Source organism: Acomys minous (assembly GCF_964271855.1).
Source record: "Acomys minous genome assembly, chromosome: 15".
NCBI classification, from domain to species: domain Eukaryota; kingdom Metazoa; phylum Chordata; class Mammalia; order Rodentia; family Muridae; genus Acomys; species Acomys minous.
In genome coordinates, this window is record NC_140497.1 from 98,250,604 (window position 1) to 98,319,459 (window position 68,856).

The 68,856-nt window shown below is 50.4% G+C and overlaps 3 protein-coding genes across 11 annotated transcripts; all 3 read left to right on the forward strand.

Moving 5' to 3' along the window:
- Positions 1–14,775: 14,775 nt before the first annotated feature.
- Positions 14,776–39,162, forward strand: ERBB3 (erb-b2 receptor tyrosine kinase 3). 2 transcript variants are annotated; one of them, XM_084758470.1, is made up of 29 exons: positions 14,776–14,954; positions 15,623–15,889; positions 19,487–19,638; positions 20,715–20,901; positions 21,612–21,737; positions 22,324–22,389; positions 22,486–22,604; positions 22,714–22,855; positions 24,590–24,703; positions 24,792–24,912; positions 26,995–27,068; positions 27,674–27,764; positions 28,143–28,348; positions 28,569–28,701; positions 29,394–29,484; positions 29,668–29,822; positions 30,664–30,717; positions 32,310–32,445; positions 33,638–33,757; positions 33,902–34,000; positions 34,192–34,377; positions 34,505–34,660; positions 35,055–35,130; positions 35,428–35,574; positions 35,680–35,777; positions 35,867–36,055; positions 36,158–36,229; positions 36,461–36,761; positions 36,876–39,162. In XM_084758470.1, exons 2-29 carry the CDS (start codon positions 15,808–15,810, stop codon positions 37,397–37,399), a joined length of 4,017 nt encoding a protein of 1,338 aa, XP_084614596.1. In that variant the 5' UTR covers positions 14,776–14,954; positions 15,623–15,807; the 3' UTR covers positions 37,400–39,162. The 2 variants fall into 2 exon arrangements, with proteins under 2 accessions (XP_084614596.1, XP_084614595.1); XM_084758469.1 differs by lacking the exon at positions 14,776–14,954 and having other exon boundaries at positions 15,145–15,889.
- Positions 39,163–40,210: 1,048 nt separating this feature from the next.
- On the forward strand, positions 40,211–48,303 carry PA2G4 (proliferation-associated 2G4). The gene is made up of 12 exons (XM_084758562.1): positions 40,211–40,548; positions 42,864–42,992; positions 43,251–43,356; positions 43,449–43,518; positions 43,660–43,752; positions 45,938–46,080; positions 46,482–46,560; positions 46,640–46,773; positions 47,375–47,469; positions 47,571–47,698; positions 47,821–47,874; positions 47,979–48,303. The coding sequence occupies exons 1-12, from the start codon at positions 40,461–40,463 to the stop codon at positions 48,042–48,044; spliced, it is 1,185 nt and encodes a 394-aa protein (XP_084614688.1). The 5' UTR covers positions 40,211–40,460; the 3' UTR covers positions 48,045–48,303.
- Positions 48,304–52,326: 4,023 nt separating this feature from the next.
- Positions 52,327–59,087, forward strand: ZC3H10 (zinc finger CCCH-type containing 10). 8 transcript variants are annotated; one of them, XM_084758531.1, is made up of 7 exons: positions 52,327–52,514; positions 53,312–53,460; positions 53,574–53,598; positions 53,866–53,888; positions 54,251–55,516; positions 55,774–55,837; positions 57,192–59,087. In XM_084758531.1, exon 7 carries the CDS (start codon positions 57,241–57,243, stop codon positions 58,540–58,542), a length of 1,302 nt encoding a protein of 433 aa, XP_084614657.1. In that variant the 5' UTR covers positions 52,327–52,514; positions 53,312–53,460; positions 53,574–53,598; positions 53,866–53,888; positions 54,251–55,516; positions 55,774–55,837; positions 57,192–57,240; the 3' UTR covers positions 58,543–59,087. The 8 variants fall into 8 exon arrangements, with proteins under 8 accessions (XP_084614657.1, XP_084614654.1, XP_084614656.1 ...); XM_084758528.1 differs by lacking the exon at positions 52,327–52,514 and adding an exon at positions 56,986–57,037 and having other exon boundaries at positions 53,456–53,598; XM_084758530.1 differs by lacking the exon at positions 52,327–52,514 and adding an exon at positions 56,986–57,037 and having other exon boundaries at positions 53,456–53,598; positions 54,251–55,376.
- The last annotated feature ends 9,769 nt before the right edge of the window (positions 59,088–68,856 follow it).

Sequence of the window (68,856 nt, forward strand, 5' to 3'; positions counted from 1 at the left end):
GACTGAGTGACCCAGGTTGGCCTCAAACTTCTGACCCTTCCGCCACCTCCTCCTAAATGCTGGGGTTACCGGTGTGTGCCACCAAGCCCAGGTTCCTCAGCAGGCCCTTGTGCACGCTAGATAAACATTCCAGCTGAGCTGCATCCCGAGCCTGGTTTTCAGTTCGGATCTCTCAAGGCAGCTCATCTGGCCCAGAATTAGCTATGTCTCCCCTACACACCTTCCCATCGCTTTTTATTTTGGGTGTGGGAAGGCGGTAGGTGTTGTTCAGACAGTCTCCTGGAGCTGAAATCCGACACAGAAACAGGCATGGTGTCACTTCTCCCCAGTAATCCGAGAAGGAAGGACCTGCTTCACATTTGAAGGCAGTCTGGTCTTTCTAGCAAGTTTCAGATGGAGGCTTAGCTTTTGTTGTTGCTGTTATTTTGTTTTGTTTTTGTTTGTTTGAAGACAGGGTTTCTCTGTGTAGCCTTGGCTGTCCTATACTCACTTTGTGGACCAGGCTGGCCTGGAACTCACAGGAATCTTGCCTGCCTCTGCCTCCTGAGTGCTGGGATTAAAGGTGTGCGCCACCGCCACACACACACACACACACACACACACACACACACACACACACACTGGCCCAGATGGAGGCTTTGTAATGAGATCAGATAAATTGGGGAGTCTGACAGTATATGTCCGTGTTGCTTTACATGCTCACTGCAGTCCTGCTTCTGAACACACAACGTGCTAACAAAGAGGTGTGCCTTTAGCTGGCTTTGTTGTTGCTAGGTTTTTGTTTGTTTGTTTGTTTGTTTTTGAGACAAGGTATTACAATTCCCTGGAATTTGTTATGTAGACCAGGCTAGCCTCAAATCAGAGATCCACCTGCCACCACTCTTTCTTGGGTGCTGTGATTGCTTTTTTTTTTCTTTTTGGTTTTCCAAGACAGGATTTCTCTGTGTAGCCTTGGCTGTCCTAGCCTCACTTTGTAGACCAGGCTGGCCTCGAACTCACGGCATTCCACCTGCCTCTGCCTCCCGAATGCTGGGATTAAAGGCATGTACCGCCCACACCCAGCTAAATGTTTGCTTTTTTAAATTGCTATTTGTGTTGTTGACTTAGGTTTGGGTTTTTTGTTTGTTTGTTTATTTTTAGAGACAGGGTTTCCCTGGACTCACTCTGTAGACCAGGCTGGCCTCAAACTCACAAAGAACCTCCTACCTCTGCCTCCCTAGTGCTGGGATTATACGTGTGCGCCACCACATTCTGCCTAACTTAGGTTTTATTTAAAAAAAGAAAATCACTGGGGGCTGGAGCAATGGCTCAGTGGTTAAGAGTCCCGCCTGTTCTTCCAGAAGTCCTGAGTTCAATTCCCAGCAACCACATGGTGGCTCACAACCGTCCATAATGTGATCTGATGCCCTCTTTGGCTGGTAAATCGCTCATATGCAAATAAAGTGGGGTTTAAAAAAAAAATCACTGAATGATAGGTCAGGTGTGAAGACACCCATCTTTAATCCCAACACTCAGAAGCAGAGACAGGTGGATTCCTGTGAGTTCAAGGCCAGCCTGGTCTACAATACTTAGTCCAGGACAGCCAAGGCTACACAGAGGAACCCTGTCTCGAAAACCCAAAAAGAAAAAAAATTTAAAAAGGCAAACCCACCTCCCTCCCTCTCTGCCTCTCCTTCCTCCACTCTCTACCTCTCTCTGGTACTTTCTTGTTCTCTTACCTGCCTCTGTCTCTCTCTCTCTCTGGGATGCCCCCTTCCTTCTCTTCCCATGCTCATATAATAAACTTCTCCACATACTATCTGTTGTGTGGCACATATTTTTTTCTTTTGATATATATATATATATATATATATATATATATATATATATATATATATATATAAGTTTTAATCTATGTGCATTTGTGTGAAAGTGTCACAGACAGTTGTGAGCTGCCATGTGGGTGCTGGGAATTGAACCCGGGTCTTTTGGAAGAGCAGGCAGTGCTCTTAACCACTGAGCCATCTTCCCAGCCCCTTTCTTTTGGTTTTTCAAGACAGGGTTTCTCTGTGTAGCTTTGGCTGTCCTGGACTCACTTCATAGACCAGGCTGACCTCAAACTCACAGGAATCCACCTGCCTCCGCCTCCCTGAGTGCTGGGATTAAAGATGTGCGTCACCATGCTGGCTGTGTGGCGCATAATTTCATATCTCTTATTTCATTGGTATTTCAGCAACAGAACCAATGGACCAACCTCAGCAACCATTTCGGAATTATCCTGGAACTTACTCTGTAGACTCAGCTCTTCCTACTTTCTGCGTTTTGACCATGAACCAAAACCTCTGCATCCATGAACTAACAGGCCTTTCTGAAATCAGTTTGTGTTCTCAGGTGTTTTGTCGCAGTGTGGGAAGGACTGTGTTAGCCCTCCCTCCTGGAGCTCCACACAGGCCTGGACTTCTTGGCTAGGGTGATGGAGAGGAAGGAGAGGACAGGCGTAAGGCCTGGACTGTTTTGTTTTGTTCCCGACAGGGCTTCTCTGTGTAGCCCTGGCTGTCGTGGACTCACTCTAGTCAAGCTGACCTCTAACTCAGAGATCTGCCTGCCTTTGCCTCTAGAGTGCCAGGATTAAAGATGTGTGCCACCGCCCCTGCCTGCAGCTAGGACAGGAGTTTTTGTGTCTTCATATACAGAAGAGGCTTTTAGATTCGAGCCATGGTCCCACGCGGGCATTTCCTGCCAAGTACCTGTGTTGTGCACAAAGTTCATTTTGTGTTTTGCAATACCCAAGCTTTAGATCTCTTGAGGTGATTATGTGGGATAGAAAGTAGAGATAGGGGCTTGGGAGGACTCTCTTGCTCACATGGTAGAGGATTGCTTAGCGTGCACAAAGCCCTAGGCTAGATCCTGGCACAGAGCAAAGCCAGGCACGGCGGCACAGGCTTGCAATCCTAGCACTCAGGGGGTGGAGTCAGAAGGCCCACAAGTTCAAAGATTTATTGATTTATGTAATATGTATACAGTGTTCTGCCTGCTTGTACCCACCAGATCACATCATAGATGGTTGTGAGCCACCATGCGGTTGCTGGGAATTGAACTCAGGACCTTTGGAAGAGCAGTCAATGCTCTTAACCGCTGAGCCATCTCTCTAGCCCTGACTACAAGTTCAAAATCAAAGTATGGAGTATCTGTGCAAGTGTGTGTGTGTGTGTGTGTGTGTGTGTGTGTGTGTGTGTGTGCATGTGTGTATATGTGTGTGTGTGTGCATGTGTGCATGTGTGTACGTGTGAATGTTTACGCGTGTATGTGTGTATATGTGTGTGTCTCAGGTACATGGAGGTCAGCTGTTGGAAGTATGTTCTCTCCTTCTACAGTGAGTTTAGGGACTTGAACTCAGATCCTCAGGCTTGTGTGGAAATCACCTTTCCCTGCTAGGCCATCCAGCCCTGAACCTGTGTTAGTACTCTCTTCCTTTACACCATTTTATTCACGTATTGATACACTGTATTTCAGTGAAAAAGAAAGTTTCTTACCTGGGGAAAAGTAAAGCAGGAGGATCAGGCCTTGGAGGCTAGCCTCTGCTACAGTAGGGAGTTCTGAGCCTGCCTGGGCTACAGGAGTCCCTGAAAAACAAACTAATAAATAACAAAAGGTATTTTGTTTTGTTTTGAGGTTTTTATTTGGGTGGTTTTGGTTTTTCGAGACAGGGTTTCTCTGTGTAGCCTTGGCTGTCCTGGACTCACTTTGTAGACCAGGCTGGCCTCGAACTCACAGCGATCCGCCTGCCTCTGCCTCCCGAGTGCTGGGATTAAAGGCGTGCACCACCACGCCCAGTGAAAGGCGTTTGTTGATTATACTTCTATCCAAGAAATGCGTACACACACAGTGTTTACCCTTTTCTGGCTTCTAGTAGAAGACTATATTTAATTTTTAAAGGTATGTTTATCTGTGTATATAAGCACTCTGTTGCATGTACGCTGCATGACAGAAGAGGGCACCAGATTCTATTACAGATGGCTGTGAGCCACCGTATGATTGCTGGGAGCTGAACTCAGGTCCTTTGGATGAGCAGCCAGTGCTCATGACTGCTGAGCCATCTCTCCAGCCCTACATTTAAATTTTTTTGTTTTTGTTTTGTTTTGTTTTGTTTTGTTTTTTTGTTTTGTTTGTTTGTTTGTTTTTTGGTTTTTCGAGACAGGGTTTCTCTGTGTAGCCTTGACTGTCCTGGACTCACTTTGTAGTCCAGGCTGGCCTGGAACTCACAGCGATCCACCTGCCTCTGCCTCCTGAGTGCTGGGATTAAAGGCGTGTGCCACCTCGCCTGGCTTTTTTTTTGGTTTTTCGAGACAGGGTTTCTCTGTATAACCTTGGCTGTCCTGGACTCACTTTGTAGACCAGGCTGGCCTGGAACTCACAGCGATCTGCCCGCCTCTGCCTCCCAAGTGCTGGGATTAAAGGCGTGCACCACCATGCCCGGCCCTAAATTAAAAAAAAAAAGATTTGTTTATTTATTATGTACAATGTGTTCTGCCTGCATGTACACTACACACCAGAAAAGGGCACCAGATCTCATTATAGATGGTTGTGAGCCACCATGTGGTTGCTGGGAATTGAACTCAGGACCTCTGGAAGAGCAGTCAGTGCTCTTAACCACTGAGCCATCTCTCCAGCCCTACGTTAAATTTTTTATTGGGTTATCCTTATTGTTCATACAGAACCGGAAGGCAGCTATGCTTACCCGTATACCACTAGCACTGCAACTCATTTATACCACCTAAACATAGATCTTTTTTTTTAATGTATTTCTTGGTGTTTTGTCTGCAAGCATGTCTGTACTATATACGTGTCTGATGCTCTGGGAGGCCACAATCAGACATGGATTCCCCCAGGACTTAAGTTATAGATGGTTATGAGCCGCCATGTGGGTGCAGGACTCGAACCCAGGTCCTCTGGAAGAGCAGCCAGTGCTCTTAACTGCTGAGCCATCCCTCCAGCTCTTCTTCTGCTTTGTTTTGTGTATGTGTGTCTCTGTGTGGGAGTGTGCGCAGGAGTAGAGGTGGCTGAGAAGCCCAGAAGAGGAAGTTGGATTTCCTGAGGCTAAAGTTACAGGCAGGATCTGGGAATTGAACTCAGGTCCTCTAGAAGAGCAGCAAGGGCTCTTAGCCACTGAGCCATGTCTCTGGCCCCTAAGCATATAACTTATTGCATTATTAAAAGTCTAAAATTGCATTTTGAAATGTGTGCATATATTTAAAAATTTTTTTTGTTCTGGTCTTTAATCCCAGCACTAGGGTGGCAGAGGTAGGTGGACCTCTGTGAGCTCTAGACCAGCTTGGTCTGTAAAGAAAGTTCCAGGACAGCCAGGGATACACAGAAAAACCGTGTCTGGTTGAAAGAAAAAAAAGCACATAAGCCGAGCGTGGTGGCGCACACCTTTAATCTCAGCACTCAGGAGGCAGAGGCAGGTGGATCGCTGTGAGTTAGAGGCCAGCCTGGTCTACAAAGTGAGTCCAGGACAGCCAAGGCTACAGAGAGACCCTGTCTCGAAAAACCAAAAAAAAAAAAAAAAAAAAAAAAAAAGCACATAACTGACATACTGACACAACTGGGGCTTGCTTCCTTACAGTTTTGGAGGGTTGGCCCATGAGTGTTACAGACGTGGTTCATAATGAGCTGCCTTTCAACTGTGCTTGAGTTTGTATTATTAAGGTGAATTTTGCAGCAAAGTCCCTAGATTACCGCAGAAAGCTGGCAGGTTTCCAGGGTAAACACCCAGGTAATTAAAGGTTGAACTTTCAGTCCCCGCCTAGACCTCCAGGAAGTGGCGAGGCACTCAAGTTAAATTGCTCAGCAATGGCCACAGATGTAACCAATTGTATTACTTAGTTTTTGTTACTGTGACAAAACACTATGTCCCGTGCAATTTATAGAAACAAGAGTTTGTTTGGGTTTATGCTTCTAGCCTAGGCTACAGCGAGGAGGCTATCTTCGGCAAAATAAAAGACTGCCTCAAAAAACAAAAACAAAAACACCCCCCAAAAAAACAAAAATAAAACAAAAAAACAAACAAACAAACAAACAGGATCCCAGCGTGATGGTGTAAGCCTTTAATCCCAGCACTCCAGAGGTAGAGGTAGGTGGATTTCTGTGAGTTCAAGGCCAGCCTGGTCTATAAAGTGAGTCTAGGACAGCCAAGGCTAAACAGAGAAACCCTGTCTGCAAAACCAAATAAATAAAACAAGCAAAAACACTCATTATTTGGGGCTGGTGCTTGGTTTCTCTGTAACAAGCCCTGGCTGTCCTTGAACTCAAAGAGATCCACCTGCCTCTGCCTCCTGAGTGCTGGGATCACAGGCATAGGCCACCAACCCTGGCTCAAAAGCCTGTTTCCTATGAGGTGTGGTGTCACACACATCTGAAATCTGACACTCTGTAGAAACCATAAATTCCAGAGCAGCCTGGGCAGTATAATAGCCCCCACCCCCACCCTGCACACACATAGGTGCCTGACTTCTTTGGGGAGACTGGAGGTTAAATGCAGGGCCTGATGTGTTCGATGCAAGAGTTCTACCACTGAGCTGCGTCCACCCTCCCGTCACTAACCTGACTGGACAGGCCTTGAACTTGTGATCCTCCTGCCTCCCAAGCAGCTAGAATTACAGCCTGGCTTTTTTTTTGGGGGGGGGGCATTTATGGAGACAGGGTTTCTCTGTGTAGCCTTGGCTGTCCTGCACTCACTTTGTACACCAGGCTGGCCTCAAACTCACAGTGATCTGCCTGCCTCTGCCTCCCGAGTGCTGGCACTAATGGCGTGTGCCACCATGCCTGGCTCCAAGCCTGGCTTTTTAAAATGCTTGTTATCAGAACAAACAGCTTTGTGCATCTTCAGAGTTATGCAGTTATTTTGTATTTCATTAGTTTCCTCCTCCTCCTCCTGACAAAAATGTCTACCTGTGAAGCCATGGCTGGCCTGCAGCTCACTATAATTACCAGACTGGCCTTGAATTTGTACTAGTCCTCCTGGGGCTGCCTTTTTAAATACTGGGGTCACAGACCTGGCCTTTGTAATGCCATCTGTGTTTTTACTAGTTCCTGCTCTTTGTTGTTTGCTTTCTTCTATTTTCTTTTTCCTTTTCACAGGGTTTCTCTGTGTAGCCCTGCCTATCCTGGACTCGCTTTGTACAGCAGGCTGGCCTCGAACTCACAGCGTCTGCCTTCCTCTGCCTCCTGAGTGCTGGGATTAAAGGCGGGCGCCACCATGCCTGGCTTCTTCTATTTTCTTCAACTCTATTTGTTCCCCACGTAGCCCAGGATGGTCTAGAACCTATAATCCTCCTGCCTCTGCCTCCCAAGTGATGGGTTTACAGTTATAAGCCACTACCTTTGACTCTCCAGCCTGGTCTTACATCAATTTAATTCTTAGCTTGGGAGGCCAAGCTCTTCCCTGTTCTGCAGAAAGCAGCAACCGTTCACACTCACCTGGAAGAGACAACGACACACCTGCACAGTAGTCTTGCCCCAGGCTCTGTGAGTTCTCCAGTCCCCGGTCATAAAATAGCCAGAAGGCAACTGACCAGATGGACATCTCCCAAACCTTATGACAGAGATAACATCACACCAAGGACTGGCCGGGCCAGGAATCTCAGGCTCCTCAGATAACTCACTAAGGCCCGCTGCCGAAGACCCTGCAGCCTTTGGCCTCTGCCCTCTTTTCTTCCCTCCTTTGCCTAAACAGTTGATTTCAGTCCTGTTCATGAGTGCCTGCATCCTGACCTTCCTTCCCCTGGGGCTGCTCTCCAGGAAACTCCCGCTATGGCCAACAGAGAGCACCCAACAAGCAAAAGGAATCCAAAAGAAAGTTGGGACTTTTTTTTTTTTTAAGATTTACCTTTAATCCCAGCACTTGGGAGGCAGAGGCAGGCGGATCGCTGTGAGTTCAAGGCCAGCCTGGTCTACAAAGGGAGTCCAGGACAGCCAAGGCTACACAGAGAAACCCTGTCTCAATAAACAAAAAAACAAAAACCAAGATTTACTTATTTATTTATTTATTATGTATACAATGTTCTGCCTGTATGTAACACCTGCAGGCCAGAAGAGGGCACCAGATCTCATTGTAGATGGTTGTGAGCCATCATGTGGTTGCTGGAAATTGAACTCAGGACCTTTAGAAGAGCAGGCAGTGCTCTTAACTTTTGCGCCGTCTCTCCAGCCCCTCTTTTTTGATGTGCTGGGGATTGAACCCAGGACCTCATGCCTGTCAAGCAGGTGCTCTACCCCTGACTGTATACCTAATCCCCTCTTTCCTTTAAAAAAAATATTTATTTATTGTTTTGGTTTTTTTTTTTGGTTTTTTGAGAAGGGGTTTCTCTGTGTAGCCCTGGCTGTCCTGAACTCACTTTGTAGACCAGGCTGGCCTAGAACTCACAGCCCGGCCTCTCTTTCCTTTTAAAAAAAAACATGTAGGGAGCCGGGCGTGGTGGTGCATGCCGAGGCAGGCAGGCGGATTGCTGTGAGTTCGAGGCCAGCCTGGTCTACAAAGTGAATCTAGGACAACCAAGGCTACACAGAGAAACCCTGTCTCGAAAAGCCAAAAAAAAAAAAAAAAAAAAAAAAAAAAAGGTGTAGGGCAGTGGGTGCCGCTGCACACATTTGAAGGCAGGAGTCTGTTCTTGCTTTGTACCCTTTGGGTCCCAGGAATTGAACTCAGCTAGTCTGGTTTGGCTGGAAGGATCCTAACTCACTGAGCCACCTCACCGGCCCCTATTTTTGCTTTAAATTTTGAAACAAGCATCATTAAGTTAACCAGGCTAGCCTTGAATTGTCTCATCTTCTCTACACAAGGAAGACTTGAATTTGCAATCTTCCAGCCTCAGCCTAAGTAGCTGGTATCACAAGCATCTGTCACCAGGCTCAGTTGATTACAGTAAACTAAGAGCCAAATCAAGCTGGGTGTGGCGGTGAGGCAGGCACGCTTAGAGGACAGCTCCTCAGCCTGGGACTCCGCTTGCCGTGAGCCGTGTGCATACACCCTCTCCTGACAATGGGTCCAGCAACCTAGGACTTCCACTGGCATCGAGTGGCACATACACCCCATTCTAACCTTTGAAATAAGTTTCCTCACCCCTAACAACTGTCAAGAATGCCCCACCTGCCGGGCGGTGGTGGCTCACGCCTTTAATCCCAGCACTCGGGAGGCAGAGGCAGGCGGATCGCTGTGAGTTCGAGGCCAGCCTGGTCTACAAAGTGAGTCCAGGATGGCCAAGGCTACACAGAGAAACCCTGTCTCGAAAAACAAAACAAACAAACAAACAAACAAACAAGAATGCCCCACCTAGGGCCCTCGAAACTGCCAACTGGGGTTCAATCCTCAGAACCCACAGGGCACAAGGAAAGAACCAACTCCTGAAAATCACCCTTAGGCTTCCAGGAGCATACAAGGAATAAATAAAGACAGATTATAGAATGCCTTTTTTTGGAGACAGGATTTCTCTGTGTAGCCTTGGCTGTCCTAGACTTGCATTGTAGATGAGACTAGCCTTGAACTCACAGCAATTCACCTACCTCTGCCTCCCAAGTGCTGGAGTAAAATGTTTTGTTTTTTTAAAAGACCATTTTATTTATTATTATTATGTATACAGTGCTCTGCCTGCATGTACATCTGCAGTCCAGAAGACAGTGTTAGATCACATTGTACATGGTTCTGAGCCACTATGTGGTTGCTGGGAATTGAACTCAGGACCTCTGGAAGAGAAGTCAGTGTTCTTAACCTCTGAGTCATCCCTCCAGCCCCCAAAATGCACTTTCCCCCCTCTTTTTGTTTGTTTGTTTGTTTGTTTCATTTTTCTGTTTTGTTTTGTTTTTTTGAGACAAGGTTTCTCTGTGTAGCCTTGGCTGTCCTGGACTGGACTACCTTTGTAGACCAGGCTGGCCTCGAACTCACAGAGATCTCCCTGCCTCTGCCTCCCAAGTGCTGGGATTAAAGGTATACACCACCATGCCCGGTGGTAAAATGTTTAACAAAACAAATGTAGGGACTGAAAAGATGGCTCAGCAGTTAAAATCAGTGGCTGTTTTTCCAGCGGACCTGGGTTTAGTTCCCAGTCCTTCTATGGTGGCTCAGAACCTTCTATGATCCCAGTTCCAGGGGATCTGATGCCCTCTTCTGACCTCCTTGGGCAGCAGGCATGCATGTGTTATGCCACATCTATAGGGGCAAAACACCTATACACATAAAATAAAACAAATGTTTTTAAAACTGTCTTCATGGACAATTTATATATTTATTTATTGTCTTTTTGAGAAAAGGTTTCCCTGCGGAGCCCTGGCTGTCCTGGAATTGACTCTGTAAACCAGGCTGGTCTCGAACTCACAAAGACCCACCTGCCTCTGCCTCTGCCTCTGCCTCCCGAGTGCTGGAATTAACAGCCTGCATCATAATGCCTGGCTGGTGAGCAGTTCCTATTCAAACATGTTCCAGAACATATCAGCCTACAGAAGGTACAAGGTTGACCTGACCTGGCCCAGTAAATCGAGCTATGTCTGTTCTCTGAAACAAAGTTTAGGAGAAAATTCTGATCTCCCATTTTATGCCTACAAATAATTGGGTGTGCACACAATTCAATTCGGACATGCCATGTGAAGGGACATAGGCAATAAGTGAAGCTGAAGCAAGCTGTCAACTAAAATGGAAAACTCCCCCAAATTATACCCTTACCATGGAGCCCCTCTTTCTTTCTTTTTTTTAATTAATTAAAATTTAAAAATTTTTTTGCATGTACATTTATATATTTTTTAAAATTTTAGTTTATTAATTTATTCATATTACATCTCCATGGTTATCCCCTCCCTTGTATCCTCCCATTCCTCCCTCCCTCCCATTTTCCCCTTACTCCCCTCCCCTATGACTGTGACTGAGGGGGACCTCCTCCCCCTGTATATGCTCATAGGGTATCAAGTCTCTTCTTGGTAGCCTGCTATCCTTCCTCTGAGGGCCACCAGGCCTCCCCATCCAGGAGACATGGTCAAATATGAGGCACCAGAGTTCGTGTGAAAGTCAGTCTACATTTATATTATTACACGTATATATGATAAACTACCTCTAGCCAGAAGAACCGTGGCACAATCAGGAGAGCCCCTCTGTCTTTAGACTGCATAAAAGAAGCCCCAGGCAATGAGTGCTTCACCCAAAGACGCTCCCTTGCTGTCTTTGGCAGCGTTTCCAGTCTGGGTGGTCGCCTTGCCTTTGACTAAAGGGTCCTCTTTATTATCTATCTTACTTTTGACATTATTATAATAATGATGTCATCATTCTCCCCTTCTATGCCTCTCTTTAGGATCCATGCCTTGTTTTCTGTTAGTTGCTGGTTGTTACATGCATATGTGTTTACGTGTTACATGCATGTGTGTGTGCATATTCCTAAGCACCACTTGTTCAGGCTGCATGTTAGCTGCATGTATGTTTTCAGGGATGACCAACTGCTGTTCTCTAAGCATTTCTCCACTCTCAGCATCCCTTAGTTGCCTGTAGTTCTTAGCATGGGATGGAGGTCCCCTGTCCCCCCCCCCCTCCACTTCAGCACGTCTGTCATCCTTGTTCAGCTCACGTGCGGCCGTCACATTGGTGAGAGGTGCAGCTTCTGACGTCACTGGGAGACACAGTCTCACAGCAAGCTCCCTGACCTCGCTCAACCCATCTTCAGCAATGTCCCCGAGCCTTAGTCAGGCTCAGGAGTTGTGCTGTGATGCAGTCATGGGATGTACTCACTGGGACTGGGCTGCAGCTGATAGTCTCCAGCCTGCGTGTACATCCTTCTCAATTCCTTGAATAAGACACCAAGAACTGCCAGATGGGGTGGCGCACGCCTCTAATCCCAGCACTCGGGAGGCAGGTCGCTGTGAGTTTGAGGCCAGCCTGGTCTACAAAGCGAGTCCAGGACAGCCAAGGCTACACAGAGAGACCCTGTCTCAAACCACCCTCCCCCCCCAAAAAAAAACAAAGTGAGTCTGGGACAGCCAAGAGTACACAGTGAAACCCTGTCTCGAAAAATCAAAAAAGAAAAAAAAAAAAAAAAAAAGAGAAGAAAAGAAAAACAAAACAAAAACCGAAAAGAGAAGCCAGGGGCAAGAGTGAGGAAAGCTGATGGGATGCAGGGAAAACAGAAAGCACTCACGAAGCCTCCCTTCTTTCAATTAATTTATTCATGGCAGCCATTAATTTATTCATGGAAGCCCTTAACAAAGCCAGTCAGCAATATGGCTGCTCTGTGCACTATTTATATCCCGGATGCTTAGGATGCTGTTTCTCTTAGTGCAGAAGACTGAACGGAAGGGGCCAGAGCACGTGTGGCTTGGATCTAGCTGGGCGGGGTGGGGTTGGAAATAACACAGCAAGCATTCACCACGGCTGAGAACAACACAGCTACTGAGGACTCCTGGCCTGCCTCTTGCTTTTTTTTTTTTTCTTTCTTTCTTTCTTTTTCTTTTCTCTTTTTTCTTTTTGTTTTTCTTTTCTTTTTTTTTTTTTTAATGTGATTTCCCTATGTGTGGTCTTGAGCAACCTGGCACTAGCTGTGTAACCCGGACTGCCCTCAGACTCCTGGCGATCTTCCCGCCACAGCCTCTCCAGTGCTGGGATCACAGGTATCAGCCAGTACACCCACGTCTGCCGGGTCCTCTTAGGTCCAAACACCTGTATGAGTAGCTAGCAGAGTTCTTTTTTGCTTTTGTTTTTGTTTTTCGAGACGGGGTTTCTCTGTGTAGCCTTGGCAGTCCTGGACTCGCTTTGTAAACCAGGCTGGCCTCGAACTCACAGCGATCCTCCTGCCTCTGCCTCCCAAGTGCTGGGATTAAAGGTGTGCGCCACCACCGCCCGGCTGCAGAGTTCTTTTTTCTTTTTCTTTTTCTTTTTTTTGTTTTTGTTTTGTTTTGTTTTCGAGACAGGGTCTCTCTGTGTCACCTTGGCCATCCTGGACTTTGTAGACCAGGCTGGCCTCGAACTCACAGTGATCCGCCTGCCTCTGCCTCCCAGTGCTGGGATTAAAGGCATGCGCCACCACCGCCCGGCTTCTTTTTCGTTCTTGCTGGGCAGTGAACTCAGGACATTGTGCGTGCCAGGCAACCACTTTACCTCTGCTCTACAACCCCAACCCTGCAGCTACTTTTGAACAAGGACGCTTCTTTGAGAGAATAGGGCCTTGGATACTGTCTTGGCGAGAGTTTCTATTGCTGTGATGAAAAACGCCATGACCAGCCAGGCATCATCGTGGACACTTGGGGAGAAGTGTTCCTCCACTGCTGTGCTGGCTCACACACCCGAGTCTGTGCCCATAGCTAAGCAATATCTGAATTCCAAGCTACATCCGAGCCCTGAAAGGAGTTTGAATCTGACCAGATGAAGCTCCAGTGTTTGGTTGCCATCTTCAGAAATTCTGGGTCAAATTCTGAGCTCCTCCCCTTCTGCCACCAGCTAGAGAGATTTGGAGAAAGTTCACAACTTTCCATTTCTGAAAAGATGAGGCGATAGCCCTAGCACGCATGCTTTTGTGGGTTTGAGTTTGAGTCTGTGTGCTTGAGATCCAAGTAAACTACAGCCCGGAGAATGCTAGAAAACACCAGACATTACCTCCTGCTTCTGCTTCCAGACAGTGTTTTCCTAAGTTGTTCAGGCTGGCCTTAAACTTGCTGGCCTCAGCTGGCCTCCATTAAGGGTTTTGCTCTTGCTTTAACTAGTGTAACTAGTATAATTGTTACATAAGATGTCCAGGAAAGGCCAAGAGTAGATAAGCCCTAAGGTTGCACATCAGGACAGGAGCAAGTTTAAAGAATTGTTGCAAGCCGGGCAGGTGGTGGATCGCTGTAAGTTAGAGGCCAGCCTGGCCTACAAAGAGAGTCCAGGTCAGCCAAGACTACACAGAGGAACCCTGTAGAAGAAGGAGGAGGAGGAAGAGGTGGAGGAGGAGGAAGAGGAGGAGGAGGACAAGAAGAAGAAGGAGAAGAAGGAGAAGGAGAAGAAGAAGAAGAAGGAGGAGAAGAAGAAGAAGAAGAAGAAGAAGAAGAAGAAGAAGAAGAAGAAGAAGAAGAAGAAGAAGAAGAAGAAGAAGAAGAAACGTTGTAAAAGGTCTAAGGATGCCTGCACCTGGAGCGGTGATTCCGAGTTTGAGAGCTCTTCTTGTTCTTCCAAAGAACCAGGGTTAGATCCTCAGACCCATATGGCAGTTCACAACGGTTTGTAACTCGAGGTCTGGAGATTTGACGTCTGGCCTCCACGTGTACCTAAATGCACTTGCAGAGAAAGCCTGGTGACCTGAGTTCCATCCCCCAACCCAAGTAAAAGTGAAAAGAGACAACCGACTGCACAAAGTTGTCTTCCGGCTTCCACACGCACACCGTAGCACGCACGCGCCCCGCCCCCCATCACACACACACACACACACACACACACACACACACACACACACACACACACACACACACAGGGTAATAAATAATAAGAACAACAACAACAACAAAGGAATTGGAGGAGAGCCAGACATGGTGGCGCACACCTGTGCCTGGGACAAGGAAGCAGAAAAATCATCCCGAGTTCAACACCAGTCTCAGGCACATAGTATATTCTAGCCTGAACTATATAAGACCCTGTCTCAAAAACAAAAAATAAATAAAAGAAAGGACTGTATCCGATAGGCGAGGGGACAAAAGTGCTCTCACGGAGTGTGAAATGCAACAGGCTAGGCACCAGGGGGCGCCGTCCGGGACCTAGGGTGTGTCCTTCGCCTCCTCGGGGGCGGCAGGTCTCGGGGGCTGTCTGGGGGTGACCAACCTCCCCACGCTCTTCACTGTCGCCGCCTGGTGTGAGCGCCCTCCTGGGTCCGCGCAAGAGAGGCGGGAACCGCGGCCGCCCGGACGGCGCGGTCGGTTCCGCGGAGACAGCTGTTCTCTCCGGCGTCCGTGGGGGGCAGCAGAGGGGACGGCGACAGGTGCGGGAGCCCCTCCCCGGGGCCGAAGTGGGAAGGCGGGCTCCGGGGTCTGTTCCCAGGCTGCACACCGCCCCCGCCCCCCAAGCAAATCCCCCCGAGAGGCTGGGCCGGCGCCGGGTCTGCAGGAGGAAGCGGCCGGAGACAGTGCGATTTCACGCGGCCTCCCGGGCTCGGGTTCCTGGGCTGGGTACATGAGTTAATGGGGTTTTGTGTCCCGGGGAAACTGAGGTGGCCCGAACGCCAGGCTAAAAAACAGCCTCCCACTCAAAAAACCCCCAGAAATATTCACACTCCGAAAGGGGGGAAAAATCCCACAAGTGATCCAACCGGCTAGGGGAGTTGAGTGATTTGGTTAATGGGCGAGGCCAACTTTCAAGGGGCCGGGCTTTTCGGAGCGCTCTCCCTACCCGCATTCACTACTTTTCCCCAGCCTGGGGACGTTTGGAATCTCGATCTTCTCTTAACTATCTCCGGTGGAAATTGCTAGAGTGAGACCCCTCCTTGATTGACCCTCTCGGCCAAGCCGCGGGCTGGCGGGACGCGCGCTCCGGGCGGGTGTCCCTGGCTACAACCACCAGGACTCCAGCCTCGCACGGGAGGGGGCGCGGTCGTGACTCACCCCTTCCCCCTTCGCTCCCTCCCTCCCTCCTTCCCTCCCTCCCTCCCAGACAGACACCCTCCCCTGCCTTCCCGCTTTGGACTCCGGCTCCGGCTCCGGTTGCAGTTTGCAACCTCCGCTGCCGCCGCTGCCATCTCTTCGCTGGCCGCTCAGGTGGCTGTCGCTTCGATGTCCTAACCCAGGGGCCCCCCCGGGCCAGACTCGGCTGGGCTCCCTTCACCCGCGGCTGGAATCATGAGGGCGATTGAGACTCTGCAGGTGCTGGGCTTCCTCCTCAGCCTGGCTCGGGGTTCCGAGATGGGCAACTCTCAGACAGGTAAGCCGCGCGGGAGCCCCAGCAGGCTGGAAGCTGGGAGTGCGACCGGAGCGCACGCAGACCCTGGGCAAGGGGCTCGGCTTCTGACGCGCCGAGCTGGGCGGGTGCGACCCTGGTCTGCTGAGACCACCACGGAGGGGACCGTGCGGCTCTGTTCTCGGAGTGGGCTGGGCGGGGACCGCATTCCTGGATGCCTACCTACCAACCCTTCTCTCCTGGGCTTCGCTGACCCTTTAATTGGTCTGTCCTGGTCAGGTTGATGCCCAACAAGTAGTTCACGCTTCTGAGCGCCTTGGAGGGCGGGCGGGCAGAGACCCTTCTGTAAAGGAGAGGGAGCCTTGGCTTGAAGGGTCTCAGTTTACCCCTCCGGTTCCCTGGCCCCCACCCCCACCCCCACCCCATCCCGGGTTTCAACTACCCCCAGTTTCGTTGTTTTGCCGGCAGGGCGGAGCTATGCAAGGGTTGGAAGTTGTTGTTTTCTAATGTTGGAAAAACAAGAATGGCACCTCCTCTTCCGTGAGTGGGGCTGCCCTGAGAAGGAGGGCTGAGATTAACCTGAGGGCCAAGTCCAGGTGACATCAGCGAGAGGCCACAGAGGCTGGCTGCCTGCTTTCCCACAAGATAAGCGGCCACCAACTTAACAACTTCTCTTCATTATCAAGACCCAAGTTAATTCAACTAACACGTTGGGCATCTATTATATACTATACTAGTCCAGGGTGTAGGCGCTAGTACACTGGAGCTGTGCGGGAAAGGACAATCAGGCCTCGTTCCCTCTCCGATCTGAGGTCACCTCTCCCACCTTCTGAACATTCTGTCCCTGAACTTGCTCCTAGACCCAACCTCTGCCCTTCCCCCTCCTCCCTCCACCCCCCCACCCCCGGTCAGCTTACTGCCTAGCTTCAGACAGATCGGCTTCTCCTCCAGGCTATGGCATCCCAGCCCGTTCCTACGGGTGTCTCTGGGACTGTGTACACCTGAGGGGTGCTGGAGTTGGTGTAATACAGTCCTGTTGATCTTGCACCTTCCACCAGACCCCAGATCTCAGCGCCCCTCCCCCCGGGGGGGGGCAGCGGGGATGCCACAACCAGGGCCCCTTCCCCACAGTGGGAGTGGGAGAAACCACCTGTGCTTCCCCACAGTTGCTGGGCCTAAATTTAGCCCCTGCGATCTTGAGATGTGAACACTCCCAGCTGGTGGAGGGGGTGGTCTGGAGACTGGAGTGGGAGGGGCCAGGGGAGTGACTGGATCCCAACTGACTGTACACACACACACACACACACACACACACACACACACACACACAACCAGGAACCCAAGAGTCCGGGCTCCCCATCCCCCCACCCCAAGAGGCAGAGAGCAGGCATGCTTGGGTCTCTACCCTTTATCTCCATCCTGAGCTTCTGGGCATCCGGCCCTGTCTCAAGCCCTTGTATAGCCCCTTTGTCCCATTGTGTGTCTGTGTGACTGGGGCAGTAGAAGGGAGGCTTCTGAGGGTCCACCCAACCCCAGTCAGTGCCCTCCACACAGGAAAGGCTCTGATGGAGCTCGTCTCTGAGCTCAGGGTCCCGCACAGGCAGTCCTGACTGCTTCCTTGCCATGTTCCCTCAGTTGCCTGGTTCCTCCTGGGTAGTTGTTTATACCTGTCCTGCCCAGGCCCTTTGCCCCTGTTTGTGCAATATGGACTTTAGCCTGGGGGTGGCAGGGAACTGAGACCTGGAAGGCCTTGCAAAGCACAAGACACAAAGTGTGCAAGCTACTGTGGGCAGGTGGGATGGACCGACTGCTTGTAATACTTCCCAATACGGATCCCAGGAGGACAAACCAATTATATTTCTGGGCCAGAGGAACTGTGTACAAGTTTGTGTGCCAGTCAGGAAGGTAATGCCCGCACGCATACACATCATTTACCTACGCACACATCCTAGCCCCTCCCTTTATGTGAGAAGGGTTAGCACCTTAACTTGGAAGAGAGGGGTGTCCTGCCAGGAAGGGGATGAGGTGGGGCTGTCCCAGAAATGACTAAGCTTCCTAGTCTTTCAGCCCAAGGACCCTGAAGCTCCCAGGCTGTTTATGTCTCCTTGCTGGGACTGGTCCATTCCTTCCATCCTGGAGAGTGATAAGGAAGTGGACCTAAAAGAAAGAGTCAGACCAGAGGTGCATCTAGCAGGAGAAGCTGGGACCTCTGACTTCCTCTCTCTTTGTTGCCTCCTGCCCCGCCTCAGGGAAGGGTGGTTGGAACAGGTGGTGGTGGTTTGTACCCCTCTAGCCCATGTGCTCTTTCACTGCATCAAAGGAAAGATGCTTAATTAGAGTTCCAGGGGCCAAGACTTTCTCCATTTTTGCAAAGGAGAATGAAAGCCCAGGGCTGAAGTGAGCTGGCCTCTTTCCTGGGCTCTCCCCTGGAGTGCCTTTTGGGGGAGCATTGCCACATTAGATTTTTTTTCTTTTGTTTTGTTTTGTTTTTCGAGACAGGGCTTCTCCATGTTAGCCTTTGTAGACCAGGCTGGCCTCGAACTCACAGCGATCTGCCTGCCTCTGCCTCCCAGAGTGCTAGGATTAAAGGTGTGCGCTACAACACCTGGCTTTTTTTTTTTAATTGGTTTTTTTGAGACAAGGTTTCTCTGTGTAGCCCTGGCTGTCCTGGACTCTCTGTGTAGACCAGGCTGGCCTGGAACTCACGGTGATCCGCCCCACCTCTGCCCCCCAGAGTGCTGGGATTATAGGCATGCGCCACCACGCCCCACCCCCCCAGAAGTCTTTTAAATGAATCCCTCTGGCAGTGACATTTGGAAGTAGACTTAGGAGTGGAAGGTCTGTTCTGTTTCTCTCCAGGCTTCGCTGTTTGGTGAAGAGAACTTCAGGGCTGCCCAGGGCTGCTGGGGGAGCTGGAGCCTGTTGGCTTCTTAGGGGAAGAGAGTGAGAAGGGAAACCAGAGTTTAGGAAGGGGGGAGGCTGGCAGCCCCTTATCGTCCAGCTTTAAAGACAAAGCTCCCATTGACCCCCCCCCCCCCACTACCAGGGCTTATCCCTCCAGTGAGGTCACTTGTCTGAGCCCAAAGCTCCAGGGTAAGGGGGGCGGGGGTTGCTGCTAAGGACGGGGTGTCTGGGACAGGGTGGGGCAGCCCCCTCCTCCTGGATAGAATCACTTCATTGTGGGCTGAACTGTGGCCCTAGGCACTGCCCCATCCCACCCTCTGTAGACACAATAGGGGCTGTGTGCTAGCCCCAAAGGGACGTTTATTTCAGGGCCCAGAGAGAGGCAGGATGGGGGGGCAGAGAAGTAAGTGCCTCAGTTGAGGAGGAGAGGGTAATCAAAGTTTGATCCCTGCCTAATGTCCTTTCTAGGGTGAAAGAAAGTAACCCCCCCCCATGTCTTCCTTCTGTATTAACCCCTTAGCACCCACGTTAGTACACAAAAGAGGCACAGTAGGGACTCTGGAGAGGAAAAGTACACATTTCACCTTTCTGTTTGGAATGCTGAGAGGAAGTGTGAGACGAGAGGGGGGGCCCCAGCCTTGGAGGCCTAGCGGGCAGGGCTTTCGCGGAGGGGACATCTAGCTCACCGATCTGTCTGTCTTACCTTCATTTTTACAGTGTGTCTTGGGACTCTGAATGGGCTGAGTGTAAGCGGTGACGCTGAGAATCAGTACCAGACGCTGTACAAACTCTACGACCGGTGTGAGGTGGTGATGGGCAACCTGGAGATTGTGCTCACGGGACACAGCGCTGACCTTTCCTTCCTGCGGGTGAATATATAAAACCTCAACTGCGGCTGCCTGGGGCCCTCTGGCCCTCCCCATAGGAAACGCTTTGCCCCTCTCAGGAACGCCCTCCGCTGCCTTCAGCGGTTCTTAAGACTCAGGGGACCTTAAGGCTCTGAGCCTGTGTACTTAGGGACCCAGTGGCTGTAATGGGAGGCGGGGTGGTCTGGTTCCATAACCAGGGGTCTGTAGAAGCTGGGCCACGAGACAGAGACAGAGCAGGTGGTGTTCCGTCAGGCAGAACTGTTCAGTAAGCCACCTGAGGACCCAGGGGACCTGGAGAGATGAGGAAGGAACTAAGCCTGAAGACTCCTGTTTGAGTGACTCCAAGAAGAAGTGGGTAGGCAGGGCGGATCCTTAGTCATGTCTGTGGCTTGTTCACAAAAGTGGCACAGTATTGTGACAGCATACCCCCATAAACTAGGGGGTTAGAGCTCGGTAGCTGGGACCTTGCAGAACATGCGTGTGAGAGTCCTGAGATTGGGGCGAGGTGGTTGGGGCAGAAAAGAAAATAAATCCCTGGAGGCTGGACACAGTGACAGGCCGAAGTGGGACAGTGCTTGACTGAGCCCAGCAGATCAAGACCAATGAATTCAGGACTGGAGTCAAGGGGGCCCCCGCGGTTGCCTAACATTTAAAAAGGTCCAGCACTCGGGAGGCAGAGGCAGGCGGAATCGCTGTGAGATTGAGGCCAGCCTGGTCTACAAAGTGAGTCCAAGACAGCCAAGGCTACACAGAGAAACTCTGTCTCACAAAACAAAACAAAACACCAAAAAACAAAAAATGTGATCATAGGTTGGGCGTTGGTGGTGCACGCCTTTCATCCCAGCACTTGGGGAGGCAGAAGCAGGGGGATCACTGTGAGTTCCAGGACAGCCTGGTCTACAAATCAAGTTCCAGGACAGCCAGGGCTGTTACAGGGAGAAACCCTTTCTCGAAAAACTAAAATAGACAGACGACAGACGAGTTAAGGATTCCTTCCTTGGTGCCTAACGGGAAGGAAAGGCCTGAGACCTTGACTACTACTGCCCATTTCACCGACACGATCTGCTCTGTCATAGTGGATCCGAGAAGTGACGGGCTATGTCCTAGTGGCCATGAATGAATTCTCTGTACTACCTCTGCCCAACCTCCGAGTGGTCCGGGGAACCCAGGTCTACGATGGGAAGTTTGCCGTGTTTGTCATGTTGAATTACAACACCAACTCCAGCCATGCGCTGCGCCAGCTCCGGTTCACTCAGCTCACCGGTTAGTTTCTCATGACCCCCTTCTGGTCTTGCCCCTGAGCCTCCCAGCCAACAGGCACCTCCTCAGCCATGACCCGAGACTGCTCACGCTAAGCTCATTCTACTGAAAGCGCTCCAACTCTTTAAGCAGTGCAGGCGCCCAGGAAGGAGCTGGGGGCGTCTGCTCCAGGAAGGAGGGATCTTATGTGATGGTTGGGCTAGCCTGGGAAACAGATCTATCCCTCCAACTAGGACTTACAACAGCCGCTTGATATCCCTCTTTCCCTGAAATCTTACCTTTGACACCCACCCTCCCAACCCCCCCCCCCCCAACTAGCTGGAGAGTGTAGGGTTAAACACAGCTTGGGCACTCTCTGTGCTCCGTGTCCCAGTTCCTTGGAAAACACTCAGGTAGGGCCTAGGGGATTGAATCTGTTTGTCCCGTCCTTCGTTCCCTGCCCCTCCCCCACTGGCTAAACCGGATCTAGACAGGTGTCTGCAGAGGCCGGAGTCTCTTCAGCCCGACTCCTCCTCTTGGAGGGCGGCTTTTCTTGGAGCCTGAATCTGATTGGACCAGAGGACCACGATCCGCCCCCCCCTTCCCCTCCTCTCTTCCCCCCCCCCTCCCCCGACCACACACCCCCAGGTCTGAGTGTCGTTTGGATTGGTAGGAAGGTATAGGAGAGGCGTTGTCTTGTAGTCTGCAGCCTGTCACTTCTCTTCCCACGGCAGAGATTCTCTCAGGGGGCGTTTACATTGAGAAGAATGACAAACTTTGCCACATGGATACGATTGACTGGAGGGACATCGTGAGGGTTGAAGATGCTGAGATCGTGGTGAAGAACAACGGTGGAAGCTGTAAGTGGCTTTGACCACGACAGCGCGCCCTGCGCCAGCTAACCAGAGTGACTGACTCCTTTCCCCATCCATACCTGAACCCACCTTCCCCAAACAGTCACCTCAGGCTATTGACCCAAGAGCCTGCTAGTCAGGAGGGACCGGGTCAGTCTCCCCGAGCCCAAGCCAGTGCATCAGGAAAAGAGGCAACAGTTGACCTGTCGTGGGTGCTAAGCAGGGAGGCCGGACCTTTGGACTAGCTCCCTATTGCTCTTGCCAGTGTAACATCTCCCAGGTGCCCCGAGCGAGCCTGTTGCTCCTGTCCACTCAGGCTCAGAACCTATTTATCTGGGAGGAACCAAGTTCCCCGGATGGCACCGGGGCTGAGGTTGGCGGCAGCCCCAGCTCCTCCCCTTTCAGCTGCCCACTGGGTAGTGTGGAGGAGTGGCTCCGCCCCTTGTTGACAGGTTCCCTTGAGCCCCGCCCTGCCCTGCCCGGGCTCTTGCTTCCTGGGATTGAGGTGCCTGTGTGCTGACATCATTCCCTGTGGACAAACAAGCCTTCTCTCAGCTCTGATGGTCCTGTGTTTGTCTTGCTCCCCAACCAGGTCCACCCTGTCACGAGGCCTGCAAGGGGCGATGCTGGGGCCCTGGACCAGAAGACTGCCAGATATGTGGGTTTGAGTTTTCTTCTAAGGAGTTAAGAAGGCTTGCGCCCTCCCATAGCATATTTGTTCGTCCTGACTGTGGTGCTTTCTCTCTTTTCATAGTGACCAAGACCGTCTGTGCCCCTCAGTGTAACTGTCACTGCTTTGGGCCCAACCCTAATCAGTGCTGTCATGATGAGTGTGCAGGGGGCTGCTCTGGACCCCAGGACACGGATTGCTTTGTATGTAAATGGTCCAGTCAGCTTGGGCTCTGAAATGGGGTTCCATGCTTTGGGGAGGTGGAGGGGTATAGAGAAAAATATACATTCTAGGGGCCTTTTACATTCCCAGGCCTGCCGCCACTTCAACGACAGTGGAGCTTGTGTGCCCCGGTGTCCCCAGCCTCTTGTGTACAACAAGCTAACGTTCCAGCTTGAACCCAACCCCCACACCAAGTATCAATATGGAGGAGTCTGTGTTGCCAGCTGTCCACGTGAGTGTCTGAAGGGAAGGGACAGTGATAGTGGACCCGAGGTTCTAGACAGAACTTTGGGTTAAGTTAGGTGTTGATGCTGTTGATGCCGGGCGGTGGTGGCACACGCCTTTAATCCCAGCACTCGGGAGGCAGAGGCAGGTGGATTGCTGTGAGTTCAAGGCCAACCTGGTCTACAAAGCAAGTCCAAGACAGTACAGGCTACACTGAGAAACCCTGTCTCGAAAAACCCAAAAAAAAAAAAGTTACGTGTTGATTAGGAGACCTCAATGTGATCATGTGACCTCACCTAGTGAGTGACACTACTGCCAGCACTGACTGCTTCCCCTAGACTTCTGACGTGGGCCTCTGGGAACAGTGACAGTGAAGAGGGCTGGAGGCGCTGCTTAGTTGGTGGAGCGCTTGCCTAGTGCGCACGAAGCCGTCAATAATACCACACAAACCGGGCAAAGTACTATGTGGTAGTCCCAGCACTCTGCGGTACAGACAGAAGGACCAGAGAGGCTCAAGGCCAGAGTTTGGCGCCAGGCGGAGAGACAGGGCTCAGCAGTTGAAGCCACTTGCTGCCCTTCCACAGGACTCAGTTTCTAGCACCCGTATCAAAGCACTCAGTTCCTAGCACCCGTATCAAAGGACTCAGTCCCTAGCACCCGTATCAAAGGACTCAGTTCCTAGCACCCATATCAAAGGACTCAGTCCCTAGCACCCGTATCAAAGGACTCAGTTCCTAGCACCCCTATCTAAGGACTCAGTTCCTAGCACCCGTATCAAAGCACTCAGTTCCTAGCACCCGTATCAGGCAGTCCATAGCAGCCTTCAGTTCTAGTTCTGGGGATTGGATACTCTGTTCTGGACTCCTTATGGCACCAGACACATGTACACATACATACATACACAACAGACACATGTACACATACATACATACACAACAGACACATGTACACTACATACATACAGCACTTAGGTGTTCATAAGAGATGGCTCGTTGGTTAAGAGCACTTGCTGTTCTTTCTTTCTTTCTTTCTTTCTTTCTTTTTTTTACACTTGCTGTTCTTTCAAGAGATGTGAGCACCCAGGGGAACTGGGACCTGATGACCCTGACCACCAAGGGCACCTGTGCGTACACGTGCACACACGCACACACACAGACACACATGCACATACACACACACACAAAAAAAAGTCTTAAAATATATATAATTAAAGGCCGGTTTGGTGGCGAACGCCTTTTTCCCCAGCACTTGGCAGGCAGAGGCAGGCGGATCTCTGTGAGTTCGAGGCCAGCCTGGTCTACAGAGCGAGTCCAGGACAGCCAGGGCTACACAGAGAAACCCTGTCTTGAAAAACCAAAAACCAACCAAACAAAAAGATATCTATAATTAAGCCAGGCTCAGTGGCCAGCACCTGTACTCCCAGTACTTGGGAGGCAGAGGTGGGCAGATCTCTGAGTTCAAGGTCAGTCTGGTTTACAGAGAGAGAGAGTTCCAGGACAGCCAGGGATACACAGAGAAACCCTGTCTCAAAAAACAAACAAACAATATATAAAAAGGCAAGGGGTGGGGGAGAATGAGGCCATCTTAAGAACAAAAAGACTGTCCAGTCTGTAGGACAGACCCAAGGAAGCCTAGATTGTAGGTGGGGCAGATCCAGTGCACGGTGGAGGAGCAGGGGAGCACAGGAGGGTCTCAGTGGTCCGCACTGTTACACCTCTCATGGCGATCTCCTCTTCCCTAGGTAACTTTGTGGTGGATCAGACATCTTGTGTTAGGGCCTGTCCTCCTGACAAGATGGAAGTAGATAAAAACGGAGTCAAGATGTGTGAGCCTTGTGGAGGGCTGTGTCCAAAAGGTGAGCAGGAAGTGGTGAGAGGCTCTGCCCAGCTTTTTCTCCCAGGTGACTCAGAACCCCCGTGCTGAGACTGTCCTGTGTTTTGCAGCCTGTGAGGGGACAGGCTCAGGAAGCCGCTTCCAGACTGTGGACTCGAGCAACATCGATGGGTTCGTGAACTGTACCAAGATCCTGGGCAACCTGGACTTCCTCATCACTGGCCTCAACGGGTTAGAGATTCTGCCTTCCCACCCTAAGTCCCCAGCCCCACCCGCCACACAGTGCATTTCAGTGGCTTAAATCCCTGCATGCAGGGGCTGGAGAGATGGCTCAGAGGTTAAGAGCACTGCCTGCTCTTCCGAAGGTCCTGAGTTCAATTCTCAGCAACCACATGATGGTTCACAAGCATCTACGATTAAAGCTGGTGCTCTCTTCTGGCCCGCAGGTGTAGCATGCAGGCAGAAAACTGTATACTAAATAAATAAATCTTAAAAAAAAAAAAATTGGGGCTGGAAAGATGGCTCAGCGGTTAAGAGCGCTGACTGCTCTTCCAGAGGTCATGAGTTCAATTCCCAGCAACCACATGGTGGCTCACAACCATCCACAATGAGATCTGGTGCCCTCTTCTGGCCTGCAGTACGTGCAGGCATAGTACTGTATACATAAATAAAAATTTTTTTTAAATTCCTGCATGCAGAAAATATAAGTCATGGCCTATAATCCCAGCCCTCGGGAGGCAGGGGCAGGTGGATGGCCAGCCTCGTCTACAAAGCGAGTCCGGGACAGCCAGGTTTACACAGAGAAACCCTGTCTTGGGGAGAGAAAAAACAACAACAGCCAAAAAAAAAAAAAAGTATAGAAATGAAGTCATGAAGTCTTAGGAGCGTAGCACTCCATCTGTACCTGGAGGACTTCGCTAAGCAACTCGGTATTACCATGAGGGGTGATGTGGTACAGGGACAGTGTGCCTCCGTACCTAACGTTTTCCAGAAGTTCTTCCTTAAATTTAAATAAAGGGAGCCAGGCCGGGGTTACTACCATACACCGAGCTTCCGTAGATTCCCAGCTGTCTGTACCTCCAACCCCAGCTCCCAGGGCATCAGGTGCCTCAGTGGGCACCTGCACTCACTCTTGTTTAAAGTAATAAAAGCTGCCTAGTTTTTCATCTACTTATTTTATGCATATGAGCATTTTGCCTGCATGAGTGTCTCTGCACCATGCATGTACCTGGCACCTACAGAAATCTGAGGAGGAGGATGAATCCCCTGGGACTGGAGTTACAGATGGTGTGGGCCTTCTGCGAGAGCAGCAAGGGTTATCTTCGGAGATGTCTCTCCAGTCCCTCTTGTATAGATATGTGTGTGTGTGTGTGTGTGTGTGTGTGTGTGTGTGTGTGTGTGTGTATGTGTACACACATCTGTGGGCATGCATGTACCACAGCAAGTATGAAACTCAAGCCAGTTTTTGGGAATCTGTTCTCTCCTTCTACAGTTTATAGTTGGACTTAAATTGTAAAAATGACATATTTTTCATATAGTCTTTACCCAGATTTTCCTAATTTTAGCATATTATACACATTTTTATTTTATTTATTTATTTTTGGTTTTTTTAGACAGAGTTTCTATGTGTGTAGCCTTGGCTGTCCTGGACTCACTTTGTAGACCAGGCTTACCTTGAACTCCCAGAGATCCACCTGCCTCTGTCTCCTGAGTGCTGGGATTGAAGGTGTGCACCACCACGCCTGACCAGTTCTGTTTTGTTTCAGTGAGAAAAGGTCAGCCTATGTAGCCCAGGCTGGCCTTGATCTTGCCACCCTGTCCAGCCTCTTGAGTGTTTAGTGTTGGAATCATAGGCCTGTGCTATCTTCTCCGCCCTCGTTTGTTTGTTTAATATGCATGTGTGTTTTGCCTGCATGGACGTCTGTGCACCATGTGCAAGCCTGGTGCCTGAGACCAGACTAGGGTGTCCGATTCTTTGGAGCTGGAGTTACAGACAGCTGTGACCTACCATAGGAGGCTGTCAGGTTTCCACGGCAAGCGACTTTTACTGGCTGTGTCAGCCATTTAGCATAAGATGATCCAGGCCTGTGTATTTCTCCAAGGAGTTCTGTCTCCTTTAGATGCAGACTGACTTACGAGCCAAGAGGCTGAGTTACAGTAAAGCTGTTTGCTTAGCACGTACAAGGCCCTGGGTTTGATCCCCGTCACTGCGGGAAATTTGACATTTAGGAACCACATTTTGAGGTATGGTGTGTTTATTATCACAGGGTCATCTCTCTACTTTGTTGACAAGTTTTTTTATTGTTCCCCTAGGGACCCTTGGCACAAGATCCCTGCACTGGACCCGGAGAAGCTCAATGTTTTCAGGACAGTGCGGGAGATCACAGGTGAGAAGAGCAGAGGCGTCCCTTGCTGGAAGGAGCAGATGACACCCCAGCATGCATTACAGTTAAACCCCTAAAGAAAAATTACCCTCAGGGCTGGAGAGATGACTTAGTGGTTAAGAGTTAAGTGTCTGTTCTTCCAGAGGTTCAGAGTTCAATTCCCAGCAACTACATGGTGGCTCACAATTGTTTAGAACCGTTTGGGTTTTGTTTGTTTGTTTGTTTTTTGGGGGGGAATGGGGGAGTTTGGTTTGGGTTTTGTTTTCGTTTTTGTTTTTTTCAGACGGAATTTCTTTATGTAGCCTTGGCTGTCCTGGACTCGCTTTGTAGACCAGGCTGGCCCCGAACTCACAGGGATCCTCCTGCCTCTGCCTCTCTGAGTGCTGGGATTAAAGGCGTGTGCTACCATGCCTGGCTACTGCCTAAAACTGTATGAGACCTGATTCCCTTTTCTGGTGTGCAGCTCTACCTGCAAATAAAGCACACATATACATAAAATAAATAGGTCTTAAGGGGGACGGGGTTGACACTCCAAAGCACAGTGAAGAGGTTGCAGGGAACCCGGCACAGAGAAGACTTGGTGCTCACCTCCCTCTCTGACCCCTCAGGGTACCTGAACATCCAGTCCTGGCCTCCGCACATGCACAACTTCAGTGTTTTCTCCAACCTCACAACCATCGGAGGCAGAAGCCTCTACAAGTGAGTGAGGGGCGTGGGGGTGGCCGACAGTGAGATGCACATCCTTTGTGAAATGCACTATATTTCCCAAGCGGCAGACCCCGGCAGTCAGCTGTCATGGTGGGGAAAAGGCAAGAGGGGGGGATAAAAGCGAGATGTGGTGCTAAAACTGGGGACCCGGAGGCTGGAGGGATCGCAGCAAGTTCAAGACCGGTTTGTGTTGGGTTCCAGACCTGCCTCAGAATAAGACAAATCTCCAAAAATAGACCTGCCAAAAGAGGGGATTCCTTCTCCATGAGTCTAACTTAGCTCGGACAAACTTATGGAGTGACAGTAAATCCGCTCTATGCTTACTTTTCCCATTGCCGTTTGCCTTCTAACGCGGACACCCTATTCCAGCCGGGGCTTCTCCTTGCTGATCATGAAGAACTTGAACGTGACATCTCTGGGCCTACGGTCCCTGAAGGAAATCAGTGCTGGCCGTGTCTACATAAGCTCCAACCAGCAGCTTTGCTACCACCACTCTCTGAACTGGACCAGGCTGCTGCGGGGGCCTTCCAGCGAGAGACTGGACATCAAGAACAACCGGCCTGAGACAGAGTGCAGTGAGAGAAAGGGCTTCCCGGGGGGGGGGGGGGGAGGCTGCGGGGGGGGGGGGTGAAAGGAGCAGGGACAGGTTGACCGTGAGAGTGAGAAGAATAAAGTTGAAGGATTGAAGGACAGAACCTGTGAGGAAGGGGCCGTGAGGGCAGAAGCAATACGGAAGAATTTAGAGGTCTTCCTGGGTGTCCTCAGGGTCTTGCTAACGCGTCTGTTCTTTTCCAGGGAAAGAGGGCAAAACGTGTGATCCCCTGTGCTCCTCTGGGGGGTGCTGGGGCCCAGGCCCCAGTCAGTGCTTGTCTTGTCGCAACTATAGGCGAGAAGGTGTCTGCGTGACTCACTGCAACTTGCTGAAAGGGTACGGGGCGGGGAAGGCCAAGAGGGTGGGGGTAAGGCCCAGGGATGGATGGAGTAGTTGGGGTGTTAACAGCCTTTAGACTGTGGTGCTTTCTCCCTTTCCCTCCTTCCCCTCCCCCTGTTCCCTGCCTCCCCCCTCCACACACCCCCTCACCCTCCCGCCTACTCACTCTGTAGCCCAGGTTGGCCTTAAATCCTTCTGCCTGAACCTTCCAAATGCCAGGATTACAGCTCTGAGCCACCTTGCCTGGCTTGTTTGCGTGTTTCACGTACATGTGCCCATGTGTGTGTGTGTTTGAGAGAGGAAGAGGCGACAGACAGGGTCTCACAGTCCTGACCTGGAACACTGTGTCGGCCACACAGGACTCTCAGAGATCTGCCTGCTTCTGCCTCCTGAGTGCTGATATGGAAAGTGTGTGCTGCCACACCTGGCTCCCCTCTCTTGCTTTCTTGTTTGCTTGCTTGCTTGCTTGCTTGCTTGCTTTTATTTTTAAGACAGCATCTCACTCTATAACCCAGGCAGATTTTGAACCCACGGAGGCATTTCTGGCTTAGCCTCCCAAATGCTGGGATTACAGATGCGAGCCACCACAGCTGGCTTTGTAGACATCTTTTCCGCTTGTGTCTTGGTAGGGGTGTGAAGGTCAGAACTTGAAGGTGACTCCCCCTCCCTCCTTTTGTCCCCAACTGCAGGGAACCTCGTGAGTTTGTTCATGAGGCTGAATGTTTCTCCTGCCACCCAGAATGCCTAACCATGGAGGGCACCAGCACGTGCAATGGCTCGGTGCGTAGCAGCCCTGGGAGCTGTAAGGGAGGCAACGGGGAACGTCAAACGAATGATAGGGCCAAAATTCCCAGGTCAGCCCAGGGAAGTCACACATTCCTGGAGTTCATACACGGAGGCTCCCCGGAGGACTGGAATTAACCCCGAGGTCTCCCTCTCAAAGGCCCTCTTCCCCCTACTCAGGGTTCCGATGCCTGCGCTCAGTGTGCCCATTTTCGCGACGGGCCCCACTGTGTGAACAGCTGCCCCCACGGAATCCTAGGCGCCAAAGGACCAATCTACAAGTACCCCGATGCTCAGAACGAATGTCGGCCCTGCCATGAGAACTGCACCCAGGGGTCAGTGATGGGGTGAAGGAAAGGAGGGGCTCGGGGTGTAGGGACACAGAACTAGGCTGAGGGGGGCAGCAAGAAGAAAGGGCTGGCTATTGAACTCTCACTTCCAGCTATAGAGTAAAGGGCTGGGGGACACCCAGGCCTGAGGACCCCACAGATGCGGAAAGCTGGGGTGGTGTTAGCTCCGGAGTTTCCTGTAGGAGAGGCTTACCAGTGAGCCCCACATGGAGGAGGAAACTATCAGGAAGGGTGGGAGTGGAGCCCCCTCTGTTTGGGGGATTCTGGATGAGGCGCCACAGGAGGTTTGTTCGGATACGAGCTTTTATATATGGAGGCTCTTGGACTTGAGTCTCTATTGTCTTAATTTTTTTTTCTTTCCTTTTCTTTTTCTTTCTTTTCTTTTTTTTCTTTTTTTTTTTTTTTTTTTGGTTTTTTTGGAGACAGGGTTTCTCTGTGTAGCCTTGGCTGTCCTGGACTCACTTTGTAGACCAGGCTGGCCTCAAACTCACAGAGATCCACTTGCCTCTGCCTCCTGAGTGCTGGGATTAAAGGCGTGCGCCACCACGCCCAACCAATTATATTTTTATAACTATGTTTATTGTGTATATGGGAGATTGTGTGTTGTGTATCCTGCACATGGCATGTGCACGTGTGCTCCGGGATGTGTATGGAGATCACATCACAACTTGGGGAAGTTAATTCCTCTCCTTCCCTTCCATGGTTCCCAGGGATCAAACTCAGGCCCCAAGGCTTGGCAGCCAGTCGTGTGCACCTGCTAAGCTATCTTGTTGGCCCAGGCCACTGTTGTCTACTTTCTGTCTAAGAAGGTCATTTTCTTTTCTAGGTGTAAGGGACCAGAAGTGCAAGACTGTTTAGGCCAAACAGAGGTGTTAATGAGGTAAGATCAGCTTGGAGATTGTGGAATCCTTGACTATTTGGGAGAAAGGCCAGGGGAAGAGTGATGCTATTAATCCTGCCTTCTAAACATTTGGTGTGTATGGTTGTTTTGCCGGCACGTGTGTCTCGGTGGCACCTGCTTGCCTGGTCCCCTTGGAGGCTGGAAGAGGGCAGGAGGTATCTTGGAACTGGAGTCATGAGTACTTGTCACCCATCATGCAGGTGCTGGGTCCTCCACAAGGGCAGCAGTGCTCCTGAAACCCTGAGCTTCTCTCCAGTGCCCCACTCTGCCCTTCTCTAGTTTTATTGTTTAGCCAGGGGGTAATGGTATAGGCCTTTGAACCCAGCATTCAGGAGGCAGAGGCAGGTGGATCTCTGAGTTAGAGGCCAGCCTCATCTACAGAGTGAGTCCCAGGACAGCCAGGGCTACAGAAACCTATATATATATATGTATGTATGTATGTATATATAGATATATATATCTTTAGTTTTTGTGGCAAGGTTTCACTATATAAGCTCTAGCTGACATGAAACTTGCTGTGTGGACCAGGCTGGCTTATAACTCGGAGAGATCCACCTGCCTCTCTGTCCTAAATACTGGGATTAAAGGCGTGTACCACTATCCCTACCTTTTAAAAAACTATTCATTTTTACTTTCTATGTATGAGTAACGCCTGAATGAATGTATGCATGTGCACCGCGTGTGCCCGAAGCTGATGGCAGAGGGTGCTGTATTCCCCTGGATCTGGAGTTACTGATGGTTGTGAGCCACCAGATGGGTTCGGGGAACCAAACCTGGGTCCTCTGTAGGAGCTCTTAACTGCTGAGCCATCTCTCTAGCTCCTCCCCTCTTTTAAATAATATATATATATATTTAAAGATTTATTGATTTATTATTATGTATACAGTGTGCTGGCTGCACATACATCTGCAGGCCAGAAGAGGGCACCAGATCACGTTATAGATGGTTGTGAGCCACCATATGGTTGCTCGGAATTGAACTCAGGACCTCTGGAGAAGGAAATTTAATACAGTTATATAGTTTATTTTGGTCATGCTAATCACCATCATCTCCTTCCAGATGGCCCTAATGCCCTCACCCTGTCCCCTTCCTGATTGTTTGTTTGTTTGTTTGTTTGTTTGTTTTGTTTTTTGTTTTTCGAGACAGAGTCTCTCTGTATAACCTTGGCTGTCCTGGACTCACTTTGTAGACCAGGCTGGCCTCGAACTCACAGCGATCCGCCCGCCTCTGCCTCCCGAGTGCTGGGATTAAAGGCGTGCGCCACCACGCCCGGCCCCCTTCCTGATTGTTAATAACCCCAGGTCTGTTTAGTGTCACCCATTAGGCACATCAGTGTTAGACCTGTCCACTAGGGTCATCCTTCCCTTTTATACAGTCCACCACCACCGGACTGGCCAACCGTGGCTTCTGCTTACGCTAGCTTGATAGAGGGAGCCCCATGTTTACGTTGAGCCCCTCAGTGCTCATGGACGGTATCCTGTGTGAATGCCGACTCAGATGCGTACTGTACAGCCGACATTTGTGGAGCCACAGTAAACTCAGGATGCTGGCCTCTTCTCTGTGTCCCCTAGCAAACCCCACCTAGTGACCGCTGTGACGGCAGGACTGGCCGTGGGTCTCCTGATTCTGGGAGGGTCTTTCCTCTACTGGCGAGGGCGCAGGATTCAGAACAAAAGGGCCATGAGGCGCTACTTGGAACGGGGTGAGGTGAGTACTCAGCCTAACTGTGAGAGGCGCCCTTTACAACCCGCTGGGTGGGGGTGACGGAGTGGGGGGTGGGGCAGGGGGAAGTGACAGGATGAACCGGAACTCCTTGTCCCCGCCTGGAGATGTGGTCCCTTTCTTTGAGAGTTTGGTGGAGAGCTGTGGATACAGATCAGCATTCGCGAGGACCCAGGCTCAATGCTAGCAACACACATGTACACAGGCACACATATGTACACGCCAGTCCAGGAAGTGGGAATTCGTGTTCTCATCTTGCTTTTGCCATCTGCCATGACACTGAGGAAATTGCCTGTGCCTCAGTTTGTGTATCGTAGATACACCTAACACTCATCCTCCAGGACGGTGGATGCAGGGGTATGCGGAAGGGCTTTGAAGGCTTAGCCAGGCATTTTGCTTTTTTGTTTTGTTTTGTCATTTTTTGTTTTTTCAAGACAGGTTTTCCCTGTGTAGTCTTGTCTGTCCTGGACTCACTTTGTAGACTAGGCTGGCCTCAAACTCACAGCGATCCACCTGCCTCTGCCTCCCGAGTGCTGGGATTAAAGGCGTGTGCCACCACGTCCAGTTTAGCCAGGCATTTTGTTATGTGGCACTAATTCTGGTACCCGGGCCGAGGCAAGAAGACTGCCCTGCGTGCTAGACAAGTCATCTTAGTGATAAGAGAGGGGAATAGAAAACAAGAACCAAGCAGGCGTGGTGGCGCACGCCTTTAATCCCAGCACTCAGGAGGCAGAGGCAGGCGGATCACTGTGAGTTCGAGGCCAGCCTGGTCTACAAAGCGAGTCCAGGACAGCCAAGGCTAACACAGAGAAACCCTGTCTGGAAAAACAAATAAAACAAAAAACCAAGGGGGGGGGGAAAGAAAGAAAACAAAAACCAACTTTGTGTGAAAGGACTTCAAGGTGGGGGTACCACATCTCCCCTCCCCCCTCCAGCTACTCACAGGGAATCAACCCTCTGGGTCCCTTCTCAGCAGCACAGCTTCGTAAGTCCTACTGTTCCTGAAGGGTCTGCCGTTCCTCAGGGAAATCACGAAGCTTTCTAGGACTAGACCGCTTCTCTTCCCGCCTCAGCTCTGGGCTCCGCTGCCCCGGGCATCCCCCTGGGGGAGTAGGTGGGACTAGACACCGTGGAGTGGGCTTTTCTGAGCACTGCCGCCTTTCTGTCCACTCCTCAGAGCATTGAGCCTCTGGACCCCAGTGAAAAGGCAAACAAAGTCTTGGCCAGAATCTTTAAAGAGACAGAGCTGAGGAAGCTTAAAGCGCTTGGTTCTGGTGTGTTTGGAACTGTACACAAGGTGAGGAGTGACTCCCGGGAAGTCCAGAGAAGTGGGGAAAGATGGAGGGAGGACGAGAGGGGAATTTTGGCAAAAGATTGACTGAAAAAGGTGATTTTTTTTTTCTTTCTTCCTTAAATCTCAATTCCACCCCAAACTCTGCAGGGGATTTGGATTCCTGAGGGTGAATCTATTAAGATCCCAGTCTGCATCAAAGTCATCGAGGACAAGAGCGGGCGGCAAAGCTTTCAAGCCGTGACTGATGTAAGTGAAGGAGGGCGGCTCTGTGTGCCGCCGGGAGAGAGGCAGTGCGCATCTGGGAGTGGAGGCGCGTGATCTTGTGTTGCCGGACAGTGCGTCCGATGCACGTTATGCATGTTGCGAGTGAGCGTTGAGGGACCTTTGGATTGGGTGAGCCTGTTCACTTCCTGGCTAACATCTCTTATGTTTCCCAGCACATGCTGGCCATTGGCAGCCTGGACCACGCCCATATTGTCCGGCTCCTGGGACTATGCCCTGGGTCATCTCTGCAGCTTGTCACTCAGTACTTGCCTCTGGGCTCCCTCCTGGATCACGTGAGGCAACACCGTGGGACACTGGGACCACAGCTGCTGCTCAACTGGGGGGTACAGATTGCCAAGGTGAGAGGAGTCTGGAGGCCGGCGACTGCAGCGATGACCGGGGACGGGCAGGTTGGAGGCAGGAAGGTGAAGGGTCTGAGGTGCTGAGTGCTGGCTGCCCCAACCCTGGTACCATCTTCCCCGCTAGGGTATGTACTACCTTGAGGAGCACGGCATGGTGCACAGGGACCTCGCGCTGCGGAACGTGCTGCTCAAGTCGCCCAGTCAGGTCCAGGTGGCAGATTTTGGAGTGGCTGACCTGTTGCCGCCCGATGACAAGCAGTTACTACACAGTGAGATCAAGGTAAAGTGACACGGGTGTGGGTACAGCAGAGTCAGGGGGTGCTCTTTCTGAGATAGGCTGATGAGTCCTGGTAAATTCAAGGAGAGGGAGCTGAGAGTGGTAGAAAAATTTAAGTTCAGGGAAAAGAGGATGAAAGAGAACTTGGGTGTTTTGTTTTTATGTGCATTGGTGTGAGGGTGTCAGATCCCTTGGAACTGGAATTACAGACAGTTGTGGGCTGCCATGTGGGTGCTGGGAATTGAACCCAGGTCCTTTGGAAGAACAGTTAGTGCTCTTAACCACTGAGCCATCTCTCCAGCCCCTTGAGGATTTAAAATTTAAAAAAGAAAGAAAGAAGGAAAGAAAGAAAGAAGAAAAAACCCTAATTGGTAGTACCCTTATCTTTACTCTTCAGACTCCAATTAAGTGGATGGCCCTTGAGAGTATCCACTTTGGGAAATACACACATCAGAGTGATGTCTGGGGTTATGGTAAGCATGCCTGGGTGCCCCCCTCCCACCTCCCCAACCCCCCCCCCCCATCCCACACCCGATGTCCTCCTTCCCTTCTCGCCAGTGTCGATCTTTCTTTTTTTTTTTTTTAAGATTTATTTATTTATTTATTATGTATACAGATCTCGTTATAGATGGTTGTGAGCCAACATGTGGTTGCTGGGAATTGAACTCATGACCTTTGGAAGAGCAATCAGTACTCTTAACCTCTGAGTCATCTCTCCAGCCCCCAGTGTCGATTTTTCATACTTATTAGTCAGCGTCTTCCTGTATCAGGTGTAACAGTTTGGGAGCTGATGACCTTCGGAGCAGAGCCCTACGCAGGGCTGCGACTGGCTGAAATACCAGACCTGCTGGAGAAAGGAGAGCGGTTAGCACAGCCCCAGATCTGCACCATTGATGTCTACATGGTCATGGTCAAGTGTGAGTTGTCTGCTGACCCCAGCCTTTTTCTGGCTGACTTCCCTCCTTTCTCCTCGGTGGCCCTGCTCTGTCTTCTGCCTCACGCTCCTACCTCTCGCCCCCCAGGCTGGATGATTGATGAGAACATTCGCCCAACCTTTAAAGAACTAGCCAATGAGTTTACCAGGATGGCCCGTGACCCTCCACGCTACCTGGTCATAAAGGTGAGTCCCGGCTAGAGGAAGCCCAAGTCGCTTGGAGAAAAGCCTAGACTGGAACCAGAAGCTACATGATCGTTTGTGTGCTCCCACAGAGAGAGAGCGGCCCGGGGCTCGCTCCCGCGGCGGAGCCCTCTTCTCTGACCAACAAAGAACTGGAGGAAGCGGAAGTGGAGCCGGACCTGGACCTGGACCTGGACTTGGAGGCAGAGGAGGACAGCCTGGCCACCACGCTGGGTTCTGTCGTCAGCTTACCCGAGGGGACGCTTACCCGCCCACGTGGGGTAAGACGCCTTCTGCCCGCCGCCCTCTTAGCGGGCGCACCCAGAACGGCCACTCAGGCGCCTGCCTTCATTTTAACACTTCCCTTTCCTTTCTCATCCTAGAGCCAGAGTCTTTTAAATCCCTCATCTGGGTACATGCCCATGAACCAGAGTAATCTCGGGGAGGCCAGTCTGGTAAGGTCTGCCAGCCGGAAGCTGGGGTGGCAGAGGGGCTTATGACCTTGAAAGGTGGATGGAGATATTGAGGAAGGGGCTTCAAATCTTGTTTAATCAGCATCCTGTAATAGAGAAGGTCCGGACAACTGCACCGCCTTCTAAATCTGTATATATATTTATTTATTTATTCTATATATTTATATACTCCGTATAATCCTTGTATTGTTCCCTGTGGATTTTCCGCTGCAGGATTCTGCAGTTTTGGGGGGCCACGAACAGTTCCCCCGTCCCATCTCTCTGCACCCGATTCCACGGGGACGCCTGGCGTCAGAGTCGTCTGAGGGTCACGTGACAGGCTCTGAGGCTGAACTCCAAGAGAGAGTATCCGTGTGTAGGAGCCGGAGCCGAAGCCGCAGCCCTCGGCCTCGAGGAGACAGTGCCTACCATTCGCAGCGACACAGCCTGCTTACTCCTGTCACCCCACTCTCCCCACCAGGCTTAGCGGAAGAGGATGGCAACGGCTATGTCATGCCAGATACACACCTCAGAGGTGCCTGCCCGGCTCTTCCAGCTTTTTTTCCTCCAAGCTCCCCTCCCCTCCCCTCCCCCCTTGCTTATCTCTATGAAATTCTATACATACTTACAGTTTTTTCTCGACTTGTAGGTACGTCCTCCTCCCGGGAAGGCACCCTTTCTTCGGTAGGTCTCAGCTCTGTGCTGGGTACCGAAGATGAGGACGAGGAGTATGAATACATGAACCGGAAGAGAAGGAACAGCCCGCCTCTGCCCCCTAGGCCTGGGTCCCTTGAGGAGCTGGGCTACGAGTACATGGATGTGGGCTCGGACCTTAGTGCTTCTCTGGGCAGCACGCAGAGTTGCCCGCTCCATCCCGTGGCCATCATGCCCTCTGCTGGCACAACTCCAGACGAGGACTATGAATACATGAACCGCAGGCGAGGAGGTGTGGGTGGCCCCGGAGGGGACTATGCGGCCATGGGGGCCTGCCCGGCAGCTGAACAAGGCTATGAAGAGATGCGAGCTTTCCTGGGGCCTGGACACCATGCCCCCCACGTTCGTTATGCCCGACTCAAAACTCTGCGGAGTTTGGAAGCCACTGACTCTGCCTTTGACAATCCTGATTACTGGCACAGCAGGCTTTTCCCCAAGGCTAATGCCCACAGGACCTAACCTCTGCTCCTTGAACCTCCCAGGGAGCATCTGATGGCAGCTGGTGCCTCTTGAGGGTACCCCTTCCTCACCCCCCTCCCTCGGGTCCCACCCCCATTTCTCCAGTCCTAGACGATGCCAGCCAACCTTTGGAGACTTGTAAACATAGCCTCACAAGACATTTGTGGTATGTAGCCGGCTGTGCACTTTCTTCTCTTCCCCAACCCCAGGGAAAAGAGAAGGCTTTTGTCTGCTTCCCCAGTCCTCAGCTTCCTCAGGGACACTCCCTGGAGACATGAAGGATTCCTCTCCAGATCCGTTCTCTCAGGATCTTACTTGGGATTAGGCTCTCGAGCTGTGCCTTTCTTCCCATCGGACTGCCCTAAGGAAGAGAGGAAACGGGCCTGCAAGAGGAAAGTTAAGAATTTGGCTTGTGAGGCTTTTAATCCCAGGGAAAGACCGAGCTATGAATTGAACATTTCCTATGAGCCAGATGTCATCGTGCTAAACTCTGCCTACACTGCCTCAATTACAATCTCTCCAGTTCTGTGAGATAGAGCTGACCCCATTTTGTACAGGAGTGCGGAGCCAATGGGTCCCTGAACAGTGAACAGTAGTCCTGTAGTCCTTTTTAAAAAATGTTTTAGTTGGTGTACAAAATTGAATTCTATAACTTAGTAACTTTTCCTTCTTAACTAAGAACTTATTCATGATGGCCATGTTTTTTCTTTTGTTGTTGTTGTTTTGTTTTTTAGTTTGAAGTGCCACAGCAAAAGCAGTACTGGTTTTTCTATTTTTATAATTTAATGGGTTTGCTATAGGTATTATCATATGCCGCCCCCCCCATATGAGGTCAAGAATTTCCTCCATCTTTTCTCAAACAAAAAACACTTCTCTTTGACATATCTGAATTGCCAGCATTACTACTCTTGCATTTGGGGCCCATTTTTAGGTAAAATAAGAGTTCTTGAACATAAGTACTAAGGTATCACTGTCAGTCTAATAAGCAGGTGGGTAATTAAGTGATTGAAGGGCAAACAGGTAACTCAGTATGGCTGCTCTAGGCAAAGAGATGGTTCCTTTACCAGGTGGGACAGAAAAGGCTGGGTCATAACCTCATCACGCTATTCAGAATGGTGTGCAATGTAAATGTTAGGGATTATTTATTTCAGGAACTTGTCACTCAACATTTTCAGACTGCAGTTGATCACAAGGTACTAAAACTGTGGACAGCAAAAACCTCAGACAGTGAGGCACCGAGCCTTGAAGAAATTAAGCGGCAGGTCCAGGATTCAAAATCTTCCCGATGTCAATGCCTGTGCTTTTACTCTTAAGGTGTGGAACTATGTCGCTCAGGATAGCCTTGAACTCAACTCACAACAATCCTGTCTTAGCCTCCCAAAGGCTGTGGCTACAAGCATGAGCTACCAGACTCTTGTTTTATTTCTTGTTTATGCACTGAATCAAGCAAATGCCGGAAGCCACTTCTTCCTCCAGCACCCAAGCCTCTCGTCTCGGGGAGGAGTGGCGGCAACACAGAAGGACAAAGAACCGGGCAGTTCTGTGTAAGCTGCACCCATGTATGTTGTAGATGTACACTCCTAACAAGCCAATTCGCAAAAATTCTTAGCCACCAACGAGAAACTTCTGGTGGGATAGAAAGACCATCCATCTTCAGACCTCAATCTTCTTGGATTGGGAAGCCAGGGGAAAATGTCTTCTTGTACCATTAAAGTTGTTTTTATATGTGTCTGAATAAAAATGCCAAAGATTCTTTTTTTTAATTCTTGTCATGTGAAAAGTGTATGAGACCATCCCTTTTCTTTGCTTCTTAGCAATGGGTTTTCTTTGGTTCTGACATTTTTACTGTTGCAAGTATCGTTCGTTCCCAAGCTTTTTGTATGTTTTTAAGATTTTATTTTCCAATTATGTGTATGTGAGAGTGGAGTTGGGAATGGTGTTATGTGCAAGAGGCCAAGAGTGCTAGAGTTACAGGTGTGCTTGGCGTGGGTGCTGGGAACTCCCTTTCTCTACAAGAATATCACTGAGTCATTTCTCCAGATCCTGTTTGCATTCTCTAGTCCTTTTTATTAATGTTTTTTTGTTTAACTAGAAATCGCTAAAAAGTTAGCAGGTGTAAACAAAACACACGACTTGCCTGGGGAAATTGAAAAACCTCTAGCTACGGGTTGCTGCCGTTTTTCCCCCTACACAGGTGCAATACTGAAAACTTCAAATAATTCAGAACTCATCCTTTCAAGAGTGGCCAAATAACTTCTAAACATTTCAAAACTACGGTTGGCACAACAGTTTTTATTTTACTCTAGTAGGTAGTCTGGGCTTTGTATTAGCAGGTCATGGTAAAAAAATAATCACTCAGAAGATCCAGTGAATCCTCACTGCCACCACCTCGGCCACCTCTGCTCGGTCCCTCCCTGTTCTCCCAGCACAGGAGGATTGGACCAGCCGGGCCGGTCGCGCCTGCAGACCCGGGAATCCGAGGCTACGTGCACTGGGCACCCGCCCTGGGTGTGCACACAGTGACCGTGGTCCTCCGGCTCCACCCCGCTCCACCCTGCCCGGCGGCCTCCAAACCCTTTTCTCCCGTAGCTCCACCCCGCCCCCTTCTGTTACGAGCTCGGGCACCGCGTTCTCGTGAATGAGAGATTTTTTTTTTTTTCCCCGGAGAGACCACGCTTTGCCTCCAGCTCCCCAACGGCTCCGCCTTCCCGCCGGAGCCAGGCCCTACCCAGCGTGCCCGGCGATTCCGGCGTGCGCAGACTTGGGAGGGCAAGGCCCATGGGCCTGGCGGAGGGGCGCGAGAGGTAGACTGGGAATTGTAGTTTTCTCGCCCACGACGGCCTCTGAAGACTGGCCGCCTGCCGGACTCGTTGTCCCAGAGTGCCCTGCGCCTGGGCCCGCGCGCTCGGGGCTTCACGCTCTCTCCGCCCGCCCTCCCGCTCCCTTGCTTGCTCGCGCTCTCCTCGCGGATCGAAGAGACTCTGGCTACAGCTTGTAGCTGGGAAGGGAGACGGAGGCCGCGGCTCAGGGAAAGTGAAGCTGCAGGAGTGGTAGTAGGAAGATGTCGGGTGAAGACGAGCAACAGGAGCAAACTATCGCCGAGGACCTGGTCGTGACCAAGTATAAGATGGGGGGCGACATCGCCAACCGTGAGTGCGGCCTCGGGGGTCTTGGAATCGAGGCTGAGAGGGAGAGGTTTGGGGCTGTCTCCCCGAGGGCTGGAGCGGCTGGGTCTTGCGGAGTGAGCCACCGAGGGGCGCGTGCCGACGGCCGCGGGCGACGTGGTGGGGAGATCTGGTGTCGCCCCCGGGGACTGAGCAGCCATGCCTGGGCCGGAGAGTGGAGGTGCGGGCCGGCGACCGCGAGGAGCGCAGAGGGGCCCAGACATGCTCCGACCCTAGGCGGTTGGTAAGGAGGCAAGGCGCGTCGTCTTCTGTTCATCACCGTTCGGTCTGTCCGGATCTTTGCGCCCTCTGACTGGCAGCAGCGAGGCCACCGCGAGAAGGAAGCGCCCAGCTGTTGGCGACAGAAGCGCCCCTCTGGCAGTCGCCGCTCTTGACCTGCGGGAGCCGAGGCGGCACGTGTTGCCAGGTCCCTGTGCCGATCGCTGGCTCCCCACTTCCTCTCCCCACCACGTGCTTGCTAAAGTCTTCACTTCAGGTCTTCCTGGTGGGGGCCCCCCTTCTCCCCTTTGCCTAGCTCGAGGGACCGTTGGAGGACGCGTCTGGCGCCTCTAACAAACTCTTAGAGATAGAGACCTGCCTTTTCGTGGTGACTACTGCCCCTGCCTGTGAACTTGGCCTTTAGTACTTGTTCTTAGAGCCTTGACAGCCCTTTAAGTTTCCGCTTAGACAGCGGGGCAAGCCTGTCAATAATGTTGGAAACGGCCGGAGAGGAGCACTGGTTTTAGGATCATCATAAGCATGTCTTATAGGAGCCTTGCTCTTTCTCAACAGTTGTCTGTCACTTTCTGTTTTCTCTTTTCAACTCATCTTTCTTTTTTTCAGATAGGCTTTCTGTGTGGCCCTGGCTGCCCCCGGTACTCCCTTTGTAGACCAGGCTGGCCTCAGATCCGCCCACCTCTGCTTCCCAGAGTGCTGGGATTAAAGGCGTGCGCCACCACGCCCGGCTCTTCCCATTTCTATTTTTTAATAATTTATTGATTTTATTTGCATTGGTGTTTTGCCTGCATGTATGTCTGTGAGAGGGCGTCAGATCCTCTGGAACTGGAGTTTCAGACAGTTGTGAGCTGCTATGTGGATGCGGGGAATTGAACTCAGGACCCCTGGAAGAGCAGTCAGTGCTCTTAACTACCGAGCCCCTCTTTCCTTTTTATTTGTTTGGGTTTTTTTGTTTGTTTGTTTGTTTGTTTTTTGAGACAGGGTTTCCTCTGTGTAGCCTTGGCTGTCCTGGACTCACTTTGTAGATCAGCTGGCCTCGAACTCACAGCGATCCACCTGCTTCTGCCTCCCGGGTGCTGGGATTAAAGGTGTGCACCACCACGCCCGGCCCCTCTTTCCTTTTTAAAAGCCACTTAAGATGAAAATTACCTTAGAACTTTTAAATGGACTTGACAAAATACTTGGAAGAAGGAATTTAGGATGTCTTTGGTTAAAACTGAGTTTTTCTGCATTCCAAAGAATAACAACAGTTAGAAAAAAAAAAAAACAAACCTAGAATTCCTATGGATCATAAAGAGGAGTATACAAAATATTACCCTTATTTGGGGTCTTGTTTTAGTATTTGATACTGGTTTGAATCAGACGAAATTTCCATCCCTACAGTTCACAGCTTTAGGCAATTGTGTGTTCAGATAATGGTTTCCCTGATCTGCTAAAAGTAAGCCTTGAGCCCCCTGAATGTTTGAGGCCCTGGTTTACTTCTCCTGGGCTTATGTGCTTTTACATGGGGGAGTGTGTGTGTGTGTGGAGTGTGATTACTGCTACCGAGTTGGAGTGTCTGGGGAGGGAAGAAGGTAACACTTAACAACGCTTCAGCTTTGACTCAGCCGCTCTCTGTGCCTTCCCCTTGGCCCTGACGCCTATAAATCTCCTCTGCTCTGTGCATGTAACTATCTTGGGGCAGAGTTCCCTAACGTTCCTGGTTCTGAATCACCTTAGCAAAGGCCTCCACATACCCAGGTGTCAGGTTGAAGGAGGGAAGGCTTTTTTTATTTTAGGAAACTAGGAAGTAAATCTGGGTGTGGTGGTGCATGGGGAAGGCAGGCAAGCTTCCAAGTTCCAAGCCCGCCTGGTCTCAGTGAGTTCTAGGACAGCCAGGGCCATGTTTCAAAAAACAAAAGAAAGAGGTAGGTGTTAAAGGTGGGTACCTTACTCCAGGGCATAAGGCTTGTTTCTTTCCTCTTTTTCCTTAAGACCCTGGCGTTAGGGAACATTCGAAGCTGGGTTTAACTTGAGGTCTACTTAGATGATGAACAAATGATCTAATGGGACTCTGTCCCCAGGGGTACTTCGAACTTTGGTGGAAGCTTCTAGCTCAGGTGTGTCGGTACTGAGCCTGTGTGAGAAAGGGGATGCCATGATAATGGAAGAAACAGGGAAAATCTTCAAGAAAGAAAAGGAAATGAAGAAAGGTAAGAAGGGGGAACGTCCCCTCTTAATTTCTCCCGTTTGACCCCAGCCACCGAGCCCTTTTCCATTGTAACACCACCTGTCTCTGGTTTGGATAATTTGGTAATCTAGAATGGCAAGTGGGATGGGTGCAGTTTCCTTCCCAGTCTCCCCTGAGTAAGCTTGAGCAAGTCCCTAAAGTAAAGGCCTTCAGTATTTCAGTGGGCGGTCAGTGTGCCCGAGAGCCAGCAAGGCAGTAAGGCTGATGATTCTCTTCACAGGTATTGCTTTTCCTACCAGCATTTCGGTAAATAACTGTGTATGTCACTTCTCCCCTTTGAAGAGTGACCAGGACTATATACTCAAGGAAGGTGACTTGGTAAAAATGTAAGGTTAACCCCATTCTAGAGTATTTGCCATTTTCCTACACGTCGCACGGCGTCTGTTCCTAATGCCAATATGCTGCTCTTGCCTTGTAGAGACCTGGGGGTCCATGTGGATGGCTTCATCGCTAACGTGGCTCACACTTTTGTGACTGGTGTAGCTCAGGTAGGCAGCATTCTTTTGAACTTTGTTTGGTCTTGGTGAGTGGACTGCCATTTATGTTTTGAATCTGTTCTGTAGTACCACAACATTTGGACACACACTAGTGAACTTTCCAGAATGACACTGGTTATTTCTTATTTACAGGGGACCCAGGTAACAGGGCGGAAAGCAGACGTCATTAAGGCAGCTCACCTTTGTGCCGAAGCTGCCTTACGACTGGTCAAACCTGGAAACCAGGTAAGATGCTGCTGCTTCTAGTTTCAAAGGTTGGCAGAGCAAAGATGAATCAGGCATCTATAAACCGCAGTTAATAGAGTGCCTACACAGGCCATGCAAAGTATAGGGGGTGTAAGTTCTTCCTGTGGGACCTATTAAGGCCATTTTTAGATTTTGTATGTACATTTTAACCCCAACATAACTCACAATGAAACACCAACTTTTAGCAGGACATGGTGGTGGTGCACACCTTTAATTTCGGTGTTTGGGAGGCAGAGGCAGGCAGGTACCTGATATTCAGGCTTGCCTGCTCCACATAGTGAGACTCTGTCTCAAAAATACCAATCAATCAATAAAATGTGTATGAAAAGGGTAGAAAAGAGAAAATAGTGCTGGTAAATTCATGCCTTAGACCAAAATTCTGTTCTTTGCAAAGAAAGGTCAGGACCTGGTGGGGTTCTTGTGGGCCGGTGGAACTAAGCATGTTAGTTTAACTTTCCAGAGAACCATTCCAAACGTAAGAGGTCATTCTCTTGTTCCTCACACCTGTACTATTTCATCTCCTGATTACTTGCTTGCATAATTATTCCTTAAAATCCTGCCTTTGTTTCCGAGTTATTTTCAAGCCCATTGGATAGTACTAGCCTGCACTAAGTTCCTAAATTGGTTGCTACCATTGCTTTATACACTTTGTTGTTTCTATTGGCTATTTGCATAATGGTTGCTCTATACCTGTGGAATCAGATGTAATCTAGAACTTGACTTTTTAAAAGTCATCTTTTCCTCCTGGTGTTCTGGTTCCCTCCTCCTCCCCTGGGCGGGTCCCAGGTGTAAGCCACAACAGCTAGTCAGAAGTAGTCTTGTCAGAGGGACTAGCAGCTTGGATGAAGAGGAATATCAGAGTCAGTGAGATGTCTGTATAGAAAGACCTTTGCCCCCAAGTCTGCGGATGTGTTTGATTTCCTCAGACCTAACTGATAGAAAATAAGAACTCTTAGAAGTTACATTGATTTAGTAATAAATGTATACACACACACACACACACATCAGCCAGGCGTGGTGGTGCACGCCTTTAGTCCCAGCACCAGGGAGGCAGAGGCAGGCAGATCTGTTAGTTTGAGGACAGCCTGGTCTACAGAGTAAGTCCAGGACAGCCAGGGCTACAACAGGGAAAGCGTCTCACAGGGGGAAAGTGTGTGTTTTCTTTTGCTTGTTTTGAAACAGGTATCATGCTGTGTAGACCAGGCTGGCCTTGAACTCAGAGATCCTCCTGCCTCCACCTCAAGCTCTGGGATTAAAGGCACAGGATTTTTTTTAAATTAAAAGGGGGCCAGGCGTGGTGGCACACACCTTTAATCCCAGCACTCAAGAGGCAGAGGCAGGTGGATTGACCTGAGTTCGAGGCCAGCCTGGTATATAAAGGGAGTCCAGGACAGCCAAGGCTACACAGAGAAACCCTGTCTCAAAAAACAAAAAAACAGCCGGGCATGGTGGTGCACACCTTTAATCCCAGCACTTGGGAGGCAGTGGCAGGCGGATCTCTGTGAGTTCAAGGCCAGCCTGGTCTACAAAGTGAGTCTAGGACAGCCAAGGCTGCACAGAGAGACCCTGTCTCAAAAAAAATATTAATAATAGTAATAATAATAATAATAATTTTTATACAGATTTTTAAATTATTTATACAGTGTTCTGCCTGCATTGTGAGCTTGCACACCAGAAGAGGGCCCCAGATCACATTATAGATGGTTGTGAGCCACCATGTGGTTGCTGGGAATTGAACTCAGGATCTTTGGAAGAGCAGACAGGGCTCTTAACCACTGAGCCATCTCTCCAGCCCCCCCCCCCCAAAATTTTTTTTTAAATAAGCTTTTTTTTTTGTTTTTGCTCTCCACCAGGCAGAATACTGAGGAACAAACTCTGGGCTTGACATTGGGAGGTTTATGGGAAGGTTTTTCCACTAAGCACTTGATCAGCCTTAGACAAGTCAGCTAACCTTCTTCTGAGTCTGTTTCCTTGTCTTCTGGACTGGAGCGTAGCTCTGTTCTTTAAGAGATGCTGTTTACTTGGAGCGCCTTATGTTTTAGTGTGTAGGATGAATGATTGTGAGTGAAAACCCGTGACTGAGAATCACTGGCCCTCGACGAGGTGTAGAGAATAGATTGGAAAGAGCAGCCGTCTCACCTTTCATTTGCTCTTGCATTTCTAGAATACACAAGTGACGGAGGCCTGGAACAAAGTTGCTCACTCATTCAACTGCACGCCAATAGAAGGCATGCTGTCACACCAGTTGAAGCAGCATGTGATCGACGGGGAGAAAACTATTATCCAGAACCCCACAGACCAGCAGAAGTAAGCTCCAGCCCCACTTGCTGCTCTCCGTCCTGTGCTGGCTATTGGGTTTTGTTTGTCCATGCCCCCACTTTGGTCACGGTTACTTCTCCAAACTCTGCCTATACGTGTGAGTGCAGATACTCTTAGAAGCCAGGGATGGCCATATCCCTGGACCTGCAGTCACAGGCAGGAGTAAGCCCACCTGGCTTGAGTATGAGAACAGGTCTCGGGTCCCATAAAGAGGAGCATGTGCCCTTAGCTTGCGAACCATCTTTCTTTGCGGTAGTGGGGTTGCCACCGTGTTGTCGCGACTGACCTGGAACCTGCAGTAATGCATCTGCTTCCTGATGCTGAGATCAAAGGCTGGCACCCCTGAGTGTGTCGTACTCTCACTCTTAGGTTCCATCTCTGTTCTTTAGGAAGGACCATGAAAAGGCAGAATTTGAGGTACATGAAGTTTATGCTGTGGATGTCCTCGTCAGCTCAGGAGAAGGCAAGGTAATAATACCAGAATTAGCAAAGGGGGTGCCTTGAACGTGTGTTTACCAGACCAGTTGACCTGACTTAACTCTCTTAGGCCAAAGATGCAGGACAGAGAACCACCATTTACAAACGAGACCCCTCTAAACAATATGGCCTGAAAATGAAAACTTCGCGTGCCTTTTTCAGTGAGGTGGAGAGGCGCTTTGATGCCATGCCCTTTACTTTAAGGTACTACATACAATAAGAGCAGAGCTGGGAACCAGTCTGACGTCCCTTCCCTGCCTCCCTCCCTCTCTCCTGCCCAGACTTGTAGCTCCTGCCTGAATGCACGTCCTGCCTTGCTCCGCTCCTTGTTGGCTATAATATAGAGCAACCCTAAACATAATTCCTGCACGAAGACAGGAGGGATTTAAAACATGCATGACTCAGTATGGCGGCGATCTTTCATGGGCCTCCCAGCACTCTGGAGGCTGAGGCAGGAAGTCAAAAGAAACTCTTAAAACAGCAGGGCCAAGCCAGGCTTGGTGGCACACGCCTTTAGTCCCAGCACTCTGGAGGCAGAGGCAGTGGCAGGCGGATCGCCGTGAATTCAAGGCCAGCCTGGTCTACAAAGGGAGTCCAGGACAGCCAAGGCTAAACAGGGAAACCCTGTCTCCAAAAAAAAGGGCCAAAACCCGGCAGGGCCGCTTGCTGTGCTCATGCTGGGAGCTGGGTAAGACTGTCAGCCTAAGTTCAAGCCCTGAAGCCCACCTCACAAGGAGTGAGCGTGCGTGCCATCATACCAATAAACGGCTGTTAGGAGGCCTGACTGCCGCCCTTCTCTCTTCAGGGCGTTTGAAGATGAGAAGAAGGCGCGAATGGGTGTGGTGGAGTGTGCCAAGCACGAGCTGCTGCAGCCGTTTAATGTTCTCTATGAGAAGGAGGGTGAGTCCTAAGGGGGCTTCATTCCACAGCCCGCAGCTCCGCCTCCCTCTGCAGCTTCAGGAAAAAACCAAGTACCATGTGAGCTTGTTCTTTTCCCACAGGCGAGTTTGTTGCCCAGTTTAAATTTACAGTTCTGCTCATGCCCAACGGCCCCATGCGGATAACCAGTGGTCCTTTTGAGCCTGAGCTCTACAAGTCTGCCATGGAAGTCCAGGACGCAGAGCTGAAGGTCGGTGTGGATGGGGAAAGGGGAACACAGCACTGCGCTGGCCCTCTGAACCCCCACAGTGAGTGCTGCACTTTGTTTACCCCACATTCCTCAGGCTTTGCCCTCTTCCTCCTGTTTTCCAGGCTCTTCTCCAGAGTTCTGCAAGTCGAAAAACCCAGAAAAAGAAGAAAAAGAAGGTGGGTGTGTGTGATCTTGGTGGTGGTGGGGCCTGAGCTCACTGCTGACTCAGCATGAAGGCACTTGGGGGTTGAGTGCCCAAAAATTTTTTTTTTAAATGTAGGCCTCCAAGACTGCAGAGAATGCCACCAGTGGAGAAACATTAGAAGAGAACGAGGCTGGGGACTGAGGTGGGTCCCGTCCCCCAGCTTGTCATTCCTGCCTCACCCCCTTCCCGCCGCACCCCAGGCTCTGAAGTGCAGGTCGTCTTCTTCACCTACGGCCACCAGCAGAGCGGGGTCTTCCACTCATCCCGGCTTCCCCACCCATCCACTCCTTCCAACAAAGCGCCAGCACCGACTGACTCTGGCGGGAGGCCAGGCTTCCCAGCCACTCAAGACTACTCTCAGTAGACAAAGAAATTGAATAATAAAATCAGGAGTCAAATCCATCGTCGTCAAGCCCCTCTTTCTAGCCTTTTCTACTCTGCTTGGTCAGGTTTGTGGCCCCACAACAGGACAGGAAGGCTGCTGAACTAGCCATCACTGATGTCACTTCCTCATTCTTTGGGGGGCTTTTTCTGTTTCCCACTGTCAAGTATTTAATCTGCCCTCAAAGAGGACCAGTGGTATTTTTATTCATCCGTGGCAGATTCCTCGTGATTAGGCCCTTCCCATTTCTCCACTGAGAAATTTTTATCTCTATCAAATGGACTCATTTATAAATCTTTTTAGTCATTTTTTGTTCCCTCCTTCCACCCATTTTCACAAAATTGTGAAGTAATCCAGGCCAGCCATGTTCTTCCCCGCCTTCCCCCAGCCCCCTGGAGCCACTGGAGTTTCCCTCACTTGATTTTAGACCCTACATTGAAAATCCCATTGGGTTTTTGTTCCCTTTTTTGGTTGAGACAGGGTCTCACTATGTAGCTTCTGGCTGGCTTCAAACTCACTTTGTAGACCAGGCTAGCCTTGAACTCAGAGATCACCTGCCTCTGCCTCTTGAGTGCTAGAATTAAAGGTGTGCGCCACCACCCAGCTTCCTGCTTGAAATACTGAGTTTCCTCCCATGAAAGGAAAACCAGGAACCAGAGGGTAGACTGAGGAGGACTGGCCATCTGAAGCTGTGGACTTGTGTGGCCTCTGGCATGCTGCCCCGGGAGCCATGGTTCTCCTTAAGGAGGTTTTGGAATGATATGGCATTACAATAAATTTGGATTTGCTCATAATCTTGTGTTTTCTTCTGTTTTTGTGGTGGTAGGGATGGGAGGATTTATCATTAAGCTGTGTCTGGGTTGTTTTTTGTTTTGTTTGATTTTGGGGGTTTTTTGAGAAAGGGTTTTTCTGTGTAGCCTTGGCTGTCCTGGAATCACTATGTCGACCAGGCTGGCCTTGAACTCACAGTGATCCACCTGCCTCTGCCTCCCGAATGCTGGCATTACAGGCGTGCACCACCATCGCCCAGCCTGTGTCTGTTTTTGAGATGGGGTTTTCTCAAAACCCTGTATCCCCTGTCTCGAAAAAGCCAAAAATAAAAAATAATATAGACCAAGCTGACCTTGAATTCTCAGATCTGTCTGCCTCTGCCAGCTGCCCAAGTGCTAGGCATAAAGACATACTGCCTCGCCCAGTTTGAAGATTTGGTTTTTCCAGGACAGGATCTCTGTTAGCCTTGGCTGTCCTGGACTCTAGACCAGGCTGGCCTCTAACTCACAGTGATCCACCTGCCTCTGTCTTCAGAGTGCTGGAATTAAAGGCCTGTACTGCCAAGCCTGGCTCAGTTTGGGGATACACACGTTCTCCCCCAGACAGGGTCTCTCTTAACCTTGGCTGTCCTGGACTTGCTTTGTAGACCAGGTTGGCCTCTGAGCTCACAATGTTCTGCCTGCCTCTGCCTCCCTGGTGCTGGGATTAATGCCACAGCCTGCACCATCACACCCAGCTGTACACACATACTAGGACTGTTTACAGTGCACTGTAAAGGCGAGTTAGCCGTGTGAGTGCTGGGACTACAGGCACCTGTAAATGACCACACCTCAGTTATGCAGTGCTGGGGGTTGTTATGCATGCTACCAACTGAGCCACATCCTTGGTCACCCAAAAGAATATTAGACAAGTTTCAGTGCCAATCTGATGGTCTGAGTGACCTGCTAAAAAGGGTTTAGTTTAGTGGGGTATGGCATCCTTTAATCATAGTATTCTGTGCATAAGGCAGAGGCAGGTGGATCTCTTCAGTTTGAGGACAGCCTGGGCTACACCAAACAAAAAGCCAGGTGTGGTGGTGCACACCTTTAATTCCAGCACTCAGGAGGCAGAGGCAGGTGGATCACTGTGAATTTGAGGCCAGCCTGGTCTACAAAATGAGTCTGCACAGAGAAGCCCTGTCTGGAAACACACACACACACACACACACACACACACACACACACAAAAACATTTTATAAATACATCAGGATCACCAGTTTTTATGAACTCTGAGGAAATCTGGCTCTTATGTTTACTTTTTTTTCCCTCCCGAGACAGGGTCTCTCTGTGTAGCCTTGGCTGTCCTGGACTCCCTTTGTAGACCAGGCTGGCCTCGAACTCACAGCGATCTGCCTGCCTCTGCCTCCCGAGTGCTGGGATTAAAGGCGTGCACCACCACGCCTGGCTTATATTTACTTCTAATGGTTTTAGGTTTACCAAAAAATTGAGGAAGAGCTGGTCACGGTAGCCCATGCCATTAATCCCAGTGCTTTAGTGTGCACCACCCCACCTAGCATTCTTTTTTCCTATTGAAACATTAGTTCAGACTGTAAAATCTTTTATATGAATTTTTTTTTTTTTTAAATTATTGGGCTGGAGAAATGGCTCAGCAGTTGAGAGCATTGTCTGCTCTTTCAGAGGTCCTGAGTTCAATTCCCAGCACCCACATGGTGGCTCACAACCACCTATAATGAGATCTGATGCCCCTTTCTGGTGTACATGCAGACAAAATACCTGTATATATGATAAGTAAAATAATTTTTTTAAAAGATGAAGTCTTCTATACATAAATTTCTTATGTTTTTTTTGCAGATTGGCCTTGAAGCTGCTACGTATTCAAGCTAACACAGAATTTATGATCCTCCTGCTTCAGCCTTTTGTTTTTTGTTTTTTTTTTTTTTGGTGGGAGGGCTTGGGGTTTTTTTGTTTTTGTTTTTGTTTTGTTTGTTTGTTTTTGGTTTTTCGAGACAGGGTTTCTCTGTGTAGCCTTGACTGTCCTGAACTCACTTTGTAGACCAGGCTGGCCTTGAACTCACAGTGATCCGCCTGCCTCTGCCTCCCGAGTGCTGGGATTAAAGGCGTGCGCCACCACACCCGGCAGCCTTTTGTTTTGTTTTGTTTTGTTCCTGAGATTGGGTTTCTCTTGTAATCCTGGCTGCCCTGGACTCACTTTGTAGACCAGGCTGGCCTCAAACTCACAGAGATCCACCTGCCTCCACTTCCCTGAGTGCTGGGATTACAGGTGTGCACCACCACGCCCGGCTGCTTTAGCCTTCTAAGTACTACTGTGCCTATTCTCCCTTCCTCTTTATTATTTATATATATGTTTGCTTGTTTTGAGACAGGGTTTCTCTGTGTAGCCCTGGCTTTCCTAGAACTCGCTCTGTAGACCAGTTCTTTAGGAAGAAAATCAATAAGCAACTTTGATCATCATTGATTATATTACATTGAGGGAAAATGACTCTAGAGAGTTCTGACAGCAAAGCTCATCTGTTAAATAACTAAAGGCTAGTTGATTAAAGGTGTAGTGGTGCACACCTTTAATCCCAGCACTCAGGAGGTAGAGGCAGGCGGATCTCTGTGAATTTGAGTCCAGCCTGGTCTATAGAGCGAGTCCAGGACAGCCAGGGCTACAGAGAAGCCCTGTCTGGGTTGGGTGTGATCTATGCAGTAGTGGCCCATGTCTTTAAGCCCAGGATTTGGGAGGCGGAGGCATACAGATCTTTGAGTTCCTGGCCAGAATGACCTACGGAGTGAGTTCCAGGACTACACAGAGATACCTTGTCTCCAAAACAACAAAAAAGAACTAATTTACCTGTGATGCTTATTCTTGGTTGTCAATACATCTGGCACTAAAACCCACAATTGGAAGGCACACCTGTGACAGACTTTGCTTAATTGGAGGTAGAAAAACACTCCTTTCATTCAGATCATTTGATCTGGGAAAACATGCGCCTTTAATCTGGATCTCTTGTTGGGAAGACATACCTTTAATCCAGATTCCAGATCTTTGATTCAGATCTTTCTTTCTCCCCACCCCTCACCAGAGAGGGTCTGTCTGTGTATCCTTGGCTGTCCTGGGCTCCCTCTGTAGACCAGGCTGGCCTTGAACTCACAGAGATCCGCCTGCCTCTGCCTCTAGAGTGCTGGGATTAAAGGCGTGCACCACCACGCCCAGCTGCCCAGCTAATTCAGGTCTAATCTGGGCCAGGAATTCTTCTGGGATCCTATTTAAGGACTTGGAAGAAGGAAGCTTTTGCTTTTTGCCAGCTTGCCCTTGCCTGCTAGCAAGCCCACCTGGCCTCTCTCTTCACCGATCCGGAGCAGCTGCGACATCCAGACTCACAGATTGACAACTGCTGGATTCTCGGACTTTCTCCTCCGAGCCAGCCACAGTTGGGTTGGCCAGGCTGCAGCCCGTAAGTCATTTTAATAAATCTCCTTTCTATATTCACAGATATTCCCTCTGCTACTCTAAGAGTAAAGGCCTCCTTACGTAAGAGTTCTAAACCACGAGGACCTCAGTTGTTCCCAGCACCCGTGCTGGGCAGCGCACAACTGCGTGTAAAACAGTTCCAGGAGACCCAGTGCCGCCCTCCGGCCTCAGCTGGCACCTGCCTGCCAGTGCATGTACCAACATAAGAGACCCAGAAATTTTTTTGCTGAGTATAATGGCTAAAAACCAAAGCGACATGATTATGTCTCTTTTTGTAGTTTTTTGGTTTTTTTTTTTTTTTTTTTTGAGGCACGGTTTCTCTGTGTAGCCTTGGCTGTCCTAGCTTTGTAGACCAGGTGGCCTTGAACTCACAGCAATCTACCTGTGCTGAAATTAAAGGCGTGCGCTACCACCGCCTGGCGTATTTATTATTTTAAGCAGTGGCTCACTATGTAGACCAGGCTGGCCTCTAATTCACCAGCGATCCGTCTGCCTCCCAGGAGTTGATAATAAAGGCTTACGCCACCAAGTCAGGCCAAAACTAGAAATTCTTACTACAAGCCACACCTATTCATAATAAAATGGAGGTATTTACCAAGAAACTACAACTCCCAAGAAGCAAGGAGGGAGAAGGCGGAGTTTTTTTTTCCGTCTACTTTTCTTAGTCCCATATTGGAAACAGGTGATCGTGATGAAATAACACAATGTCCTTAAAGTAAACAGAAGAAAAGGTGGGACCTGATAGTTCGCTTTCAAAATAATTTGTTTCCTCCTGTAAAGCAGCCGGAAGTCACTGTTATTCTCTGGAGCGTCCACGCCCCCAGCAGGACCAGAAGGGGGCGTCGCCGGAAGTGACGACACAGAAGACGCCATTAAAAAGGAGTAGGCCGGATTCCCCCGCTCTCTTGGCCTTAGCGCCATCTTCCTAGGTGAGTCCTGTTGTTGCTGGGTCTTCGGACTCCGACTACAATCCACGAGCATCCGACCTCCACGTATACCGTCACCGCAGCGACCTAACCGTAACCTTCTCTTTCCTTCCTAGAAACTCCTGCGCCATGAGAGCGAAGGTGAGCAGTCGTTAAGTGGTGAGCTCGGGCGGGAGGGAGTGCGTCTCCCTCCGCCATGGCTCCTGTTCGGGTTCTCGGAGGAGCTCGGGCAGTGGCTGGAGAGAGCCGAGTGGAGCCTTACGTTCTTGGTGGGGAAAGCATGGGGGCTGGGGGCTGACGCTGAGCCGGTCCTTTGTGCGAACCTGTGCCATGGTAGTGTGGTTGCTGTAACTGCTCAGCCCGAATTGCTAACATCTGTTTCCTCTTCTCACACGGCCGGGGTGTTAGTGGCGGAAGAAGCGGATGCGCAGGTAAGCTGACAACAGCGCGGCGGTGGGCGCGGCTTGGTGCGGGCGCGCAGGGACCCGGTGCTTAAACGCGGTGCCGCGGGGCTTGTTGGTGTCGTCGTGTGTGTGTGGTCGTCTTGTTAGTGTCATCGTGTGTGTGTGTTCGTCTTGTTGGTGTCATCGTGTGTGTGTGTTCGTCTTGTTGGTGTCATCGTGTGTATGTGTTCGTCTTGTTGGTGTCTTCGTGTGTGTGTGTGTTCGTCTTGTTGGTGTCATCGTGTGTGTGTGTGTTCGTCTTGTTGGTGTCTTCGTGTGTGTGTGTTTAGTGCACACTGGTGCTGAGGGAAAAGCCGCCCGGCTGCTCCTCTGTACGCTCTCCGTTCCAGGCTGAAGCGCAAGAGAAGAAAGATGAGGCAGAGGTCCAAGTAAGCCGCCTCGTGCACGGCGGAGGCTACGGGAGCAGAAGCCAAGGGTGCTGATGGCCGGGACGCTGCGACAAGCTGTGGACTGACTGCGCCGCCGCCGGCGATGAGCTCAGGGCCCCTGGGACGCCATCTCCGCCGAGACCACCTGACCGGCCGCCTGCCTTCCCAACAACGCGGCAGGCAGTCCCTCCGCACCTTCGCGCCCTGGACTGGTTCTGTCCCCCTGTGGCCAAGTGTAGCTCGTGTACAATAAACCCTCTTTCTCACTGTCTCGGCTGAAGAATCGTGGCTGTCACGTGTTTTTTTGCGGCTCCTTTGGGTGGGGAGTTGGTGTCGTTTGGTCGTACTGAGTGTCGCGAGCCTGCGCGGGCGGCAGCCTGGGGCTCCGAGCTGGCGTCAGTTCGCGCCCGAGGTTACCGAACGCTCGCGGCACCCCTACCGTCTCCCGGGGACCGCTGCGTAGACGCGACCGCCCGCCGAAGGTGTTCCGGGTCCGCCCGAGTCGTGTTGCCATGGTGACGCGCAAGGCCTGCTGGGAGCTTCCTGCGGCCGGCCTCACGCAGCGAAGGCGGGCCATAGAGTGTGTTTCCGGGTCTGGTTGCTAGAGCGTCGCTTCTTCCGCAGGAAGCGGAAGGGCCGTAAGGTGGGCGGCTCTTTGTCGAAGCTAGAGGACCGGCAGGCGGCAGCAGCAACTACGGCGGCGGCGGCAGGTGAGGGAGGCGGGAGCCTGAGGTGGAGGCCGCGCCCGGAGGGGAGGAGTCGGGGCTGGCCCAGCGCTGGGCTCCGCCGGGCTCCACGAGCACCCCCTCCCCGGGACCGGCCTGGCTCTTTGCCGCCAGCCGGGACTTGAGCCCTTTTTCTGACTGACCTCTCCGCGAGCAAACGCCAGCCCCGTGACGTCACAGCCCTGCCCATCCCTCAGCTTGATGTCACCCGAGCCCCCTCCCCTCTCACCCTGCGCTTCCTTAGTGTCGTAGTCGCTAGGTCCACGGCTGAGCGCTGGCGCCACATCCCGGAGCCGGCCGAGACCAGTTCTTGCAGGGAAACTCCTGGACTTGTCGTGAACTCCAGGGTGTTGGGGACCGTGGTAATCACCGTCTCCCCCCCCAAGTCTAAGCTCGCCTTCCCACCTACAGTCAGCTGTTGCCCTTGTCCGGCTTTCAGGCTTGCCGTTGCGAACTCCAACCTTAGACCGGACTCTGATCCCCATAGCCTTCTCGGCTTGAGGTAAAGCGCCCCGACCCGTCTGTCACCAGGAACTGGTCCTTTCGACCCAGCCTCGCAGCGTTATCCTTCCTAACAGGCACCTCTTCCTCTGAGAGGTCACGTTCAGTTTGAACTCTTGGGGAAGCCTGAAAGCCACAATGCTCTTACGTTCTGTCAGATTTCATTCCAATTTATGAGAACCACCTCAAAGCCCTTCACACTTTCTCCTCCTGTCATTCAAATCTCCGTTTGTGTTTGTTTGTTTGTTTCTTGATCAGAACCCAGCAGTGATGTGGAGGTGGAGACTCACGGGAGCCCCGGACTTCACCTGAGCTACCTCAGGTATTAATTCTGGATAATTGGGTGAGGAAGGCTATTATACCGGTTATCTGCTTCTGGTGGGACTTGAAACAGGTCAGGCTTTGAAGGGCGCTTATTCTCCGCCTGGCCATTTATCTTTTAGCAAGGGTTTGTCATCTCTTTACCACTTGTTTTATTCTGGGCCTAGTCTTGCTGGTGCGGAGACTCTGGCCTCTGACCTGGCTAGCCAAAGTAGGGGAATCTAAAGGAAAAGTCAAGGAAACGGTGTGAATGGGAGAAGTCACAGCCAAGGAAATCAAGGAAAACGAACTTTTCCTATTTGGCCAGTAGGGGGAGCCTGAATACTACCGAGGTAACTAGAGTAGACACGTGGTAGCAGAGACTCCCAGACTTACCAGGGGGTAGAGGAAAGGGAGGGCTAGAATTAGGGCAGTGGACTGGCATTCCAGAGCTCTCTTGGGAAATAGGAGACTTAAAAAGCTTTTATAGAGTCTATAAATAAGGAGGATTTTTATGGGCTAAGGAGTGCTATGGCTTGATATCAGTGGGATCTTTTCTTGGAGGGGGGTGGATTATGGGGAAAGAAAGGTCACCATTCCCATGAAATTAACTCCTTCCCTCTTGGCCTTTCCACAGTTTATCCTGGGGATCTACATGTAGAGCTATCAGCTTAGACTCCTTTCCCTGAAACAGAGGGGTTTGCGTGTGGAGCAGGCGGGGAAAATAACAGGTTTAAGGACTACCCTATAGCTGCTGATGCCAGTCCTTCACCCAGGATTTCCAAAATACGCAGAGACCTGCCCGAGCTAAGTTCAGGAGGAAGGGCATGAAGGGAGGCTTTGTTACTGATATCCCTTCTCACACAAGCTCCCAAAGCTAAACAGCCTTTGCCAGGCGTGGTGGCGCAGGCCTTTAGTCCCAGCACTCGGGAGGCAGAGGCGGGTGGATCACTGCGAGTTTGAGGTCAGCCTGGTCTACAAAGTGAGTCCAGGACAGCCAAAGCTACACAGAGAAACCCTGTCTTGAAAAACAAAACAAAACAGCTAAACAGCCGCCTCAGCGTACTCTCTCCAGCCTGTCTGTTCACACACCACCACCTGCTAAGAAGGGGGGGGTCAAACCTAACACAGCCTCCCCGCCCCCTCCTTCACTGATCATCTTCCTCCCAGGGCTCCCTCTTCCATCAGCCAAGCAAGTGTGAATCACTTCACCCAAGACCAGGTGCGCAAGGGCCCGGGCGGGACTCCTGGCAAGTCAGCCAGGCCGGCTAGAATTCCCCAAAGGCATTGCCCTGGAGGACACCCACTGAATAGTCAGGAAGAGCGGGATCTTTCTGGAGAAACCCCTGTTTGACACAGTTCTCTTTTTTTAACAGTCACCACGAGTGGCCAGAAAAGGAAGAAGACCCTGAGGTGGGGACCAGGATGCCTGACCGGGACAACTATGCCAATGGCACTGGGACCAGCGGTGGAGGCCCCGGAGGTGGTGGCAGTGAGGAGGCCAGTGGGGCAGGGACAGGCAGTGGGGGAGCCACCTCAGATGCCATCTGTAGAGACTTCCTGAGGAACGTGTGCAAGCGAGGCAAGCGTTGCCGATACCGCCACCCAGACATGAGTGAGGTGTCCAACTTGGGGATAAGCAAAAACGAATTTATCTTCTGCCATGACTTCCAAAACAAGGAGTGTAGCCGGCCAAACTGCCGTTTCATCCATGGCTCCAAAGAGGACGAGGATGGCTATAAGAAGACAGGAGAGCTCCCGCCTCGGCTGAGGCAGAAGGTGGCAGCTGGGCTGGGTCTTTCGCCTGCTGACCTACCCAATGGTAAGGAAGAGGTCCCCATCTGCCGTGACTTCCTCAAAGGGGACTGTCAGAGAGGAACCAAGTGCAAGTTCCGACACCTGCAAAGGGATTTTGAATTTGATGCTCGAGGTGGTACTGGAGGTGGAGGCTCCACAGGCTCGGTTCCCCCAGGACGACGCCATGATCTCTATGATATCTACGACCTTCCTGAAAGGGGCTTTGAGGACCACGAGCCAGGCCCTAAGCGCCGGAGAGGTGGCTGCTGCCCTCCTGACGGCCCCCATTTTGAGTCCTATGAGTATAACCTGGCTCCGCCCCGTGGAGTAGAGTGTAGACTGCTAGAGGAGGAAAACGCCATGCTCAGGAAGCGGGTAGAAGAGCTAAAGAAACAAGTCAGCAACCTCCTGGCCACCAATGAGGTACTTCTGGAACAAAATGCCCAATTCCGAAACCAGGCCAAGGTCATGACCCTGAGCTCCACGGCACCAGCAACTGAGCAAACCCTGGCCCCCACTGTGGGCACTGTGGCCACCTTTAACCATGGCATTGCCCAGACGCACACGACTCTGAGCAGCCAGGCTCTCCAGCCGCGGCCTGTGTCCCAGCAAGAACTTGTGGCTCCTGCTGGAGCTCCAGCTGCTCCCCCCACTAACGCTGCACCTCCTGCTGCTCCGCCACCCCCACCTCCACACTTGAACCCAGAGATCACACCACTGTCAGCCGCTTTGGCTCAGACCATCGCCCAGGGGATGGCACCCCCACCTGTGTCCATGGCCCCCGTGGCTGTATCGGTGGCCCCTGTGGCCCCTGTGGCTGTGTCCATGGCGCAGCCCTTGGCAGGGATCACAATGAGCCACACGACTACTCCTATGGTGACTTACCCCATTGCCTCCCAGAGCATGCGCATCACAGCCATGCCACACTGACAGGATGGTTGGACTCTGCTCCCTGTCACAGCATCTGAGGGCTGGGGCCTCGAAGAAACCAGGACAAGAGACTGCACAGAATGCACTTCCTAGGAGCATCTCCTGAGGCGGGGTTGTGCTGGGTGTTGTCTGCACTTGAGAGGCCCTCTTCTCCTTTAGGCCTCACTCACACAGAGGCTTGCTTGGCGTTGAGACTGAAGCCAGCAGAAAGGACTGAGGGACTGTTTTCTCATGGGAAGTTGGGGTGTCCCTGGTCATGTCCTCACTTGTGTACAGCACAGGTTCCGGCACTGGTGTGTGAGGGAGAAATTCTCTACCAAGAGGAAGAGCCAGGAAAGATGGGCAAAGCGGGTGGTCAGGAGAGACCATATAGGAGCCTTCAGATGATTTGGGGCCCAGCTTAACCCTGGGCCCCTGGGAAGGCTGGGACCATAGTACTCCAACCCAGACCAGGGGAACATTCGCTTACCTAGCTCGGCCTGGAAATGTGTAGGGCAGTGCCCACTACCTTCCAAAGAAATAAAAGAACATTATTTTTTAACAAAGGAAGTGAGCTTTGCTTAGATGGCTGTTGCGGAAGCTGGGAGCATAAAGTAGGGCTCATGCCAGAAAAGGGTAGTAAAGACTCACCCTCAGGTGGCCTTCCTAAGCTGGGTAGACATGCGAGATGGCCAGGTGGGGCTGTGGTTTGGGGAAGGCACTTTGTGGGATAAAAGAAATGGAGCCACCTAGTCTAGTTTAAAAATAGCCCCATCTGTTTCCAGTCTGCCTTCATGCGCTACTCTCAGGTCGCCTTAGTAACCAGGGCTCTTAGGGTCATTGAGGGGGGCGGGTACCAAGAAGTGGGGATATGGGGTGTTAGGAAGCTGACAGATCCCTTGTTCAAACAGCAGAACAGGTGGCGGTGCCTCTCCCAAGTTGTTGATGGTGGCTTGTGTCCTGCTCCAGCCCTACTTGAGGGCCAGGGCTTTAAGCTTTCAGGCTTCAGAAGGGCTGGGCAAAGGCGGATGTGGTGGCACATCTGCTGCAGTTGGAAGGGGAGGGGACCTGAGGATCAGGAGTTCGAGGTCAGTCTCAGCCACATAGTGAATTCCATTGCAACCTGAGGCCTTACCGTAAAAAAAAAATACGTGTAAGGCATTAATCCTTTCTTCTGTCTCTACCCAAGACCACTCAAGGGCCATTAAGGCCGGTGGCCCCAGTAGCTAACCTTTAGCTTCTCCTCCATCTATGGCTAATGTAAGGGGGAGGTTCAGGTGTTTAATGCGACAGCAAACTTGGTGTAGGAAGTGACACTGGGCTGTGCTTCCTCCATTATGTGTCTAGTTACCTATTGGCTCTCTTTCTGCTTGGTCACTCAGTGCGCACACCTGGGATTGGAGATGGGTACCAGTCATAGGCTGTAGCACATGCCTATAACCCCAGCTACTTACAAGGCTGACGTGAGGAAAGGAAATACTAAAGATAAAATGTGGGTAAACTGGAATGGTAAGATGGCTTAGTGGGCAGCAGGCACCTGCTGCCAACCATGCTGGCATGAGTTCAAGCCCTGCGCTCCCCTCCACACATGTACTATGGACTGCACATGTTCACACTCACACACCTTTTTAAATTGTTTTTGAGACAGGATTTCTCTGTGTGGTCCTGCTTTCCTGGGACTCCCTCTGTAGACCAGGCTGGCCTCGAACTCAGAGACTCAACCTGCCTTTGCTTCCCAAATGCTGGGATTAACTGTGTATGCCACCATGCCCAGCTCCACTTATAATTTTTTAAATGGGTAAATGTTATTTATGGATTTCAGAAACATTGTGTTAAACTTAATGTTTGCTTTTGATACAATCCTGGGTTTTTGGTTGGTTGGTTTGGTTTTTTTCCAGACAGGGTTTTTCTGGACTAGACTGGCCTTGAATACACAGAGATCCTGCCTCCCAAGTGCTGGGATTAAAGGCGTGCCACCATACTCTCTTCAGTCTTGGGTTATTAAAGAGATGGCTTATGAATTGTTAGGAACATGATTACACACACCAGCATGAGTTCTCAAATCCTGCCTTCAGTTCCTTTATGCCAAATGTCTAAGAAGTGAACTTGACACCAAGCATGGTGGCACACACCTTAAATCCCAGCACTTGGGAGGCAGAGGCAGGTGGATCACTATGAGTTTGAGGACAGCCTGGTCTACAAAGTGAGTCCAGGACAGCCAAGGCTACACAGAGAAACCCTGTCTTGAAAAAAAAACCTAGCCAGGCGGTGGTGGCGCACGCCTTCAATCCCAGCACTCGGGATGCAGAGGCAGGTGGATCGCTGTGAGTTCGAGGCCAGCCTGGACTACAAAATGAGTCCAGGACAGTCAAGGCTACACAGAGAAACCCTGTCTCGAAAAACCAAAAAAAAAAAAAAAAAAAGAAAAAGAAAAAGAAAAAAAAAACTAAATAAAAATAAAGAAGAAGTGAATTTGGCAGTTTAGATGTCAAATGCCTTGTAAGAGTGCACTCCAGCTACAGATCACTGGCTACAGTGCACATGTAGCTGACTAGATTGGGTTTAGTGTTAATTGCGGCGGAAGACAGAACACACCATTGAGCACTGGAATGTGCCCCCATATGAAGATGATGGAACTTTGGGTGGGCACGATGCCACAAACTTGTAATCCCAGCACTTGCAAGAAGGGGCAAAAGTTGATCTTGCAGAGGACCTAAGTTTAGTTCCCAGTACCCACATTGTGCAGTACACAACCACCTGTAACTCTGACCCCATCTCTAGGGGCTCTGACATCCTGTGGATGGAGAGCACCTGCACTCCACATGCACATCCCACACACAGACACACAAGTCTGTGTGCATGCATACATACATACACATGTTAATTTTATTTTATTTTATTTTATTTTTCAAGACAGGGTTTCTCTGTGTAGCCCTAGCTGTCCTGGACTCACTTTGTAGCCCAGGCTGGCCTCGAACTCCCAGTGATCCTCTTGCCTCTGCCTCCCGAGTGCTGGTGAAGACAGTCTTGTGCTGATAATTTTGTATTTGGTTCAACACCAAATCTATGACTGTGAGCCTATCAGGGATGAAACCGGCTGGCCGTGTTGAGTCACCACAGGAGCCTGTGGGGGGGGGGGGGCAGACACACATGCATGTAGGGAACAGAGTCTGAAGAAAAGGCTCAGAGATTAAAAGCACTTGCTGTTCTTGCAGAGAACCCAAGTTCAGTTCCCAACGCCCACAGAAGAGATTACAACTGGGTAACTTCTAGTCTCTAGAGCACTGGGCACACGTATGTGCACATACATGCATGCATGCAGGCACACAGTTCTAATGTTCTCTTTTAACCTCTAGAACACAGGGCACACATATGGTACACATGCGTGCATGCATGCATGCAGGCAGGCATACAGAGAGTTCTAATATTCTAGCCTCTGAGGACACAGGGCACACATGTGATATACATACATGCATGCATGCAAGCATACAGTGATACAAGTAAAATCAATAAATCTTTTTTAAAAATTGTGAGGCAGGTAAGTAGGATTTTAAAAGTCAGGCCTCACACAAGCCTAGTCTACAGAGCGAATTCTAGGACAGCCCAAAGGAGGAAAAAGGAAAAAAAGAAAAGAAAAAGATGGGGCTGGACAGGTGGCTCAGAGAGAAAGTACATAATGCTTTGCAGAGGCCCAGAGTTCAGTTCCCAGCACCCATAGTAGGCAACTCACAACTCTAGGACCAACAGGAACTGAATCCGCTGGCCTTCCCTGGCACCTGCATAGGTTCATCACACAAGCACTGTTTTTGGAAATGTCATTTAAGCGTCGGGGGTGGTGGCGCACGCCTTTAATCCCAGCATTTGGAGGCAGAGGCCAGTGGATTGCTGTGAATTTGAGGCCAGTCTGTTCTACAAAGCAAGTTCAGGACAGCCAGGACTACAAGAGAAACCATGTCTCAAAAAACTAAACAAACAAGCCTTTAATCCCAGCACTCCGGAGGCAGAGGCAGGCGAATCACTGTGAGTTTGAGGCCAGGTTGGTCTACAGAGTGAGTCCCAAGACAGCCAAGGATACACAGAGAAACCCTGTCTTGAAAAGACAAAAAAAAAAAAAAAAAAAAAAAAGCTAAACAAAAAAAGCAAGAAAGGAACAGTGGCTGAGAGACATTGGGTTACAGGAAAAAAAAATAGGGAATTAAATCAACCTGTATACTAAAAGGACATGTTAACATCGGAGTGGGAGTCAGCAAATGTTTTGCACTGGGGAATGTGTATTTGTTTATATTTCCACAGGAAATGAAAAGCTGTGGGTTCCATCAAAACTAATAAAGCTCAGAGTTGAGTGGAGAAGGACTTTGGAAAATCTTGGCCACTGGACCCAAAAGGAGTAAAGAAGAGAGCCTGAGCAGCCTCTGCCTTCCCTTGCCAGCCAGAAATGCCTGGAGAAGAAACAATGTAGCGCCTAACCACGGACAGGCCTGTGAGCAGGACCATGGTCTCCTGCCGCACAGAGCCACCACAGGCCTCTGAGCAGGACTTCAAGACAGACTATGCTGAACACCGCATCCTGCATGCCCATGTCAGGGCTGAAAGCAAAAGCTCGCAGAGCTGGGGTGGAGATTAAGAAACTTCACCAAGCCGGGTCCTGGCGGCGCACGCCTTTAATCCCAGCACTTGGAGGAAGAGGCAGGCAGATCTCTGTGAGTTCGAGGCCAGCCTGGTCTACAAAGTGAGTCCAGGACAGCCAGGGCCACACAAAGAAACCCTGTTCTGAAAAACCAAAAAAGAAAAAAATGTAAAATCCAAGCAGAGGCTGAGGGAGCGAAGGATTGGGGCGTTAGCAGGGGTGGGATCCAGGGAAAAAAAGAAGAGTTAAGAGAGATTGGGTAGAGTGAAACAAGAGACAGTTGGAAGTGAGTGGAGCTAGCACAGTGAGAGAAGACAGTGGTGACAGGTGACCTCGGACAAGTTGAGCTGAGCCAGAGAAGATGCTGTTAGGGGACAGTTAGGTGAAGAACCATGGAAGAACCCACAAAGTAGCAAAGAAGAGGAGAAAATATATACAAAGACAAAAAGCTACAGGTTTTTTGTTTTTCCACACAGGGTTTCTCTGGATAGGCCTGGTTGTCCTGGAAATCACTCTGTAGACCAGGCTGGCCTTGAACTCAGACATCCGCATGTCTCTGCCTCCCAGTGCACAACCATTGCTCAACAATCTTGGTTTTTGTTTGTTTGTTTGTTTTTTTAAACAGAGAGGCTGGAGAGATGGTTCAGAGATAAAGGACGGCGGCTGCTCTTACAGAGGACCTGAATTCAGTTTCCAGCAACCGTGACAGGCAGGTCACAGGAGGTCCAGAGCGCTCCTCTGGTTTCTGTAGACACCTGCACTGACTGATGTGCACATACCCACACACATATACATGTATTTAAAAATATTCCAAAGGGGAGGGGGGAGAAGGAAAGGCTGCTACCCTGGGCTTCGGGTGTGGCTCAGTTGGTGTGTGTGTGTGTGTGTGTGTGCGCGCATGTGTGTGTGTGCGTGTGTGTGTGTGTGTATTTGTGTGTGTGTGTGTGTGTGTGTGTGTGCCCAACCCTGGGTTCCACTTCCTACACTAGGAGGTGTGGTGTCCCAAGCTTATAATCCCAGCACTCAAGAGGGGAAGGCGCTATTTTTAAAATCTATTTTTATTTTGGTTTCTTATTTCTCTTTTCCTCTTCTCCACTCAATCCCTTCCGGCACCCCAACACCAGGTAGGAGAGAGGGGAGGTTAGTGGGGAGAGGGGGTGGAGGTCTTTAGCTGCTTCCTGCTGTTAGGGCCATGAGGCTCCTGGGGGCAAGTCCGATCCTCACTTCAGGATATCTCCAATTTATCTTTAAACAGCAACCAGGAGCAGCAGGGGGAAGGACCAGCAGCCTTCTTCTTTCTCTTAGCCCCCTGTCTCTCTCTCTGGGTCTGGCATTTATTCCCACTGGCACAAGGCAGCTCCCAGGTGACACATCCCTCTCCAGAGGCAGTTATCAGCTGTGGACAAACTGGAGCAGTCCCCATAGCCCACACCTGGGATTAAAACTAAAACATGTTGCCGGGTGTGATGTCACACGCCTTTAATCCCAGCACTCGGGAGGCAGAGGCAGGCGGATCGCTGTGAGTTCGAGGCCAGCCTGGTCTACAAAGTGAGTCCAGGACAGCCAGGGCCACACAGAGAAACCCTGTCTTGAAAAACAAAAACAAAAAAACATCAATACCAAGATTGACTGGAACAATGGATCTGCCAAGTGTCAGGTGCACCCACCTGTGCACCCAGCACTTGAGAGACAGGAGGGTAAGGGGTTCAAGGCCAGGGGCTGGAGAGAGGTTCATGCCGCTAAGGAGCTGAGTTCGGTTCCTAATCCCTACATCAGGCTGCTCACAACCATCCTCAGCTCCAGAGGCTCCAACAGCTCTGTCCTCTGAGGGTTCCTGTCCTTCCATGTAGGTCCTGTACACAGACACAATTATAAAACAGGCGGCTGCTAAAGAGCACTTGTTCTCAAAGAGGATCCAGGGTCAGTTCCCAGCGTCCACCCTAGTAGCTCAGAACCATCCATAGCTACTGTCCGTTCCAGCTGATGTGACACCCTTTTCCGATCTCCTGAGGCACCAGGCACAAATATGGCACACATATGTACAGGCAAAACACATAAATCTGAAAATTGAATCTTGGTTGGTTGGTTGGTTGGAGACAGCATCTTACTATGTGCCTCTGCTGTTCTAGATTGCACTGTGTGGGCTGGGCTGGCCTGCGGGATTCACCTGCCTCTGTCTTTGAAGTGCAGAGGGATTAAGAGAAGTGAGATTAAAGGTGTGTGACACTATGCCTAGCGAAGCAAATCTTTTTTTTTTTTTTTCAAGACAGGGTTTCTCTGTGTAGCCTTGGCTGTCCTGGACTCACTTTGTAGACCAGGCTGGCTTCAAACTCAGTGATCCGCCTGCCTCTGCCTCCCGTGCTGGGATTACAGGCGTGCGCCACCAACGCCCAGCTGCAAATCTTATTTTAAAGAGTTCAAAGCAAGCCTGGCGTGATGGGTAATCACAGCACTCTGGAGGCAGAGGCAGGCAGGTCAGTGTTTGAGGCCAGCCTCATCTACATAGTTTCAGGACGTCCAGGGATGTACAGACCCTGTGTGAAATTAATAAATTAACAGAGTTCAAGTCCAGTTTTGACAGCAGAGCAAGTTTGAGGCCAGCTCTGGCTACATGAGAAGCTGTCTCAAAAAAAAAAAAAAAAAAAAAAAAAAAAAAAAAAAGAAAAGAAAAGAAAAAGAAAAATGAAAAAAAATGAAAAAGGAAGAAAAAAAAAGAAAGAGTCTGGAGATGCGGCTTGGCTGGCCGTGTGAGCCTAGCATACAGAAAGCCCTGCAGGGTGGACAACCCAGAGCCCCAGCACTCCGAGGTGAAGGCAGGAAGATTGGAAGTCATCTGAGCCACTCCTGCCCACATAGGGAGTTTGAGACTAGAGTGAGCTGAGATCAGTTCAATAAATAAGTAAATAGCCAGGCGGTGGTGGCGCACGCCTTTAATCCCAGCACCCGGGAGGCAGAGGCAGGCGGATCGCTGTGAGTTCGAGGCCAGCCTGGTCTACAAAGTGAGTCCAGGACAGCCAGGGCTACACAGAGAAACCCTGTCTCGAAAAACCAAAAAAGTAAAATAAAATAAAAATAAGCATAAATAAGAAAATAAACAGCTGGGTTCCTCTCAACTTAAAATGTTGCTTAAAACTAGATATAGTGGCCCACAGGGTGGTGAGGCAGGAAGATTGGCACAGCCTGAGGCTAGTCTGAGCTGCTTCCCTGTGTGCTAAGTTCCAGGCCACTGTGCACCGTGGACTACAGAGTGACATCCTGTTTCAAAAATATAAATACTTGGGTGCTGGAGAGATGGCTCATCAGTTAAGAGTACTTGCTGCCCTTGCAGAGGTCCCCGGTTGGTTCCCAGCACTTATATGGTGGCTCACAACTTGCTATAACTACAGGTCCAGGGGCTCTGACACCCTCTTCTGGTCTCTGCAGGCACCAAGCATACATAAGGTGCCCATATGTACATATAGACAACACACACACACACTCTCTCTCTCTCTCTTTAAAAAAAAAATAAATAAGGGCTGGAGAGTTAGCTCAGTGGTTAAGAGCACTGTCTGCTCTTCCAAAGGTCCTGAGTTCAATTCCCAGCACCTACATGGCAGCTCACAACTGTCTGTAACTCCAAGATCTGACATTCTCACACCAATGCATATAAATTAAAATTAAATAAAAATATTTTAAAATAAATAAACAAATAAAAGGTCAAGCCGAGCAAGGTGGCACATGTTCTTTTAATCCAGCTCTCAAGAGGCAGGAGAGTTCGAGTTCAGATTGGGTCACATTCCTGGTTCCAGGCCAGAGTGATACCCTGTCTCAAAAACAGAGAGGTGGCTCTGTGGTTAAGAGCACCGGCTGCTCTTCCAGAGGACGAGGTTTGATTTCCCGCACCCCCACAGCTGCTCACAGCGGTCTAACTCCAGTTCCAGGGCAGCCTACAGCCTTTTTTTTTTTTTCTTTTTTCTTTTTTTCTTTTTAGCTTTTGTGGACTCCACAAACGAGTGGTATACAGACATGCACTGGAGCACACACAACTACCCATAAAATAAATTAACAACAACAAAGAATTCAAGGTCAGCCTTGGCTACTTAGCAAGTTCAAACCCAGCCAAGGTTATATGAGACTCTGTCTCAAAGAACACAAGAAACCACCCTTCTGTGAGCTCTCCCCTGGGAAAGGAGGACAACCCCTAATCGCCTCGGCTGGGTTACGAACAGCGACTCTATAACGCGCCATTTGAATCCAGCCCGATGGGTTCCCCAGTGACTTCTTCAGCTTTACTTTAAGGGGCACGAGTGACACCCACACAGCCCCAGGAGCCAAAATGTCACCTCAACATGCATAACAATAACAATAGCCACATCTTGCATAGATGGGGCCTTCCTGCCCTGCCTTTACTTATTCCAGTATCTTCCCGAGACCGTGGGAAACTGAGGCAGGATGGCACAGGAGGAAGTGAGTGCCTGGAAACTCATGTGATGGGGTCAAATGACCCTACACCATCTATAGGCGACTTCAGGCTGAAGAACTTGCTGAGGAGTTTCTGTGGGACACTCATAGCTTTATTTTAAATTTTATTTTATGTGCATAGGCTTGGAACTGGAGTTACAGACAATTGTGAATTGCCATGTGGCAGCTGGGAGTTGAACCCAGGTCATCTGGAAGAGCAGATAGTGCTCTTAACCACTGAGTCATCTCTCCAACCTATTTATTTATTTTTTGAGACGGGGTTTCTTTGTGTAGCCCTGGAGTCACTGTGTAGACCAGGCTGGTCTTGAACTCAGAGATCTGCCTGCCTTTGCCTCCCCAAGTGCTGGGTGTAGTGGATGTAAACATGTTTTTGTTTTGATCCCAAGTGTGGGTTGGGGAACAGACTTGCGAGAGAACAGGTGATGTTTATCCACTAGAAGACGAACCACCTGTGTGGAGGCTTGGTTTTTGCCAGCTGAAACACATCTTAGTGCAGCCTCTGAGAGGATATATTTATATATATATATGAGCCCACACCAGGAGGCTAGGGCTTTCTGGGACTTGGTATTGTTTGGCTGTTCATTGCTCCACTTCAAGATGCTCCTGGAACGAACCGCTCCAACCAAAGTTTCGAGGCTCTAGGCTTTGGCTGCTGCTCCAGGTTCCAGGAGCAACTTTTGTGGAATTGCTGGTATGCTGAAATCCTGCTGACTATGCCAGGGGAATTGCTCCCAGGAATTGAATTTAAAAAGATCTACTTGCTGGGCGGTAATGGCGCACACCTTTAGTCCCAGGACTCCGGAGACAGAGGCAGGCGGATCACTGAGTTCAAGGCTGGCCTGGTCTACAAAGCGAGTCCAGGACAGCCAGGGCTACACAGAGAGACCCTGTCTCAAAAAACAAGAAAGAAAAACAAAAGAGGTCTACTTCCCCTGTTCCCCTAAACCTCCTTCCTCTCCTATCTAGGGTAGGTGGGTTGGAAGGGAGGTATAAACATTAAAAGAACCCCAAATAAAGTAGGTCTGGAAAAGGCGAAGCCTACAGCTGGGATTATAGGCCTGGGACACCACGCCCGGCTTATTGGGTTTTCTTTCTTTCTTTCTTTCTTTCTTTCTTTCTTTCTTTCTTTCTTTCTTCCTTCCTTCCTTTCTTCTTGTAATGTGTAAGGGCTCTGCCTGCACATACACCTGCAGGCACCAGATCACATTATAGATAGTTATGAGCCATCATATGGTTGCTGGGAATTG

Coding starts and splice junctions, on each gene's coding strand:
- ERBB3 (XM_084758470.1), top strand. CDS start 15,808: ATGAGGGCGATTGAGACTCTGCAGGTGCTGGGCTTCCTCCTCAGCCTG. Junction 36,230..36,460: donor ATCTCGGGGAGGCCAGTCTG/GTAAGGTCTGCC, acceptor TTTCCGCTGCAG/GATTCTGCAGTTTTGGGGGG. Junction 36,762..36,875: donor GCCAGATACACACCTCAGAG/GTGCCTGCCCGG, acceptor CTCGACTTGTAG/GTACGTCCTCCTCCCGGGAA.
- PA2G4 (XM_084758562.1), top strand. CDS start 40,461: ATGTCGGGTGAAGACGAGCAACAGGAGCAAACTATCGCCGAGGACCTG. Junction 43,357..43,448: donor GAAGGTGACTTGGTAAAAAT/GTAAGGTTAACC, acceptor CTTGCCTTGTAG/AGACCTGGGGGTCCATGTGG. Junction 43,519..43,659: donor TTGTGACTGGTGTAGCTCAG/GTAGGCAGCATT, acceptor TCTTATTTACAG/GGGACCCAGGTAACAGGGCG.
- ZC3H10 (XM_084758531.1), top strand. CDS start 57,241: ATGCCTGACCGGGACAACTATGCCAATGGCACTGGGACCAGCGGTGGA.